Source organism: Eretmochelys imbricata, chromosome 18 (assembly GCF_965152235.1).
Source record: "Eretmochelys imbricata isolate rEreImb1 chromosome 18, rEreImb1.hap1, whole genome shotgun sequence".
Classification (NCBI taxonomy): domain Eukaryota; kingdom Metazoa; phylum Chordata; order Testudines; family Cheloniidae; genus Eretmochelys; species Eretmochelys imbricata.
Genome location: NC_135589.1, coordinates 5,973,568 through 6,044,725, shown reverse-complemented (window position 1 = coordinate 6,044,725; position 71,158 = coordinate 5,973,568). Strand labels below are relative to the sequence as shown.

Here is a 71,158-nt window from a genome sequence, read left to right as displayed (position 1 = left end):
ACAGGATAGTTCCTTCCTGTTCCTCTTTAAAAGGCCATGAAAAGAGAGTGCTTCCCTCCTAAACCCCAAACAACCTTACATGCCAGTAGTTTTCTTAAGCAGTAACTGGTAAGGAAGAGGAAACCTTCTGTGGGTTCCTGTGGCCCCAGTGAAATGTACACCTACACAATTAGATGATAATTCATTACAGTCACATTAACCAAAGACTTATTCCAGCTTCAGTACCTCTAGATCACTTTGTGTTTACAGTACTTGCAGGGAATTATTACAAGCTGTGGAATGGAAGGTACACAAATAATGCCATATGCCTGCAGAAAAGGCAAAGGATCTCACTTTATCAGCCACCACTGTGATGCTTCAATATACTTTGGGAGCAGGGGAGGAAATCACTTACAGCAAATTGCAGAGTTGTGCAGCCAAACTAGAAAGATTGCATTCAGTGGGCACTGTCTAGCAGGGGACGGAATTCGGTAGATGCATAGAGGCACATTAGTACTTGCAGCATGATTGAATGCAAAATTATGGCAAGCCACAAACAACACAGTAAAGGGGTAATGTTTGAAATACAAAAATTTTACATGAATTTTTATCTACAAGCAGACAATTAAACATCTTTGCTTGAGAAGAAAGGGCAATTGTATGGAACAAACTGAGAAATTACTTTCCAGTTTCCAGGATATAGAGATACAGTAACATGCCTCGTACTCATCAGCACTATTAAACAGATTTAGGTTATATCCCCCAACTCGCATCACCAACATGAAAAACTCCCTCTCTAGCCAAATAAATACCATGGCCCCTATCTTGCTATAGCTCAGAAGTAGACCTGTGCGATGGACTTGCTATTTGATTCGGGGAAGTACTTCCCTGTTCCATTGGGGGCAGAGATCACAATACTTACCCACTTCCCAGGGAGGACTGTGAAGCTTAATTCATGAATGTTTGTAAAGTGCTTTGAGATCCTCCCAGGGAAGGTACCATAAGTCTGTAAAGCATTACTAGCATTGGTCAAGTGGAGCAGTTACAGCTACTATAAGGGCTTGTTTGAATCTGGGGTATTTTAGACGTGCTACAAACCCAAAGCTCGTCTAAGGGAGGTTTGTAAACCACATACTAGAAAAGCTGTCATTGCAAGAGCAAGATGCTCTTTAAAAAAAAAAAAGCAGCTCTTAAAAATAAATCCCAACTGGGAGAGTCCCCCCGTCCCACGAACGGAGACTGGGCAGCTCTCAGCCCCTCAGCCCAAGGAAAAGCAGGGCACAAGCCAGGCTGGCGTGCCTGCCTAGGATCCCACTGCTGTAAAGCCTGCCTCATTCATCTCCCTCCGCAGACAGCGCCACGTCTAACTTTAACAAGCTTGCCACTGGCAAACGCCTCCAGGTTAGGGTGAAAGCTGGAGCGGGGGTGGGGCAAACAGCTTGAAAATAGCCTACGCCTTTGATCTACTCGCACAGGACGGGGGAGGGGAGGCGGAATACTCATCAGCTGTTCAAATGCTTCCACTGGGGCGGTGCTTTGTGAGCATGCGTAGAAATGTACCTCCTCCTCTCCTTGCTACAGGAGCAACCACGCCTGCTCCACTATGCGGCAAAGGCTGGGTTGTGGTCTGCAGTGTTTAACCCTCCCCCCTCCTGCTCCAAGCCAGGGAGCTGTCGTAGGGCTTTGCATCTGCAGTGTTTCTGCTTTAGAAACTTCTGGAATAAGCGGCCAAGCTGGGGAGAGGAGAGAACCTTTTACACTCACAGAGGAGCAAAGCACATAGTAAAAGGGACAGAAATGCACAAGGATCTAAGGCACCTCTCTCCGTGCAGAATCATGTGCACAAGTCTCACCCGTGTCTTTTGCATCCTGGCTTGGTTGTTTTTCAGCCTCCTTATAAAATAAACTCCCAAACAAAAACACAGCACAAAAAATGGGGGTGTTTTGGAGCTCTAAATGGTGGAATAAAGGAACTGATTCTTCCTGCTGGACCTACAGAAAATCCTTGTCATTTAAGTTTGTTGAACTAATTGGTCCTCTCTTTTCGTTACACTGAATGGTTGGGGGCTCTGTCTGAGCTGGAGTATATTTGACTGCATTTGCAGCTTCAGTTATGATTTTTTTCTTTTTGTTCTGTTGGTTGCTTTTTTTTTGGTTTCGTAATTTAAACAGTCCTCCCCAAATATCCCAAGGAAAATCTGCATCTCTGTGGAACACATTAAAAAATAAGGCACAAACTTCCACCATGGATTCTTAAAATGAGATGGGTTTTTTTATTTTTTTGGTGATGGCATTTTTTTCTTCTGCTTTTAGGATATGTTGTAGTAGAAAGCCAATGGAGGAATGCAAAGGTAATACGTGTGTATATATATATATATATACAAAAATCAAACATCTATATGGGCCAAATTTATGATCTTTATATTAATAACTAAATTTTAGTGTTTTAGGTGCGGTTTTTTTTTACTTATAGTATGTAATCAGTCCCAGGAAGAAAGAATATTAATATATAGAAATATAGTATCTGTATGGGCCTAAAACTATAATTATGGGAATAAACAGCATTTTAGGTATGTATTTTTTAACAAAGAAGGGGCTATGTTATACTGTAGTCTGTAGTGAAATAGCATGCAGAAAACATAAGGTAAAAGTGTTAAAAATAAACATACAGTAAGTGGGCTGCAGCCTTTAACAACAAAGTATTTTAGTGTATGGGGTATTTTTACAGGATAATTGTATCTGATCGTAGTAGGTACATGAATTAATGAATAGAGGGCAGACTATGACATGTAAAAATCCCTTCAGAAATAACTATATAACCATACAGGCTTTATTATATATGACCCCCAAATCTGTTCTTTATATTGATAGCATTTTATAGGGTGTGTTTTCCTACTGAAGAGACAGATAGCAGAGTCTGTAGTAAAAGCCCTCTGCAGAAAATGAAAAAAAAAAAGGTAGGAACAAAAGCGTTTGTGGGCCAAACCCTCTCCAGTTACTGTAGTAAATCAGCATTGGCAATCTGGGGGATGTGATTTTAAATGAAGAGAGCAGATTAGAAGCCTCTGCAGAAAAGATAATAATAAAGCTGCTCTCCAGATGGGACAGAAAAGCAAATGATCCTGGGTCTGGCATCAGCCCCTTGGTAATGTGGGATTTGCAGTAATGAAGGGCCAGGCAGCAATCTCTGGGAAAAGCCCCTAGGGGAAAGCTAAGGGTTAGATCAATTGAACCTGTATCTGGGCCCCAAAGTACAATCCTGGGACAGGAATGGAGGTTTCTGGGCATTTTCGGAGTGGGGCAGCAGATTTCAGCCTGATTCCAACCAAATGTGCATTAGTCAGTGCAATATACAGCTTGGTGGTACTGCCCCCCTGCTTTTGGTGTGGTTTATACCCCTCACCCTGGGCCCTCTTGTGCTCCTTCCCTGTCTCTCCCTTTCTTTCCTCTCCCTGCCGGGCGCCATTTTGTCGCCTCTGGAATCCTCGTTATAGGCGAGGCGAGCGGCCATTTTGTGGCGAGCGGCAGCCGGTGGCTCTTCCCGTTGGGCTGCAGTACCGCGGAGTTGCCACTGAGGGGAGCGCGGGGGCGCTGTTGCGCTTGGTTTTCCAGGCCCCCTTCCCCCCGGCTTGTGGCGTGCCTGTGAAAACACAGAGGTGGGGGGAAGGGCAGATTCCTGGCTTCTCCTGCCTGGTTAATGTCCAGGGGGGCTCAGAGCCTTTGAACCAAACTGTAAACCCTGCATATGATGGAGACCACTTCAAGCCAGGGGATGCAGGAGCTCCCCTAGTTCCAGCACCTATGCCTGTGGGGGCTGCACAGATAATAATGTGTGTTCTACAGTGGATGGGGCAGGAGGCAGCTGTCATGTTGAAGGGCAGTGACACTGAGGGCTCTGTGAAATTGCCATACACACAAAGGACTCCAGTCTGGAGCCCAGCCTAGATACAGTCGGTGTCGTAATAGATTAGCCAGGGATAAAGCAGCCCACTGAACAATACAAGGGAGATTAGACTATATTCACTGGGTTAGGCAGGGAGAATTTAGAGGCACAGGGAACGCGTTTATATATCTATTGGTGGTGGGGGGGGTCTTTCCCCCCTTACTTTTTCCTACTTGCATCCATAAGTCAGCAGGGGTTATAACCCAGCATTATGAAGCTGTTGCCATGAACTATAAAATAAAAGATCTGGGTGGAGCATTTTGGTGTTTCACTGAATTAAAAAAACTAAAGCATGTAGGCGCTTACTGAATTATACTCATAAAATGAAATGGTCAGCCTCTTGACCGCAGCTAAGAGCGAATATCATTCATCTGCAACAATGAGCCTGCAGTGTGGTGTAATCATTCTGATATTATGAAATAAAGGGGTTTTAAAAGGCTACGATATTAAATATCAAAGCCCGGCTCTCACGCCTGCGCTATGCATCTATTTTCAGGAGGGTTTGGGGTTTTTTTTGGTAACCTAGTCTATAATTTGCTGCCGAGTAATATGCTTGCATAACAGACTGCATCGATTTAGCCGTGGTATTGAAACCAGTACTCTTTAAAAGCAAATCACATTACTGTGTATTCAGGTGACATTCATGCTTAGATATATCCCATTCCCGAATCCTCCTGTTCATGCAGGTTCAACCTCTTTATCATTTTTTCAAAGGGGAACTATTGAAAAGCAGGATTTTGTATTTTTACACTGCAATTGTGATACAAACCAGCAAAGCAGAGAAAAGGAAAGTTAGAGCTACTATGTTCACCTTTAACTCAGGATGTTTGTGGTCCTTCTCCCCCTCAACAGCAAGATGAAGCTGCCTTAATTTTTGACTTTTTCGCATTCCAGTTTGCGCCACAACATGAACATATGTAACAGTCCCCGAGTGGGAGGATGTTTTGAAACAATGCGAGGGGGAAGCACAATGGTTATGCTGAAGCAAAAATGACTGATTGTTAGGGGAGGGTGCATTTTGCAGACACACAACCAGACAAAGGACACATTCTCAGCGCTGCGCTTTTTGTTTTTATGGTGTGTTTGAGGCCTGTAACTCTAAGAAGCCTCACTAACTGAGAAGCTGAGATGAATGCAGGTTAGATCATTACAAATTCCTTTTGGGTGGGAAGCTTAGGGGTCAGATTTAGAATCACATGCCAAATTCAGCAAAGCTGGCACTGCAAAATGTGCGATCTCTCGCTGCACTGGTCAATTGGCCAGAGGGAAGATTCACTCTGGAAGGGAGATAGTATTTCTGCTTCTGTTCTCCCTCAAAAAGAAAAGGAGGACTTGTGGCACCTTAGAGACTAACCAATTTATTTGAGCATGAGCTTTCGTGAGCTACAGCTCACTTCAGCTCACGAAAGCTTATGCTCAAATAAATTGGTTAGTCTCTAAGGTGCCACAAGTCCTCCTTTTCTTTTTGCGAATACAGACTAACACGGCTGTTTCTCTGAAACCTGTTCTCCCTCAGGTTTTCTCTGGCTTTAATTCCAATCCATTGCACCATTACAAACTCCAGCAGTGAGAACTTGCATATTGAACTACTGTTTCAGTGGACTTGCCAGGTACCGTGGCCTGTCCCCTTTTCAGCCGGCAACACTCACTTCTGATGCTGTGCTGGCACCTATACACCACTCCGGTAGGTGGAGGAGTGGCCAGTTTGCCACACTCCCCTGTTGCAGTTTCCACCCACAGACCTGAGTTACTGATTCACTGGCATAAGTCACTACTGACTTTATCCCTTTGTGGTATAATTCTGCGAAGCAGATTTCCATTACAAACAGCACCTTAAAGTAAATTATTAAAATGGAAAGAATGTTAAGAATGTGACTTGCTCCCTACTGTTTATTCTTTGTTTGCTTATCACCTTTCTCTCAGCTGATAGAAGCAAGGTAGTTAGTTTCTAGTCCATTTCTCTTGCCAGTTCTGTTCCATTATCACAGTGGTACTGAAACGTTGGGGTTGCAGAAGCCCCCGGATAATGTTTATTTGTTGCAAAAAATCCTTTTTCCGCTGGATTTTTCTTAAAAAGTTAGTTTAATTTTAAATGTCAATTATTGGATGTTGATTGAAAAGCTCTTTTAAAAACATTTGTGCCAAGTTTCACCAGCCTTTGTCCCTCTGCTAATGACTTAAAGGCCAGCTCACGCTGCTGGAACAGTACTAGTAGCAAATGGGGCTGTACACAGACCTAGTGCAATGAATGCAGTCCTGCACAGACCCAGGGGTCCGCAGTCTGCAACACCAACACATTTAATACCACACGGCTGATCCTGTTCCTGTGCAAACCAGTGGAAGTTTTTCCACTGATCACACCCTCAATATTAAGCTGGAGTTAAATATTTGTTATTTTCCTCTGTCTGGAGAGAAATAAACAAGGTTTATCGATTCTTTCCTCTTATGGGTGAACAGGGGTCGGGGGAGAAGGGGGTCCTGCACTGGAAACATCGCCAAAATGACAGTGGCCAATAACAGGTTTGCCTATGTAATGCCCTTAATTTCTCATGTTCTAAACTGCCCTTACAATCTCTGCTCCTGATCCTGGAGCTCTCCGGCAATGACTAAAATGGGGCTTTGTGTGGGTGCGGAGGAGGGTCCACCAGCACGTATCCAGTTTCAGGATCAGGGCATCTCTCAGGATCCAGGTGCACTTATCTTTTTCATGGCAAACTATCAGTTCTTGCAAAGGAGTGCTGTGGATGAGAAAGAATGTGCACTTTCAACACTGCCCTTTTGCAAGCATTCACAGCAGGCTGTGTAAGTTACACCAGTGTCATAGTCACGGCCCTGTGGACTCTGCAGCATACGCAGACCAAATTCCATGGCTGCAGCCCCTAAATTCCACAGCAGCAGCCTCCTCTCGATGCTGCAGCGGAGTTAATCTATTCTAGCACCATGAAATTCCCATCCCTCCCTCCCCCCTCCACATAAATACGCACAGCTGTGGCCCAGCTGGAACCACTTGGAGATGAACCCTTTGTGGATGTTTTTCAACTAGGGCTGTGTGGATGGGGTCTTTTTTGTGCTGTGAGCAGCCTAGCCCTGCACCCCGGGCCTCAGCTCCCAAGAGGAAGCTTAAGACTTCCCCTCCTGTTCATCCAGGAAGGGGGAAGCTTGTAGCCAACTTGAGTAGTTCACCTTCCTGGCTGTCTGGACCTTGGCTACTGTATTGTTCTCCGAGGCTGCCTGTCCTGCTGGCTCCCTCTGCACCTTGGACTCAGCTCTGGCTCCCTCCCCGCTGCCTGGCTCCATGGAACTGTGCATGCTCTGAAATCCACTCAGTTTCCCATTCTTGGGGAAGCTGGTGAGCAATAGGCAGGCAAGAAGACACAAAGCAAAGTGACGGGTTCTTCAAATCCCCCAGCAGAAATGCTGACTCTGACAGAAACTTGGGAAAATGTCAGATTCTACAGCTGTAGAAATTCTGGTGGCCATAGAGGTGGATTAAGGTTTACTGGGGCCTCGGGCACAAAGAACATTTGCCCTCCCGACCCAGAGGGGCCGTAACTGGGAGGCCACGAGGGCCAGGCCTGTCCACTTTTTTACATGGGCATAGTAGCCTGGGGCAGGGGCTGCTCTTTGTGGTGGGGTGATCAGCTCCCCTGCAAGGCACAGCCCCTGCTAGTGGCACCAGCCTCTTCCCAGTGGGGGAATGAGATGGGCCTTAGCCCCCACTCACCTTGGGGCCCCTCCCCTGCTCGTTATCTTCCCCCGAGGCTCCACCCCCTGGCCACGCCAGAAGCCGGAGCCAGGCTGTGGTAAGAGCCACCCAGGGAGCCCGAGCCTCTGTGGTGAGCCCTGGACCCTCCACCTGCCACCTCCCCTCCCCCGCTGCTACACAGGTCTCAGCTCTCCTGCTGCCGCCCCCAAATTGGTTGGGGCCCCATGGGCCCATGTGTTAATCCACCACTGGGTGTCCATGGGACTCCAACTGAGATGAATGGAGCAGGTCACACCTCTGAGGGCTGTTGTTTCAGGCTGTCCGCAGACTCAGGCAGGTGCCACTGCATTGGTTTACACGACTCAGTTCACGTTTTCAAGGTAATCTCTGCAATCCGAAGGGCAAGAGAGTCAAACAAAGAAAGCAAGCTCAGGTTCTGGAACCCAGGTCTGCAGCAAAGTGTGAGTACCGCAGCCAATTCCCCAGAATTGCAGAATACACAGAGCCCTGAAAACAGTGTTCAGGATCACAGTACTGTACAGTATGCAGCATGCAAAAACGTACACACCAGCTTAACTTGCTGCGTCTGAGTCATCCCATTGAACAAGGCAGCGAAGAGTTGTGGAGGGGGCCAAGGGGAAACTCTTGGAGAGCATGGCTAGGCAAGAACAATCAGAAAAGGGAACTGAGCTGGTGTCAGCCCAAGGGACTTTGGAATCCCAGAGGTGGGACCCTGACGGTGCCACCCCTGCCCATGTCACAATCTCTGGATCCAGGGCTGTGCAGGGGTGACTCCCCTTCGGGGGGAGGGATAGCTCAGTGGTTTGAGCTTTGGCCCACTAAACCCAGGGTTGTGAGTTCAATCCTTGAGGGGGCCATTTAGGGATATGGGGCAAAAATTGGGGATTGGTCCTGCTTTGAGCAGGGGGTTGGACTAGATGACCTCCTGAGGTCCCTCCCAACCCTGATATTCTGTGATTCCTCTCAGGGGCCCCTGAGCCATGTGTGCTTGGGGAATTAGGCCATTCCGGGAAGGAGCCAGCCCCAGGGACAGAGAAATGCCCAAGCTGGCAGGAGCAGACCCAGAGGCACCCTCAGTAGGTGTCGCAGCATGGGCGGGGGAGAGGGGGGAGAGGATGCAGCATTGCAGGGAGATGCTGCAGAGGGGCTCTCAGACACTCAAGATGTCATCAGGCTGGATATCCTCTCCCTAGCGCTGATGGGCTGTTTGCGCCGACCCTTCCTGAAGTTCCTACCCTACTCAGCCTCACTCCCCCTGCCCGGCATGTTCCCCAGTCCCTCTTCCCCCTTCAATGCGCCCGGCCTCTCCCTTTGTCTCTCTGGTTAGTTAATCCGCCCCTGTCCCCGCCAAAAAAACCCTCAAATCAATAAATAACCCATCAGGTGCCCTTCAAAAAAAAAAAAAAAAATCATGACACTGATTTTCTGTTTGCAAAATACCATTGCTCGATCTGCTTGTATGCACTGTCCCTTTCCCCGCCACCCATTGTCCCTCTACTCCTCCGCATTTGTACAGCACCTAGCACAATGGGGCCTCGTTTTCAGTTGGTCCCTAGGCACTGCTGTAATATGAATAGTACAGAATAATAATAAAGGGCTTTTCTGAATTGAGGCCTAGCAGAAGCAGCCAGCTTTTCAGAAATACTCAGCAGCACCTACTGGTCCTTATCTAAAGCCGGTGAAGTCAATGGAAAGATTCCCATTAATTTAAAAGAACAATGGAGACCTCTGGGTTATAAGCACCATTGAAAAACAGGCCAATTCATTTCGGGGCATGGTCAGGGTGGGGATTGGGTGCTGCGTGCTTTTGAAAATCTGGGCCTAAGCGCTTAGGCCGCTGTATGCTTTTTCTGAATCATAATAAAATCTTTAAAAAGGAGCGCCCTCTTTTCATGTGAAGGGAGCCCAGCAGAGGGAAGGGGAACTGCTCCAGACAAGGTAATGAACGGGTCATCCGATGAAGTGAGCTATAGCTCACGAAAGCTTATGCTCAAATAAATTTGTTAGTCTCTAAGGTGCCACAAGTCCTCCTGTTCTTTTTGCGAATACAGACTAACACGGCTGCTACTCTGAAACCTGTAACAGTAACAGAGTCATAGGTCACGCTCAGCTGTGTTCACATATTTTAATTTAATTTTCAGCATTGGATCGATATTACTTCACACTGACAGCTTGCAGCCCAGACACCTGTCTTCCATTAAACCTCCGACAGGGCTCGAGCAAACAAGGAAGCAGATGAAAGAAAAGTACTGGGGAGTGAAGGAGGACTTGGAGTAATAGAATTTCCCTGTTGATGTTAAATACAGCTCCGTACTGCTGGCAGGTCGCATGGCTTTCGGGTTTTGCCAGATCAAATGCAAATGGTTTGGTCTTTGATGCAACAGGGAGGAGCACTGGGTTGTCCAGGTGCTAGTAAAATGTTTGCTAAACCACGTACTCCAGTCCATCACTCCACCCTGATTACTGTGGCATGCTGTATGGATTTCTCTAACGAGGCCCACAGGATTTCTTGTGGGCATGATGCAACGCGGAGCAACTGTGACTATTCTGCCTAGAGGGGTTTGCACATATGCAGTTTCACTGTCATCTCTAATCCATAATTCCAGTTTGGGATTCCAAGACACTTCAAAGGCTTATTTTAACACATGCTGCTTCTGCTTCACTTTTCCATCCCTTATGGAACCCGCACTTTAGTTCAATCTTCACGCTGCACAAGAGATGTGAACACTTCCCCCATGAAGGTTACAAAGCTTTTTAATGTAAGGGGAGGAGCATGAGACGTAGGTCCTAAACCCTTTCATTTTCCCATTGCTGGCATTAAAAAACTTTGTGGGGTGAAAGTCGGAACCTGTTGAAGTCATTGACTTCAACAGGGCCAGGATTTCACCCCTGGATTTCTCTTCCAGACAACAAGAGCTCTGGGGTCTGATCCTCCATAATGCTGCACCTCATGCCATCATTTACACCCCGGAAAAGAGTGGCAAATCAGAATGGTAGCATTTTGCAAAGCTGTAATAAGGTGCAGGGCAATGGAGAATCTCTAGAGCAGTATGTTTAATTGGCCTTTGTGGATTCCAAAAAGCTCATACTGTATATTTAGAATACATTTATCAATAGTATATAAAGAGTTAATAATTAATAACTATTAGAAGCATAAAAAGTGTGTTTTATAGTTAGAAGCATAGCAGTACAAGGTGCTACACAAATGGTTGTCAGCAGTGTTGCTGTAGCTGCATTGGTCCCAGGATTTGAGAGAGACAAATTGGTGGTGGTAATATCTTTTATTGGACCAACTTCTTTTGGAGAAAGAAAGAAACTTTGGAGACACACAAAGCTCTTCTTCAGGTCTGGGAAAGGCAACCAGAGTGCCAGAGCACAATACAAGGTAGGATAGATTGTTTATCATAAAGTGGTAACACGTTGCAGGAGACCATGTAAAATCCAATGCACAGTAGCACCTCTGCACTGCAATCACAGGACAAAGGAGGGTTAATGGGTTACAAATGGTTGTAACGGGTTGTTGCTGAGTCCATGTTTTTTAGAATGTAGCAGAATTGAGTCTAAGCTCCCAGGCTGGTCTTTTGAAGTTGTTGAGCAGGTTTGCTTTGAAGACGACGACTGACCGATCAGAAACGGAGTGATTGTTTTGTGAAAAGTGTCTGCTTACCGGTGATAGGGCATTTTTACCTTTTATTGTTTTTCCCGTGTGAGTTCATTTGAGAGCATTCATTTGAGGTGCAAAACCTGCAGACATATCTCCACTGCTGTGATGATCAACACCCCCATAACACACCCCTCAAAACCCATGGGTCCTATACATGCCTATCACAACATGTGATGTACCTCCTCCAGGGCCTCAAATGCCCCAACATGCATGTGGGTGAAACCAGACAATCATTAAACTCTCAAATGAACCACACAGAAAAATGGTTAAAAACAATGCACCCTATTACTTGTGGGTGAACACTTTTCACAATCCCTCTGTATCGTCCTCAAACACCTTCAAAAGACAAGCCTGGGAGCTTAAATTCATAACTCCACTAGACTCTAAAACAACATGGACTCAACCAGAGACAGTGGCTTTATGGCTCATTACAACAATTTGTAACCTACTAAACCTCCTTTGCCCTTTGACTGCACAGGTGCTAATTGCCCACCTCATTTTAAGTGGTCTCCTGCAACATGTATTGTGGTTTACACTCTCTCCCACCTTGTATTTAGCTGTAACACTCAGGTTACCTTTCCCAGACCTGAAGAAGAGCTCTGTGGAGCTCGAAAGCATGTCTCTTTCACCAACAGAAGCTGGTCCAATAGCAGATATTACCTCCCCCACCTTGTCTCTTTTATGTATGGTTATAAGTCATCGTTATAAGCAACCTACTGACCTGTTGGACTTGCTGATTAACCAAGTATTAAAACATCTATTAATAATAATTTATTACACCTTTACTCACTATTTATAAATGTACATTTAATATAAAGTGTGATCCAGAAAAGACCACTTAAAGGAACACTGTCAACTTGAAGTCTTTTTTAAAAAAAAAGTAAAGAATTTAAAGGATTATCCAGTGCTCTACCTGCCTCTGAGTCTTGCCAGGTTTTTGTTTGTTTGTTTTACAATAATTTTCTAATTCATTCCCCCCCTCCCTTGTTGCTGTGTGGAAGCCCCACACAAATAAACAAGGGACTCTGAATGTGCAGGGGCAACAGTGCAACTTGATTCTACAGAGAGAGGTGAAATGCGTAAAGAAACCATGTTGGGGGGGAAAGGAGATATTAGAGGGGGGAATTGTCTGTCACAATCATTTTAATTGTTATTTGGAACAACAGAAGGGAAAATTATTCAAATAGCGGTGTGATAGCTTTGATAATATGCAGAAATCAAACTGACAGCTGTCTGTCTCCTCCATAATTTAATACACAGTACATAAAATATTAGAGAAACGTTGCTAGAAAAATCATTCATCTGTGTACATAACCAGTGCTTTGGCTGCAGGTTATGGTTATGTAAATCAGAAGAGAATAACTTATGCTTTCGCTGACCCCTGGTGGCTATGAAAATAATTCAGGGTGGATCAAAACAAAAATGCATTTTCAAAACAAAAAACCTTTTAAAAACAATTAAATAGCACCTTTCCCCCTGGAAAGCTCAGAGAGAAAACTCTAAGCCTACAATCACAGGGGCTGAAACAATTTTTATAGTGGGGGTGCTGAGAGCCATTGAACCAAACTGTAAACCCAGATATGATGGAAACCACTTCTACCAGCACCAGTTCCAGAGGGGCAAGAGCTGGTTTGGAATCTGACATTCTATTCTGTTCGATAGGTTCTTAGCTCACCCTCATTGCCACGGTATCTAAGCATCTTCCCATTGTACATTAAGGATATGTCTACACCACACAAAAACCCTCAGCAAGTCTCAGAGCCCAGGTCAACTGCCTTGGGCTCCCAGTGTTCATGCTGCAGTGTAGACGTCCCGGCTCAGGCTGGAGCCTGGGTTCCAATACCCTCCCCCCCTCACTGGGTTTGAGAGGCCAGGCTCAAGCTCAAATGGCTATTTTAAGCCCCACAGCACCAGTCCCGGGAGCCTGAGTCAGTTGACCCAGGCTCTGAGACTCGCTGGCACAGGTCATTTTTTGCTGTGTAGATGCGCCCTACGCTACTAACATCTGTTCTGTGTGGTTTGTTCTCTCGCACTCTCATAGTCTCCCTGAGGGGGAAAATTGTGTGCGCAGTGGAATCTTTTGGTGTGGTACGTTGGGGTTTTTTTTTCAATGGGCACCCTGCTCTGTGTGATATTGGAGAAAGGCTGGAGGAGTGTGCCTTGCACTTGGAATGGAAGGGGAGGTGGTTCAGGTTGGTTCTTAGTTACTGGGGGAGTTTGTTTGACAGTCTCAAATCAGCCCCCAAGAAAGCACTGTCTCCTGCGCATACAAGCGTTACCCTGATGGTAAAAAGTTCCATCGTACCTGAATAATGGCACTGTCGACCACGGGTCCTCATCCCAGTGTTTTATATTCTTTTAAATACGCTGGGCCCAAGTCACTGGAGGGCTGGGAGAGAGGGACCTCAAGCTGGACTCGCTATAGGAAGCCAGAGAGAAGAGGACAGGTCTGATGTGCTTGCAGTACCTCCTTACATTGCTAACGAGACATGAAAATCAAGCATCTCCAAAGCCAGGGTGTTTGTGAACACTCTCCCCACCGTGAGTGAAAGGAAAGTCACTGAGACCAAGCAATCTACCTTGAGACAGGAATTGGAATGAGGAGATTTATGGTAATGCTTTAGCTTTGACCAGGTTTGGAACATACCAGTGAGCGTAAATGCTTTGGGGCAAGGATTGTCTTTGTTCTGGATTTGTACAGCACCTGGCACAATGGGGCCCTGGTTGAAGCTCGTAGGCACGAGCACAGTATATAAATAATAATAATTCATTCTATTAAAAATATGTTCTTTGACATGGCAGCATAATTTACTGCAGCTTACACATGACTCTAATGCCGTCTAGTTACATGTTACCGCAGCTGGACTCTATACAGACAATTTCAGAGCACAAATACAAGAGAAAGACCATTTGATTTTGAATTCTCCAACTGCCCTATTTGCAAGCAATGAATCCAATCAAAGTTCAGCTGGCATCCAAATAAATGTAATTTAGTGTTTGTTTCTTGAAAGGCCAGTGTCAGTAAGGAGAACATAGTAGCCTACATACCAGTATCTAATTAAACACATTATTAGTGAGAGGTAGAAAATATGCCCCAGGCTAGAGTCGGTAACAATGTTTCTACTAATTCCTGTGCTTCCCAGGGGACTGTGGTGAGGACTGCACTATAGAATTATAGAGAAATGATGAGGGATAAACTTTTAAGGCCAGGCTAATAAAAAAAGAAACACCAAACACTCATGGAATACCATTCTAGCCATAATCCGGGGCAGATGCCTAGTTGGTGTAAACTGTCAGCACTCTATTGGAGCGAAAACAGTTCACACCAGCTGGGAGCTGCCCCATGGACTTACATACAGCCAGGTATCACCACCCTGACTCAGGTGGGTGAGACTTTCTAGTGGAAGAGATCCATAGACCTCAATGAGCCCACTCAGGGAGGTGTTGGGGGGTGGCGGCGATTTCCATAACAAGGTCCCAGGAGGTGTTACCAGATTTGCCTGTTACTTTGGGGTATGCTCATTTATTAGGATTACTCTTCTGGGTGGTGGTGGTGGGGTTCTGTAATTCTGTCAATGTACAGTTTGTGTCTGAGAGGACCGGATTAATCAGCACTTCCAAGCTGTCACCCTCCCAGGCCCCAGGTTCAGCACATCCCTGTCCCCATGTTCACGTTACATTTGTTTTGGTCGTAACCGACTTGATGAGCAAACCCCACAGGATTTTTGGACGCTGCAGGGATCTTTAGCTTAGGTACAAGGAGCGTTGCTGCAGAGTGAATGAGGAGGCCAAAAAACACTCACAAGGTAGGGGAGAGAGCGAGAGAAGAAACTGGCTTAACCATGAAAATTATTTATTGCCAGGTAATTACCAAAGGGGAGCCAAACAAACAAAACAGTTATATTAAATCTCATAAACTTGATTATAAAAGTCAGGTTTAGAAAAATCTAACTGATCACACAAGCCAGGGTCAGAAGGCTACACCTAGAGAGAGAGAGAGCTGGGTTCTCACCACTCCGTGAAGGTTGAATTGATCGGGGGTCCCAGGTGGTGCTGGTAGCTGAGGGTCCAGAGTGCTGGAGACAGACAGAGCCCCCAGCCCAATCAATCAGGAGAAGATGAAGTCCCAATGGAACTGATGCAGATTTTGGATCCAGGCATCAGAACACTTACTTGAGCATGGGTAACGTTTTTTGTAGGGAAAGAACAATGGTTCAAGGAAGAACATGAGATTTGTTTATGGGTAAACTCACGGCTCAAGGGAGTATACCAAAGTTGTTTTGTTCAGGCTAGACAATAGGAACTGATTATTCCTGGCTATGGGCAGTGCTACTGCCAGGGAGCTCACAATGCAATTAGGCAGCTTCAGTATTTTGGATACCAATAAAGGATTTATTACTAGAATTGGTCTGATAACTACTGAGCTGGGTGTGTGCAGGCGTGGGTTCATTAACATCTGGAGCAGAAATCCCCCATCATGCAGTGCTTCCCTGCTTCTCTGGTCCCAAAGTTCTGTGCAGTTAGAATCATAGAATCATAGAATAACAGAGTTGGAAGGGACCTCTGGAGGCCATCTAGTCCAACCCCCAGCCTATAGCAGGACCAATCCCAACTAAATCATTCCAGCCAGGGCTTTGTCAAGTCTGACCTTAAAAACTTCTAAGGAAGGGGATTCCACCACCTCCCTAGGTAACGCATTCCAGTGTTTCACCACCCTCCTAATGAAAAAGTTTTTCCTAATATCCAACCTAAACCTCCCCCACTGCAACTTGAGACCATTACTCCTTGTCCTGTCATCTGCTATCACTGAGAATAGTCTAGATCCATCCTCTTTGAATCCTCTTTTAGGTAGTTAAAAGCAGCTATCAAATCCCCCCTCATTCTTCTCTTCCGCAGACTAAACAATCCCAGCTCCCTCAGCCTCTCCTCATAACTCATGTGTTCCAGTCCCCTAATCATTTTTGTTGCCCTTCGCTGGACTCTTTCCGGTTTTTCCACATCCTTCTTGTAGTGTGGGGCCCAAAACTGGACACAGTACTCCAGATGAGGCCTCACCAATGTCGAATAGAGGGGGACGATCACGTCCCTCGATCTGCTCGCTATGCCCCTACTTATACATCCCAAAATGCCATTGGCCTTCTTGGCAACAAGGGCACACTGTTGACTCATATCCAGCTTCTCGTCCACTGTAACCCCTAGGTCCTTTTCTGCAGAACTGCTGCCGAGCCATTCGGTCCCTAGTCTGTAGCGGTGCATTGGATTCTTCCATCCTAAGTGCAGGACTCTGCACTTGTCCTTGTTGAACCTCATCAGATTTCTTTTGGCCCAATCCTCCAATTTGTCTAGGTCCCTGTATCCTATCCCTACCTTCCAGTGTATCTACCACTCCTCCCAGTTTAGTGTCATCCGCAAACTTGCTGAGGGTGCAATCCACACCATTCTCCAGATCATTAATGAAGATATTGAACAAAACCGGCCCCAGGACAGACCCTTGGGGCACTCCGCTAGATACTGGCTGCCAACTAGACATGGAGCCATTGATCACTACCCATTGAGCCCAACAATCTAGCCAACTTTCTACCCACCTTGTAGTGCATCCATCCAGCCCATACTTCTTTAACTTGCTGACAAGAATACTGTGGGAGACCGTGTCAAAAGCTTTGCTAAAGTTGAGGAATAACATGTCCACTGCTTTCCCTTCATCCACAGAACCAGTTATCTCATCATAGAAGGAAATTAGATTAGTCAGGCATGACTTTCCATTGGTGAATCCATGCTGACTGTTCCTGAATCACTTTCTTCTCGTCTAAGTGCTTCAGAATTGATTCCTTGAGGACATGCTCCATGATTTTTCCGGGGACTGAGGTGAGGCTGATCGGACTGTAGTTCCCAGGATCACCCTTCTTCCCTTTTTTAAACAGGGCACTACATTAGCCTTTTTCCAATCTTCCGGGACTTCCCCCAATCGCCATGAGTTTTCAAAGATAATGGCCAATGGCTCTGCAATCACATCCGCCAGTTCCTTTAGCACTCTCAGATGCAACACATCCGGCCCCATGGACTTGTGCACGTCCAGTTTTTCTAAATAGTCCCAAACCACTTCTTCCTTCACAGAGGGCTGGCCACCTCCTCCCCATGCTGTGTTGCCCAGCACAGCAGTCTGGGAGCTGACCTTGTTAGTGAAGACAGAGGCAAAAAAAGCATTGAGTACATTAGCTTTTCCCACATCCTCTGTCACTAGGTTGCCTCCCTCATTTAGTAAGGGGCCCACACTTTCCTTGGCTTTCTTCTTATTGCCAACATACCTGAAGAAACCCTTCTTGTTACTCTTAACATCCCTCGCTAGCTGGAACTCCAGGTGTGATTTAGCCTTCCTGATTCCATTCCTGCATGCCCGAGCAATATTTATATACTCATCCCTGGTCATTTGTCCAATCTTCCACTTCTTGTAAGCCTCTTTTTTGTGTTTAAGATCAGCAAGGATTTCATTGTTAAGCCAAGCTGGTTGCCTGCCATATTTACTATTCTTTCTACACATCGAGATGGTTTGTCCCTGTAACCTCAATAAGGATTCTTTAAAATACATCCAGTTCTTTCCTTGGAATCTCTGTTCTCCATTCTGTCTGCTAATGGCGATGCCTCCTTGTCCCATCTTCGATGCAAATGAGGTTACTGGAGTTTCCTGAATCCTGTCACCCTTGTCCGGAGGGGTTTAGGTGAGTCTCCCACCGCCTTTTCGTTGCTCTTTGTAAGTCTGTCTTCTGATTGGCTTTGGTTCAAGCGGAGGTGAGGGGGTGCCCTTCGTGAGTCAGACAGGCTGGGTACTGTGCCCTGGTTCCCTAAGAACACAGAGCTGACAGGTAACAGAAGGTAGGTCAAGATTAAAAAGAGAACCTGCATGTGAAACAGAAACTGGAGTTGGCCCTTTTTCCTTTTTTAACTTCTTTGCCACAAAGCAGGGGCTTGGTCCTGCTTGGAGCAGGGGGTGGGACTAGATGACCTCCTGAGGTCCCTTCCAACCCTGAGATTCTATGATTCTATGATCTTTCAAAGCCACGTTTCTGAGGCTGCTGCCCCACCTGCTCATGTGTCTTCCTGCAAAATCCACGCAAACAAGGTTCAACAGCCCTGATATTTTTTTTTAAACAATTACAGATCAAAGTTGTCTCATGTGCTCCCTGCAAAGCTGAAAAGTCCACAGCCCTTGATGTTTTTCTTGGCAAGTCACCGCCCACTTCTCAGTGAGCACCATGCCTTAAGTGACGCAAGCCTTGAACTAACTTTTGTGACTCACACTGCCCGGGCATTATCCTTTCACTTGTGTTTTGTAACACACTCTGACCTTTTGCCCAGAGCTTTTATGTCCAGAGATGCAGGGACCCGTGCAGCGCTCAGCATGCTCTCAGCAGCAGGGCTGGGATTGCTGGCATGGACAGGGCTCTGGGTAGCTGCTGGCATTTTCACCACTGGGCCAATTAACCCCATTCATAGTGAGTCTGAACAACACAGGGATGAAAATCCCAGGAGTCACTAATACCTTGCTCACAGTAGGGTTCTCCCGCTGCCTGGATCCTGTCAGGGCCTTCCCACAGAGCCGGAAGTCCAGGTTACCTCTCTCCTAGGTCTTCCCTTCCTTATTCCTCCCTGAGCCTGACCCACTCTCCAGGTGTAACAACGTGGGCCTGATAGAGCTCTTGGGCTCCAGCTAACCCCATCTTGGCCAAGGTGGGGTTCAGACCTGCCCATTTCACATTGTTGTATTTTCACTTTTTGCCTTGGTTTATTTTTCCAGTTACTGGTTTTCCTTTTATGTTCATGAGCGAACGGCGGCTTCTGGTGGGGAACTGCAGACAGCTCAGCTGACGCGCCTGAGCTTGCTTGCAACCGCTTGCTTGTGAGCAGCTTTTAAAAGTGACTCCTCCCCCAAATCACGGCACTTACAATACGTCTGCAATGGCTGGCGACTCCACCACTTGGGGAGGGTGGGGAGGGGAAATTTTCTCTGCAAAGCAGCAGTTAGTGTTCTCTCTGTGCCATTAGATCCCTATGGCAGGGGGGCTGTCCTGTGATCCTTAGTCCTTCTCTCAGCCCAGCACCATAACCTTTTTTGGGGGGGGCACGTGGGAAGACAGGGGCCACGGACAGAGCAAGCCTTACCACCGCTCTTGACAGATGTGTCAACCTGGCCAGAGGCAGCAATTCTGAACAGCTGAGGCATTTACGTGCAGTGGGGGTAAGGCAGCCTAGTCCCTACCTGTCCTGGCACCACTCTGCACCACGGAAGTGGCAGCTGGTCCGGCTCCTAGGTGGGGGTCCACGAGGCTCCGCACGCTGCCTCTGCCCTGAGCTCCGGCTCCGCACTCCCATTGGCTGGGAACCACGGCCAATGGGAGCTGGGGAGGCAGTGCCTGCGGGCAAGAGCAGTGTGCGGAGCCTCCTGGCCGCCCTGCCTAGGAGCCGGACCTGCTGGCTGCTTCTAGGGCACAGCACGGAACAAGGACAGGCAGGGAGCTTGCCTTACCCCCGCTGCACTGCTGACCAGGAGCCACCCGAGGTAAGCCCGTGCCCCAACCCCGAGCCCCAGCCCTGAGACCCTCAAAACCCGGAGCCCCCCCTGCACCCCAAACCCCTCATTGCTGGCCCCACTCTGGAACTCGCATCCCCAGCCCAGAGCCCCATACACTCTCCCACATCCCAACCCCCTGCCTCAGCCCAGAGCCCCTCCCATACTCTGAATCCCTCTGGTCCGCCCCACAGTCCATAGCCCCCTCCTGCATCCCAAACCCCTCATCCCCAGATGCTGCACCCCCAGCCGGAGCCGTCACCACCCCCAACCCCCTGCCCCCATCCGGAGACCCCCTCCTGCACTCCGAACCCATCAGCCACAGCACGGAGCACCCTCCTGCACCCCAAACCTCCTCATCCACCCCAAACCGCCTCATCCCTGGCCCCACCCCAGAGCCCATACCCCCAGCCAAAGCCCTCATCACCTCCTGTATCCAAACCCACTGCCTCAGCCCAGAGCCCCCTACCGCACCCTGAACTCCTCATTTCTGGCCCCGCCCTGGAGCCCACACCCCCAGCCAGAGCCCTCCCCCCCCCCCATACCTCAACCCCATGAGCCAGCCTGGTGAAAATGAGCGAGGGTGGGGAGAGTGAGCAACAGAGGGAGGAGGGATGGAGTGAGGGGACGGGCCCTCAGAGGAGGGGCGGGGCATGGGCAGGCCCTCAGAGGAGGAGCAGGGCAAGGGTGTTTGGTTTTGTGCGAGTAGAAAGTTGGCAAGCCTAGCTGCTCTGTTAAACAACTGCCACATCCCTGCCCAGCAGTGTCTGCATTCCAGGAGCGGGTGATACCTCTGTACAGCTAACAGAAGGTGTCCAGACCCTTCAGGATAAAATGCACTATTATTACGGACAAACCTGCAGAGCACAATTTACAATACCCTTTGTAGGAGTGCGTGGCTGCCTCTTCCCATCCGTCTTGGAGGAAGGCCATGCCCCCGCACTACACCCTTCTACTGGAGGCTGGGCTCCATGCCTGGGTGAACAGTCTTACCCTGAGGCAAAGGGGACAGTGGGGTTTTGTCCTGAAGAGAGACCACGGTCTAGCTGAGGTAGTTATATGGGGCCCTTTAATGGATTTGTCCTCCTAACAGCTCTGGCTCTTCGTGCCACTGTCCAGGTGAGGAACAGAGATGCTTAGGGTACGGCTACACTGCAACAGAACACCCGCCGCTGACCGGTGCCAGCTGATGGGGGCTCACAGGGCTTGGGCTGCAGAGCTGTAAAATTGCAGTGTAGATGTTCAGGCCCAAGTCCTGGCTCTGGGACCCTCCCCTCTCATGGGGTCCCAGAGCCTGGGCTCCAGCCCAAGCCAGAACATCTACACTGGAACTTTATAAATCCCCTCCTCCCCGCACAAGCCCAAGTCAGCAGACATGGGCCAGATGCAGGTGTTTATTGCAGTGTAGACCTACCCAGAGAGGCTAAGTGGCTGGCTCAAGGGCACAAAGAAGCCTGTGATGGAACAAGGCCATGAATGCAGGTCTTTAAAACCCCAGGCTAGCACCCTAACCACTTGGCCAGCAGGATTCTGGTTTTTGGCTGAAACCAAAGCCAAACACTAACTTAACAACCCTTGTACATTTTAAAGAATCACTGTAAAAAATCCAAACCGTGAATAAATAAGTAAATAAAAATCAAATAAAGAGAGAGGGCTTTTTTCCATCGTCCATAAAAGCTGTATAAATCCCTGTCAGTTCTCGCCACACTTCCTGGTTGTGCATCAGAACAGTGTTGTCAGATGGCTTCTTTCTTTTTCGGTTTGGTTCCAGTGTGGGAACAGAGGAAGCGCACACTAAAAGTGACTGTTTAACCTTCAGTTTTATTTCATTGCTAATTAAAGAATCAATTTTTCCTCTAGTTTATGTCATCATGGTTAAAATAAACCTCCTAAGCCCGCCCCCTCCCCCCAACTACGCCTTTTTCTAGGAAGTTACAAGGAATGCAAGTGGCCAAGTAAACAATGAAAATAACTAAAAACAGAAAGCTAAATCCAGGATCCCTAGTTAGTGCTTGGTTAGAGCTGTGAATGCTGCTTCTTTTATCTTTGTAATTAGAGGGTGGAGCAGATGGTGGAGACTTGGTTTAAAGGGATGTGCCCATTTTAAAAACCCGCAGTCCTGCATGTTGCCGGGCGACTCCTGAGTAGGGTAATGTTTGTTCAAATGGAGCACGGAAGGAGGAAACCAGTTCTTCAGAAAATGGCCATAAGTTAGAACAAGGTTTGCTGGGTACTTGTTCTCTGTATGAACTATAACAAAGTCAAGCTTAGTAAACTTCAAAAAAGGACTGGCCATTTATAGGGGGACCAAGCATATCCAGAGTTATCACAATGAACCTTGGACGGCATATTCAACTTCATGCTTCAGGGTTTAAGCCAATCTCTGTTAGATTAGGATGAGAGCAGTGGCATGGCTACTGCAGGGGTTTGCGCCTTCCTCTGACATATCTGGCAATGGTCGCTGTGAGAGCCAGGATACTGGAATAGACAGACCTTGGGTTTGATCCAGTCTGGTGACTCCTGTTCCTAGAGATGATAGATGCTGCCAAAAACGTCAGCTGTAAAGTGCTACCAAATATTACTATCGTGGACAGCATGTGGCAAACTGTGGCTGAATACATACAACCCTCCTGATGTACGTATTCAACTGCAGTATCGAACCCAGGACCTTCAGCGCAAGCGCATGCATACATGCACACACAACCGAGGCAAAATAGCCACCAGCTTATGGCTGCAGATGCTTCCCTCCCAGATTGCCAGGGTTGTTACCAGGAAAGCAGGGGCTGGTTCGAGGTAGCCCGGCAGGCTTAAGGCAGGGGACTATATAGAGACAACTATAGCTCAGGGAAATGGCCTCCGTTTTTCATAACTCAAGCCTAATGTGCTGTGCAGAAAAAGGCATTAGACCTTCCTTCCTGGTTCTGACACGCTGCTCTCACTCTCCTGGAGGCCCAACACTACCACGTCAGCGGAGGCTACACGTTGTCTCCCTTTTGTACAGAGTAAATACCGGGGATCCCTTCATTCCCAAAGAAAAGTGTGCTCCAATCTTCCACTGACCTTTGGTTCCAGCACTTGCTGTTCCCCAGCCCCAGCTAGCCCTGGTCTGACACTGCTCATCCTGCTCCAGCTGCCCTGGATATAGCCAGGATGCTGTTCTGGAGGTGGAATGTGTCCAACCAGTAACCCGGTCATTGCCTTTCAGGATCTACAGGACAGTGCTGAGATGCCCTCCTCTCAGCACAGGCTGAGGGTCTGTCAGGTGGCATCTGAACGGTGGGAGACTTAGACTGACGCTGGCTTTGTACAAAGCCCCTTTCACTCCTACATAACGCAGCCTTCTTTGCATTAGCCGCTTCTCACCCTGCTTATCTTCCAGCCCCGAGGCTGCACCAAACTCTGCTAACACAGCGCTTGAAAGGGCCATGTCAGATGCAAAGGAGTATACTGGCCCTTCAAGAGTAGAGGGGCCCGCCCTGTTCCAGGGAGCTGGGATGAACAAAGGCCCAGGAGAAGCAAAAGAGAGGAAGTGAACCTGGGGAATTAGAAGTTGGGGAAAACCCACAGAACACTGCTCCTTTACCAGCCCAGCCTCAAGCCCCCTAGGTAGCGGGGGGCAGCCGATCAGGAGGAGGACAGCAAATAGATTGTGTTCTCCCTCAGAACAGGTCAGATGCTGGTGAGAGAAGGAAGCCAGAGCCCGACAGCTAAGCTCCAGGAGACAGCTGAGAAGCGCCCCTGTGAAGCACAGGCTGTGGCAACGGAAGAGCTTTGCATGGCTGGCAGAAGAGCCAGACCAAAGGGAAAACAGGACACCGCACACGGCCAGCACAGCTCGGGCCAGCTCCCCCCACAGGCCCGTGCGGGGCCGGCCTGAGCCACTCTCCCGAGTCCTCCCTCTTGGGTGGGGCTGGGGTTGCTGCTCACCCTGCCCCCCGCACAGTCCTGTGCCCCGCTAGGGAGTACACCCTGCTTTTTTTGCAAAACGGGACAAATGCCCAGTTTTGCCAAAAAAGTCGGGGCTGCTGGGACAGGGCTTGAAAAAGGGCCTGTCCCAGCCAAAGCGGGTTGTATGGTCACCAGAGCCAGATCTCAGTATGAACCTTTGGGCTGCAGTGATGGACTTCACTGGGGGGCCTGCTGGGCACTAAACCAGCCTCCCGCAGCGGGCGGCAGAACTTACAAGAAAGGCAGCGGGGACTCTGACGGGGGAGGCTACTGCAAAGGGAACTGTGGCCATGAGGGACAGCCCAGGTCGAAGAAGCCTCCTTCTGCTGACGTTGCTGATGAGGGACAGAATGGCAGGAATACCTACAGGACTTCCAGCAGGGACTCCAACCCGTAGCCTGGACATGTTAAGCTGTAGCATTTACCTTTGAGCCCGAGAGCAGAAGTTGGAAATGAACTTTACCTGCTAAAACCATAGGGCAGCTGGTAAGAAAGTCCATTGCCAGAAGCATGGGATGTCTGCCACTCGCATACAGAGCAGCTGCTCACATTCTGGAGTCATTTCCTTGCTGCCTGCCTTCCCAACAAGAGTCACGTGTATGAAGGAGATGGAGGAGGTGCACAGATGCAGCTGAGATGGTGGTAGGTTTTTTTAAAATTATGTTTCAAGAGGAAACTACTTTCCCTGGGATCATTTCAGCAGGGAACATGCTTTTTTTTTTAAACAAATCCATTCGAAGCAAACCATCGGGCTTCTTACCTCTTTTTCTGAAATGAGCTGCTGCTTGTTGTGACTGGGGAAAGGCAGCTGGGAGGTCACCGTTTGTCCGGAGGAAGAAAGGATTCCTTTTTCAGTGTAGCTTGTTCTTCTCTGCAGTCCTGTCTACATAGCAAAACCATACCACATTGGGGGGAAGGGGAGACTCTGTTAGAACGCTCCAAGGCCCTCACAGCTCTGAGACACGGTTTGACCTTGTCTGTGGCCCTGACCCCAACCCATTTTAATGGTGTTACCAAATCATACGACCTGCCTGTAAGATTCAAGGCAGAAAATTTGGTAACACAGGAACCTACAAAAAGCAAGACAACGGCCTGTCAGGCCGAACAACGTTGTCTGTTTCCTTGTGTTCCCCTGTCCGTCCCTGTTATTTCTTAGGCCTTCTCCTCACTGAGAAGAGAAGGGGTCACCCAACAACATTAGTTCTCTCATGATTAAGCACCTATTGGAACCAAGGCTCTGGAGCTTTTAAGCACACTTCAGCTAGGCCAGACACAGAGTGTTGTCCTCCCCTAGCTTCATCGTGGGAAAAGCTCACCAGGGCCTTGTCTCCACTAGCTAGGGGGCATTATCTCGCTGGCAGTGATGACAGAGCCTCATGCTTAGATTGTCAGCTCTTCGGGGCCAGGACCATCTTGTTCAGTGTCTATACAGTGCCCAGCACAATGGGATTCTGGTCCATGACCGGCGCCCTTGGTGCACCACAGTACAAATACTAACCAGTATCAACAGTTGGTCTAATCTGCAAAGATCATCCACGGCTGTAGCTGGGCCCTCCAACACCGATGCAGCGTACACAGCATCTCTGCCACCATTTCAGATGCTGTGACCCGAATCAGAGCTGCTCCTGTTGATGAGAACAGGGTTCGGGCAGTCCTGCCCTGACTACTGCGGGCATGGATTCCAGAGAGGGAGTGTCTATAGCACAGTAAGGCTAGCACCTTTCTTAAAAAGGGAGAAAAACGGCTACCTGCACCGGCACTGGAGTGCCTGTAAAACTGTAGAATGCAGGTGACCACTGTTTAAACCCTGATTCCAATCCTGGTATAGACAGGACTTTGGTGCTAATACACTGAGAAAGTACCTAAACCACCGCCCCACTCCCCACTAGCAAAAGAAAGGAAAGAGCGTCGTCCAGGGTCCGAGTGCTCTGGAGCTGCTGGCAGAAGCTCCATCAGTTCCAAATTCTCACTTATTCCTTTTGAACTGTAAAAGCTTGTTGACACAGGGATGCTCAGGAAAGGTAGTCCAAAAAAGTGAATTAAGATAAACTGAATTCAGGTCCCTTTAATTCTGAAAAGAGCATCCACAGGGTTTTAATGTGGGTTTAACTAATCCCCTTCAAATTCACACCTTTTGTTAATTCGGATTAATTTTCATGAGTGTCCCCAGAAGAAGCCCTAAATTTAATCAGTTTTCAAAAATAATGCCCCAGGGAAACGAGCATGTACAATTGTTTTCAGTGAGCGGAGACTTTCCCTGCCAATAATTTACAGTTCTTTTGTGGGGCTTCCCCAAACGCCAAAGAACTCCACAGCCATTTCGCTCAGGGAGCACTCCACTGCCTATCAAAGCAGCTTAATTTTACAGTGTCACTGCTACTTATGGAAAGTGATCATTACAACCAAGGTCCCAAGCTCTTTTCTCTTGAGGAGTGTTGACAAGGACAGGAGAGATGGCGCCACTGAACGGAACCAGCTAATGGTCCTGCCTAGAATGCTGGATTCTCTTGGCGGTTAAGCCCAGCGCAACAAGTGTGGTCTCCTGGCCTCTCTGTTTAGCCTGAAGCACAAAGCCAAGGGAACCCCATGGGAATGAGGAAGGGCTCTTAAAGAGGCCATGCACAGCACTGCTAAGATTCTTCCTTTCATTTAAGTATCTTTTCAGATAGCCCCTACTGCTCCCCCTCCGTGACGTACCACTGGTTAAAATCCCGCCACGAAAGGAGAGGAGAGGCTGGTGGAGTTCCATCTCTCACCAGCTGTTCTTGAGTAGCTAGTGCTCAAAATACCCACCAAAGAGCAAACTGTGTGCCTTTGGCAGCGTAACGTGGGACATCGGAGGTAATTTTCCAGGGTGAGGATACCCCCCCAAAGATGGTACATTTCCTGTCCCACCCATTTCAAATGCCACTCATTTAACGTTGTGCTATATGGATCCATACACTCATGGCAGCACCCACCAACAATCGCCATCCCCAAGCTATTATCTAGCGCTTTTCATTAGTAGAACTCAAAGCGCTTTACACAGGAGATCAGTCTCATTATCCCCATTTCACAGATGGGGAAACTGAGGAACAAAAAGGCAAAGTTACCCAGCAGGCAAGGGACAGTTCAAACGAGAACCCAGCTCTCCTGATGCCCAGCCCAGTCCAGTGCACTACCCACTAGGACACACATCCATCAGGCTTACCAGGACCTTTTTGGCCTAGTGGTACTGCTCTCTTCTTTGACTACAGTTGAGAATGGCGTTTTGATTTAAATAGGGAAACAAATGAGCTGCTCCCCTCTGAGAGCACGCCCATTCCGACAAGCCAGAGGGTTTATCCCAGGCGAGGGGAAAGGGATGTTAAAATACTGGCAGCCCATCAGCTGCTCTCTCTTAGTTGGCGATCTTGTATCCGGCATCATTTCATGATGCTAGCAAGAAAGACGCGTGATTGGCCAGTGGCAGATGAGAGAGAATCCAGCGTCTTGGCTTGTTTTATGGGAAGCTGGTGGGGCTGTGTATTTGTCAACTCCTTAAACAACGCTGAATTCTTTCCACTCCCAGCCCCCAGGTTGTGTCATGACTCACAGTCCGTGTCCATTCACCGCAGAGATGAAACTGCACATCCAGTAATCCCAGGAGTCAATTCCAGAACCATGGCTCCGGCAATTCTATGTGCACAGAGCCAGCGGGTCGTCCAGCGCAGATCTGCAGGCAGCTGCATCTCATATCTGTCACTGAGTCACTGCAGCATTTCAGGAGACACAATCTTAATTAGGGGCTGATCCTGCAGCCTTCGCTCCCTCAAGTTAAGACCTGAAGGATCAGGCCTCAGATTGCCGCTGGTACAGTGTCATTTTCAGAATGCATAGTGGTGTTCAGCTGCTGCTGTACAAACCTCTTTGGCACACTGCTGGGTCATAATTCACAGCACTATCGCAGGGTGCAGTAAAGCAGAAAACTGTGTGTATATATATTTGACCTGGCTCTGTGGGTAAAAGTCACTCACGGGCAGGAGATCAGTAAAAACTTATGCACCACTTAGGTCTTACGTTAGCCCTATTTTGAGGGTGCACTGGGGTGGCCTTCAGGCGGTTTTAGCATCGCTGTCCCACTGTGAGTGCCCTGTTCCCTGCCGTGCTCCCAGAGCTGATAGCACAGTGCTCTCCCCCAGCCCCTCTGCTGTTTAGTAAGATCCTCCCGAGTCTTAACTTAAAGCAGCAGGGGCGTTATTTACACGGTGAGGAGACAGATCCCTACCTGCTTTGAAACTTTATTTTAATCTATCTCCCTTGTCCCATCAGCAGCTGCTGGTTTGGTGGGGTGTCCCCCTCATCCCATGCACTGAACCATTTGGGGGCAGAGGAAGCCAGCTGGCGGAGCCTTGGAAGATAAGCAGAGCCAGTCTGGAGGGAAAGAGAAGAAGAAAGTTCCACTGCCACCTCTCAGGGCTGGTCGCATGGCCGATTAGGAAGCATGCGTGGTAGGACCTTGCTGCTGAAGCTCAGAGATACCGGGAGGAGGCACGAGCAGGAGCGCATGAGAGGGGAGGGCTCCTGCCTCATACTGAGAAAGAGAGGCGATCAGCAGGTTACCTTAATATAATCCTACCATAAGAGACACAGTCAGGACAGAAAGTTGGACATTTATGAATGCAGAGGATAAGAACACTGATGCCGTAGTAGAGAGATTTGGCTCATCTCAGCCATGTGACTGCATCCACAGTTTCCTGGGGAAGCCCGCCGGGCTCTCTTAGCAGAACGATTCATTCTTCTGTTTGATGTGACAGGGCTTGCAGAGGATGTGGCTGTCCAAGGGGTAGCAGCCGTTCTCTGCTGGCTCGGTGGACAGGGGAATCCTGCAGTTCTGTGAGGTAGAAAGCATGTCAATCGAAAGTCAGTCAAAAACTCAGTCATTTCTAAAGCCCCAAAGCATCACAGGAATTTCTTTCTGATGCTGGCCACAGGCTACTTCAGTTTTGTCACTTTCATTCACTTGGAACTCCATGAGCGAGCCCCATTGCTTCCAATACACATAGTGCTCCAAGCACCTTCTCCTGCGGACTAGCTATCTCATCCCCCACGTCTGTCAGCTTCATCAGCCTGCTGCATCCTCGTCATGACACCCAGACTGTCAGGCCAATGAGATTCTGCCTGGGCATGAGAATCTGGGCCCAAAACCCCTCCTGCACTGGAGGAATTCAATTAAATCCCGTGGCAGTGAGGCCACAGTGAGGAGGCAACAGATGTGCTGGTCTTGGAACACACCACCGCCCAGGGCGCACTCCACGCGCCCAGCCGGGCACCCGCCACCGCCCGGGGCGCACTCCACCACTAACAGTCACTGAAGAGGGCATAGTCCTTTGGGGGATACAGTTTTTAGAGGAACGTGCCACAAACAGAGAGAGTAGGGTAAGTACGGTAGGCAGTTGGACACTGTAGGCCTGATTCTGATCTCACACTTGTGTAACTCCATTGAGTTCAGGGGAGTTACTCCTGCCTCCTTTATCCCAGCGGAGGTGAGAGAGAGGAGAAGCCATTCCCTGCGTCGGCAGGGCTGCTCACAGAAGGGGACTCAGTAACTAACTCACTGGTTGGATAACAATGAAAGACTCTGGAACGAAGACCAGGAATCCCCCAGCAACCTGAGGAAAGAGATTGTCGGCCTGGGTAGAGACCGTCGAATCGTGGAAGTCAACGAATGGCTACCCAGGTGGTGTCGGAGAGAAGGCTTTGGATTCTTTGACCATGGGATGGTGTTCCAAGGAGTGCTAGGCAGAGACGGGCTCCACCTAACGAAGAGAGGGAAGAGCATCTTCGCAAGCAGGCTGGCTAACCTAGTGAGGAGGGCTTTAAACTAGGTTCACCGGGGGAAGGAGACCAAAGCCCTGAGGTAAGTGGGCAAGTGGGATACCGGGAGGAGGCACGAGCAGGAGCGCGTGAGAGGGGAGGGCTCCTGCCTCATACTGAGAAAGAGAGGCGATCAGCAGGTTACCTTAAGTGCCTATATACAAATGCACAAAGCCTGGGAAACAAGCAGGGAGAACTGGAAGTCCTGGCACAGTCAAGGAATTATGATGTGATTGGAATAACAGAGACTAGGTGGGATAACTCACATGATTGGAGTACTGTCATGGATGGTTATAAGCTGTTCAGGAAGGATAGGCAGGGCAGAAAAGGTGGGGGAGTTGCACTGTATGTAAGAGAGCAGTATGACTGCTCAGAGCTCAAGTATGAAACTGCAGAAAAACCTGAGAGTCTCTGGATTAAGTTTAAGTGTGAGCAACAAGGGTGATGTCATGGTGGGAGTCTACTATAGACCACCGGACCAGGGGGATGAGGTGGACGAGGCTTTCTTCCGGCAACTCGCAGAAGTTACTAGATCGCAGGCCCTGCTTCTCATGGGAGACTTCAATCACCCTGATATCTGCTGGGAGAGCAATACAGCGGTGCACAGGCAATCCAGGAAGATTTTGGAAAATGTAGGGGACAATTTCCTGGTGCAAGTGCTGGAGGAACCAACTAGGGGCAGAGCTCTTCTTGACCTGCTGCTCATAAACTGGGAAGAATTAGTAGGGGAAGCAAAAGTGGATGGGAACCTGGGAGGCAGTGACAGTGAAATGGTCGAAGTTCAGGATCCTAACACAAGGAAGAAAGAAGAGCAGCAGAATACAGACCCTGGACTTCAGAAAAGCAGACTTTGACTCCCTCAGGGAACTGATGGGCAAGATCCCCTGGGAGAATAACATGAGGAGGAAAGGAGTCCAGGAGAGCTTGCTGTATTTTAAAGAATCCTTATTGAGGTTACAGGGACAAACCATCCCGATGTGTAGAAAGAATAGTAAATATGGCAGGCAACCAGCTTGGCTTAACGGTGAAATCCTTGCTGCTCTTAAATACAAAAAAGAAGCTTACAAGAAGTGGAAAATTGGACAAATGATCAGAGATGAGTATAAAAATATTGCTCGGGCTTGCAGGAGTGAAATCAGGAAGGCCAAATCACACCCGGAGTTGCAGCTAGCAAGAGATGTTAAGAGTAACAAGAAGGGTTTCTTCAGGTAGGTTAGCAACAAGAAGAAAGTCAAGGAAAGTGTGGGCCCCTTACTGAAAGAGGGAGGCAACCTAGTGACAGAGGATGTGGAAAAAGCTAATGTACTCAATGCTTTTTTTGCCTCTGTCTTCACGAACAAGGTCAGCTCCCAGACTACTGCACTGGGCAGCACAGCATGGGGAGGAGGTGACCAGCCCTCTGTGGAGAAAGAAGTGGTTCGGGACTATTTAGAAAAGCTGGACGAGCACAAGTCCATGGGGCTGGATGCGTTGCATCCAAGAGTGCTAAAGGAGTTGGCGGATGTGATTGCAGAGCCATTGGCCATTATCTTTGAAAACTCATGGTGATTGGGGGAGGTCCCAGATGACTGGAAAAAGGCTAATGTAGTGCTCATCTTTAAAAAAGGGAAGGAGGAGGATCCTGGGAACAACAGGCCAGTCAGCCTCACCTCAGTCCCTGGAAAAATCATGGAGCAGGTCCTCAAGGAATCAATTCTGAAGCACTTAGAGGAGAGGAAAGTGATCAGGAACAGTCAGCATGGATTCACCAAGGGCAAGGCATGCCTGACTAATCTAATTGCCTTCTATGACGAGATAACTGGCTCTGTGGATGAAGGAAAAGCAGTGGACGTGTTGTTCCTTGACTTTAGCAAAGCTTTTGACACGGTCTCCCACAGTATTCTTGCCAGCAAGTTAAAGAAGTATGTGCTGGATGAATGGACTATAAGGTGGATAGAAAGCTGGCTAGATTGTCAGGCTCAACGAGTAGTGATCAATGGCTCCATGTCTAGTTGGCAGCCGGTATCAAGTGGAGTGCCCCAGGGGTCGGTCCTGGGGCCGGTTTTGTTCAATAACTTCATAAATGATCTGGAGGATGGTGTGGATTGCACCCTCAGCAAGTTTGCAGATGACACTAAACTGGGAGGAGTGGTAGATACGCTGGAGGGTAGGGATAGGATACAGAGGGACCTAGACAAATTGGAGGATTGGGCCTAAAGAAATCTGATGAGGTTCAACAAGGACAAGTGCAGAGTCCTGCACTTAGGACGGAAGAATCCAATGCACCGCTACAGACTAGGGACCGAATGGCTCGGTAGCAGTTCTGCAGAAAAGGACCTAGGGGTTACAGTGGATGAGAAATTGCATATGAGTCAACAGTGTGCCCTTGTTGCCAAGAAGGCCAATGGCATTTTGGGATGTATAAGTAGGGGCATTGCCAGCAGATCGAGGGACGTGATCGTTCCCCTCTATTCGACACTGATGAGGCCTCATCTGGAGTACTGTGTCCAGTTTTGGGCCCCACACTATGAGAAGGATGTGGAAAAATTGGAAAGAGTCCAGCGGAGGGCATCAAAAAGGATTAGGGGACTGGAACACATGAGTTATGAGGAGAGGCTGAGGGAACTGGGGATGTTTAGTCTTCAGAAGAGAAGAATGAGGGGGGATTTGATAGCTGCTTTCAACTACCTGAAAGCGGGTTCCAAAGATGATGGCTCTAGACTGCTCTCAGTGGTAGCAGATGACAGGACAAGGAGTAATGGTCTCAAGTTGCAGTGGGGGAGGTTTAGGCTGGATATTAGGAAAAACTTTTTCACTATGAGAGTGGTGAAACACTGGAATGCGTTACCTAGGGAGGTGGTGGAATCTCCTTCCCTAGACATTTTTAAGGTCAGGCTTGACAAAGCCCTGGCTGGGATGATTTAGTTGGGGATCGGTCCTGCTTTGAGCAGGGGGTTGGACTAGATGACCTCCTGAGGTCCCTTCCAACCCTGATATTCTATGATTCTATGAACCATTCCAGAGCTCTGTATCTGCCACAGGGGATTGCTACTAAGATTACAACTTCTCAGGAAATAGATCCCCTGATCCTGTCTGTACAGTCCCACCCATCTGTGGATCTTTACACTCAGGGAACGTAAAAGCATCCAAGGCTGCTGGCCCGGCAGTGTTACAGGGTCCAGCATAAGTGTTTTTTCCCCGATTCCCCCCATTCGGCAAAGGAAGGGATTTTTTGTGGTGAAGGATGATGATGTGAGGCCTGTGGCCTTTCTCCAGCTGCGAGGTTAGACCCTGCCCAGCTCCATATGGAATGGCAGGGACTAGACACCGCTGCATGTTCACAAACCCCAGGAGGAGGCCTCAGCAAAACAACCAGGACTGAGATGGATTTCAAGGCGGGTGCAGCTGGGCCTTTCAGCCTCTGAGTGGCCTACAGGATCCTGACTTATTTAGTGACCTACACCCTACCAACATGGTGGAGGAAATGACACATCCTAAAATCCCCTCCATAGATCCGCTTGCATGTTTGATCCCTTGCCCCCATGCCTCTGTATGAAACTCAGCACTCCAGTCCATGCCTATCTGTTCCAGAGCTGGACTCAGGAGGCACTTTGTGGTGACAGCAGGCAGCCCAGGCTGGGTGAGTCAGTCTGGGACTGAGAGAGAACCACAGGGCTGATCTCTGTCCAGCAGCCTCAATTAGCCCTTTCTCTTCATTACAGCTGAGTCCCGTCTCATTCCTAAAATTGCACCCCCTTCTGTTAGACTGTGAGCAACTCAGGGCAGGGATCTGCCTCGTTAGTGAAGTCAGCTCCGGAGGCTAGGCTCACTGTCTGCATCTCTGCTCCAGGGAGGAGAACGCCCGACAGGTCAGACTGTCAGTCACGCAGGGAACCAGAAAGAAAATTCACAGGGAAGAACCAAATTCTTTCTTTTGGTGCCACATCAAGGAGGGAGAAAAATTATTCTCCTTAACCTCTGAGGATAGGACAAGAAGCAATGGGCTTAAATTGCAGCAAGGGCGGTTTAGGTTGGACATTAGGAAAAACTTCCCAACTGTCAGGGTGGTGAAGCACTGAAATAAGCTCCCTAGGGAGGTTGTGGAGTCTCCATCATTGGAGATTTTTAAAAGCAGGTTAGACAAAACACCAGTCAGGGATGGTCTAGATAATACTTAGTCCTGCCATGAGTGCAGGGCACTGGACTAGATGACCTCTCGAGGTCCTTCCTGTCCTATGACTCTGTGGTTATTACTGGACCAACTGGTTGTGGTAACAGCATCTGTGGTATTACTGCACTAAGTGGTCGTGCGGAGGCTGGTGACAGCTATTTTCCAGTGTGCAGGGATTACAGAATCCCAGATATCGGAGAGAGACACATTACCTCCATCCCTTTGACAGGGCGGCACGTTCCAAAGTTTGTCCAGTCCTGCGTCAGGCATCTCACGTGATGGAGCTGCCACTGTTTCCCTTGCAGAAGACTCCAGAGGATCACTGGTGTCACTGCTAGAATCTCTTTCCTGGCTAGGAAAACCTAACTGTAAACCCTGTCATAGCTCTCCGAGAGCCAGGGAGAGAACCTGTGTTTGTGGAATAAAGTTCTGTTTGTTTGAGGCTGCCTCTGGGTGGTTTCTAGGACTTTACACCCTCCCCCACCAAGAGTTTATTTAAAAAATAAAAAATCCGCAGCATCCCAGTAGGACCTACCTCACACCGATAGCAGCTTTCATGGAAGCTTCGCCCCATGCATTCTACCCGGTAGGCATCTTTCCCCTCCTGCGGGATGATGGGTGTCTCACAGACGCTGCAGATGGAGGCGTACTTCCTGATGAAACAAACAGCCAACCTCTTATGCCACAGCAGTTGCCATGCCAATTAGCTGTAGCAATTTAGAGCACAATTTAAAGCTAGATCCATGTTACTTTACGCTGCTTCTGTATTATTGCAGGTGAAACGGAAATGGCAGAGCCTCTTTCCACACTGGTTAAGGATGAGACAGACTGGAATGAGCTGGGTGCCAGGTCAAGCTAGCCAGTAAATCACTAGTGGCCCTGTCTCTGCTCTCCTTTACGCTAGCTTTACAGTGGTGTAACTCCAATGACGACAACAGCGGCGTGAATGAGAGGAGAGGCAGACCCTGGGTGTTTAGGAATACTGCAGTGTGAACTAGCCGGGGGAGAATAGTGGGGACACTGAACTAAAGGGGAAACGGAGAAAAAAAAAAAAAAAAAAAAGTCAGTCCTGCACACAAGACACAAAGTGAAGGACGCAATCCTGCATGCAAACCATCCCTCCAGCAGAGGGCCATTACTCACCCTGGTGGCATCACAGGAACCTTTGCAAAAGGGATGTAAAATGCTACCACTGGGGTGAATGGAAGATTCTGATTGGCTGTCACTCACCCCCACTTTGGCCAGGGGAATAACGACTTCCTGAGATGCACAGTGGGGAAGGATCGGGTCTATTGCACCTGCAAGCTCGGCATTCAACCTTGCTTCCATTGACTTCAGTAGGAGAAAGAGCAGCATACTGAGGAGACACTCTTGATGGCAAGGAGCGCTGTTGAAGCTTGGGGGATGAATTGGGTGAGTAAAGGCTACTTGTCAGAGGGAAGGTTTGCAGGATCGGGCCCTTCAGGTTGTCTCACGTGCACAAGATTTACCTTTTGAACAGAATCAGGCCCTCTGAGCTGAAGAGGAGGCTAGCTTAGGTGTAGAGTGATTTTGCTCTAGCTTTCTACCCCTCTGACATGCCACTTATAACGTATCACACCTGTAGAAATCATCCACGCAGTGCACCTCGTTCTGGTCATTCATGGCAAAACTCTCATCCCCTATGCTCCGGCCGCACACGGAGCACATGAAACACTCGGGGTGGTACCCATGCCCCAAGGCGCGGACGATGTGCTCCAGGATCAGACCCTGGCACTTGGCACATTTCTCCAGCGTGTCCTGCGGAAAGGAGAGAGGCAGATAAAGTGCAGAAACCGGGAGTGGATGGTACCATTCGCCCCTTGCTGCATCCCCAATGCAGCCCTCACCTATGCAGGATGGGAAGTCTTCCAGGCCAAAGAGCTGGGAGGAACCAGAGTTCAATGCCATGTGTGGTCTCAGAGACCCTCCCGGCACAGTGGCAAAGCCATTCATGCCTCTATGCTAGAAGCTGCCTGCTAAGCCCCATGGCTCTATGGGCACCGTAGCCAATGGAAGACTGCAGCATTTGCTGCTTCGGAATGAACGACGCGAATGGTTGGGAAACACTCCCAGGACACAAATGGCCTTCTGGCCTGTAACAGTGAGAATCCCTGGCCTTCCTGTAGCACTTTTCAGGTAGGTATTTCCAAGCCCCTTCCGAAACATTCATAAATTAAGGTTTCAGAGTAACAGCCGTGTTAGTCTGTCTTTACAAAAAGAAAAGGAGTACTTGTGGCACCTTAGAGACTAACCAATTTATTTGAGCATAAGCTTTCGTGAGCTACAGCTCACTACATAAATTAAGTACATACTGGCTCCATTTTGCAGGTTAAAGTTAAGGCCCAGACATGAAGATCCAGATTGCCAAAAGCGGTCTGGGTCAGGGCTGGCCAATGGCACAAACCTTCGGCCTGATTTTCAGAGCGCTGAAGCTGAAGACACTCAGTGCCACTGAAAACCAAATCCGGGGTGCCTCAAGCTGAGCTGCCAGAACTGGAGGTACATGGAGTGAGAGGCCACTTTTGGAAACGCTGACCTACACAACATGCTGTAGGTGACACGGAGCCGGGGTCAGAGCTGGGGATGGAACATGGCAGGCCTGACTCCCAGTCCCCAGCTCTCAGCACCAGGCACGTTCCCTGCTTTAGATCTGCTTGGGACTGATCCTCAGACTAATCTACCCCTCACAACTCCTCCTGAAGAGCCTGGGAGTTGAGGCCACCCCTGTACAGACCCATATCTGAGCCAGTATCGGTGGCATTACAAAGGTGGGTCTTCCCAGGGTAGGGCACTTCTGTATCTGAGGGACCCTTGCAGGTCGGCTACTCTTGCTGAACTCTGAACCCCTCCTACTTTCCCAGGGGCTCCCTCGGAAGCCGGATTTGACTCCTGAGAACAGGGTGACATTGGCCTCTTGGGACGACCAGGAACCAGTTGCGCTGACCTTGTAGCAAGAGTTGCACAGTGGCCGGCCCTCTTTCTGGTAGTAGCGCTGCCCCGCTAGCTGGCCGTGGCACGTCCGGCACGTGAAGCAGTCTGCGTGGTACTGTTTGTTCATGGCTTCTATGGTCGGGGTCCGGGGGGCAATGGCTTTGTGGCAAAAGGCACAGACTGGAAAAAAGAACCAAGTCACTTTACTATGGCCAAGGAGCTCCCATTGGACAGTAAATCACCAGGCACCTGCCAGCCAGCCAAACTCTGCAGAGAGCTCACCGAGGGGGCCATACTGGCACCATGGGGATAAAGCCAGGCTGCAGGGCTGGTCTTGTATATTTTGTAGAGGGGGGGAGGATCACCTAGGAATGCACCAGCGTCTTCAATCCCCCACCTCCTCCTCTCCTCCAATCATGGGCCCCAGCACCAGCCAAGCTCTTCCCCCCATTGTGAGGTTCCTGCTTCTCCTCTTCCCAACCCCAGGCTCCCAATGCCCCCTCCCCCAGCAGCCTTGCGGCCACTCCCAGCCCTGGTGCTGCTGGTTCCAGCGCTTGCTGGGCAAAGACTGGGCACACTGCCCCCTGCACAGGGTTATAATTAACATTTGCCTTCGAGTAGCACCCAGAGGCCAGAGTCGGGGCCCTGCTGTGAGGGTGCTGTACAAACACATCGGCCCATTCTCCCTGCAGCTTCCCATTCACACCGATGGCCTGGTCTCTGCCTGAGAAACTCCTCTGCTTAAATGCTCCATGTCTGGGGACAGGAGAGTGCTGCTGGGAGCTAGCAAAAACCGATCCTTCCATTACCGCACGATCTGTCCTTGCTAACAACCAGGTGAATGCAGCCCCGCTGAAGTCAGAATTGAGCCCTTTAGGGACAGTTGGGATCTGGTAGACGGAGCATGAAGCTGGGGATCCTGGCAACCTGGTGTTGACTCTGCCGCTGACTCACTGCGTGGGCTTGGTTAAGTCACTTATCACCATACCTCAGTTTCCCCATCTGCAAAATGGGGATAGTAAAGCACACGGAGCTTCGCAAAGCATCATAGGATCTATGGCGGTCAAGCGCTGTCAAAGAGCGAGGTATTATTAATGGACTCTGGCAGTTACCTGTGGAAATGTCTCTTTCCAGGTGCCCATTCACGTTCTGTTTCGGCGCCTGGTGCTCATCCACTTGCTTCAGACTGGTCGGCTGGATTTTATGCTGCCTTGGTTCTGCTGGGAACGTGGAGGACGCCTGATGAAGAGGAAAAAAGGCATTATGAGCTGGGGCGGGCATCTTGCTGAGGCTTTGTGAGGGCTCCGTTGTGCTTTGGTGCAAACCCAGCTGGTCTAAGGCTTGGCTAATGACTGCAGCATTCTGGACCTCTGACAGCAGGTGGGGGACGATGGGGTTTGAATCATGCCGGCTCTGAAGGTTGCCAGTCAGACACGCCAGCAAGGCTCCGGGGACATAGTGAAGGGCTCGAAAATTCATCCCATTTTATATGAAAACCTCTTCCTGGAGAATAGCGACATTTACACTTGTAATGACAGTGACCTTTGGCAAGAGCTTTGGGATCTGCTGTTACTGTTAACGAGCCAGGCGCTGTTACTGCCATTTACTATAGTAGCACATAGCAGTGCCATCAGGCCAGGCACTGCACATACACACAGGGAGAGATCGTTTCTGCCCCAGAGAGCGCAAAGTCTAAATAGCCAAGACAGACAAAGGGTAGCAGAAAGCAAGTATCATTACCCCCCATTTACAGATGGGGGAACTGAGGCATGGTGCGGGTATTTTTTTTTTTTAAATGACTTGCCAAAGATTGCACAGGAAGGCCAGCTGTTGAACCCAGCTCTCCTGAGTCCCAGCCCTGCCCTCGCCACAAGACCATCCTTCCTCTCATCTCAAAAAGTCACCGAGTCCCAGTGGCCACAGATTTGCATTGACAGTACAAATAACTACCATAAACAGACAGAACTTTCTCTTCCTTGGGGTAACCCCACTGACTTCACTGGAATTACACCAGCGTGGCTGGAACCCTTCCCGTCTGGCTCTGTGTTTTATTTCTGCCGTTTATAACAATGCCAGCTCCTTTATGACCGACACTATATATTTTTCAAGTGCTCTTGGAACCTCTGCTGAGATCTGCCAGCCCAGGCTTGTGGCTGCTTCTCAGAGTTTGTACACTGGGACATCGCTGCATCTTGTCTGCATGTTCGGACGTACTGTGATGAAACTCCATTGGGTCAGAGAATCGTACCATAGGGCTGGATGGAACCTCGAGAGGTCAGCTGGGCCAGCCCTCTGGGCAAGGCAGGATTAAGTAAAATTAGACCATCCCTGACAGGCATTAGCAGTACTGGGTTTACAATGGCGCCAAGCCCACGCTCAGAAGGGGCCCTGGCACCCAGACCGTGGCCCTGCCCCCCTTGGCCTCTTCCCTTCAAGGCCCCGCCCGGTCCTCTCCACCCCCTCCCTCTTGGCTCCCTGCTTGCTCCTTTCTGCCCCCTTTCCCCCTGTGCAAGCGGCGGGCAGGGCCTTGGGGGGAAAAGGCCAAGTGGGGGCAGGTCCTCATGGCAGAGTGGGGCCACAGTCCAGGTACCAGGGCCCACAAACGATGAATCTGACCCTGGGCATTAGTCTAGTTTATTCATAAACCCTCCAGTGATGGGGACTCCACAACCTCCCTAGGTAACCTGTCCCAGTGCTGGAGTTCAGAAGGGTTCCGAATATCTAATCTAAATCTCCCTTCCTGCAGATTAAGCCCCCATCACTTCTTGTCCTACTCTTGGTGGAGGTGAAGAACAACTGATCCCCATCTTTCTAACAGCCTGTAACCTATTAGAAGACTGGTATCAGGTCCCCCCTCAGCCTTCTCACCTCTAGACCAAACACACCAAGTGTTTCAACCTTTCTTCATAGGTCAGATTTGCTAAACCTCTGATCATGTCTGTTGCTCTCCTCTGGACTCTCCAATTTGTCCACAGCTTTCCTAAAATCATGATACAACAATGCTCTGTGGGCTCAGGCGCTTACTGGTCACTGCTCCAATAGAGGGGACCTGGTGTGGAGGGATGGAGACAAGGCCAGTGCTGAGAGCAGAAGGCGCAGGGTGAGCAAGAGAGAGAGACAAGCTTGGCTCAGGCAGTCCACAGGGCCTCGCGAATGCAGCATGCAAACAGCTAACCACGCAGCGGCCTAGCTGGCAATCTCAGTGTATGTGCAGGAGCTGATCCCAGCTGGACTATAAGGTGGATAGAAAGCAGGCTAGATTGTTGGGCTCAAAGGGTAGTGATCAATGGCTCCATGTCTAGTTGGCAGCCGGTATCAAGTGGAGTGCCCCAAGGGTTGGTCCTGGGGCCGGTTTTGTTCAATATCTTCATAAATGATCTGGAGGATGGTGTGGATTGCACCCTCAGCAAGTTTGCAGATGACACTAAACTGGGAGGAGAGGTAGATACGCTGGAGGGTAGGGATAGGATACAGAGGGACCTAGACAAATTGGAGGATTGGGCCAAAAGAAATCTGATGAGGTTCAACAAGGACAAATGCAGAGTCCTGCACTTAGGATGGAAGAATCCAATGCACCGCTACAGACTAGGGACCAAATGGCTCGGCAGCAGTACTGCAGAAAAGGACCTAGGGGTTACAGTGGACGAGAAGCTGGATATGACTCAACAGCGTGCCCTTGTTGCCAAGAAGGCCAATGGCATTTTAGGATGTATAAGTAGGGGCATTGCCAGCAGATGGAGGGACGTGATCGTTCCCCTCTATTCGACACTGGTGAGGCCTCATTTGGAGTACTGTGTCCAGTTTTGGGCCCCACACTACAAGAAGGATGTGGAAAAATTGGAAAGAGTCCAGCGGAGGGCAACAAAAATGATTAGGGGACTGGAACACATGACTTATGAGAAGAGGCTGAGGGAACTGGGGATGTTTAGTCTGTGGAAGAGAAGAATGAGGGGGGATCTGATAGCTGCTTTCAACTACCTGAAAGGGGGTTCCAAAGAGGATGGCTCTAGACTGTTCTCAGTGGTAGCAGATGACGGAACAAAGAGTAATGGTCTCAAGTTGCAGTGGGGGAGATTTAGCTTGGATATTAGGAAAAACTTTTTCTCTAGGAGGGTGGTGAAACACTGGAATGCGTTACCTAGGGAGGTGGTGGAATCTCCTTCCTTAGAAGTTTTTAAGGTCATGCTTGACAAAGCCCTGGCTGGGATGATTTAATTGGGGATCGGTCCTGCTTTGAGCAGGGGGTTGGACTAGATGACCTCCTGAGGTCCCTTCCAACCCTGATATTCTATGATTCTATGATCCACCATGAGATAGGAATCCAGGAGCTTGGGATGGCAGAAGCAGTACGTTCACTGGCTGGAGAGAAGGAGCCGGCTGCTCTCTGCCTCAGGTGCCCAGGAGAGGGGCAGGTGATTGCTTAGCCACACAAAGAGAGATGGCAGAGAGCGCCCCATGACAGAATCACACTAAACAGCCGCATCCTTCAGGCACTGTTATTTTTGGGCAATTTCACTGCCCAAGACGGGGAGGGAAGGGGGGAAGAACATGAATATGCAGCTGACTGGACCTGTATGGGGGAATAAATGGCTCCCCCATTAGCAGGGATACGCTCAGGTCTTCAGAGCCACGGAGTTTAATGAGCAGCACAAGACCCATATCTTCTAACGAGAGATGGTTGCTATTACCCTGCGGGCGAAGGCTGGGTCTGCCAACTCAGCACAGCTGCAAGGCAAATCTTGTGGGGTTTATCAGAGGAACAAGTGGGTCGTCTCTGGTAAGATGTTAGGCTGGGAGGGATCTGGACAAAATCTGTGACTTGAATTTAGTGCTGATGAAAGTGAGGGACTGGATTAAGCCAAGAACAGCGCAGGTTGGACGTCCCTAGGTCATAGAATATCAGGGTTGGAAGGGACCTCAGGAGGTCATCTAGTCCAACCCCCTGCTCAAAGCAGGACCAATCCCCAATTTTTGCTCTAAATCCCTAACTGTCCCCCTCAAGGATTGAACTCACAACCCTGGGTTTAGCAGGCCAATGCTCAAACCACTGAGCTATCCCTCCCCCAACCCGACCCAGTCCCCTACTGTTCCACCCACAGCTCTGCCGACGCCCCTGAGTACCAACCGTAGCGCAGGCAGCTATGCTGGGCCTTGATCCCCAGCAATGCTGCACGCTCCTGGGGGTAGTACGTCCTCCCCAGAGGGCGGGCAGCACAAAGCAGCGATGAAGCGCTCTCCCTTCAGCGTGAAGACACCTTTGTGACGCTCGGTTCCAAAGGGTCTGGGCTAAGGTGACTGGAGGCTCCTCCCCCTACTGCAGAATTTGGGCTGATTTAGCTGAACGTGAGTGCAACCACCAGAAGGTTGGCTTTCTGGCGCTTCTGTTTTGTGGACACACACGCGAGCTTCTCCACAGAGCATCTGCCATTAAACCACAGGCTGGGCCAGCGTCAGGCCTCTGGCAGCGCAAAGAGAGGGGCCCAGGCTCTCTGGACCTCTGCAAAGCCGGCGGGTGAAGCTTAGGGGCCTGATTTTCCACAGATAGCTCTGGCACTAGCCCGGCGTAACAAGGCCCAGCCACGAGGTTCACATCTCAACTCCACCCCCCTGGAGAGCAGACACAGCACTAGGGTAGCTAGGAGTTGTAACAGATTAGACAGAACAGCTGTTCAAACATACACAAGGGAGAAGGGGGAAATTCCTCCCTGAGCCTCCCAGCCAATCAGCTTACACACCGAAGCATCTCTAGTGTAATGACTCACACACCATTGCCATATGCTCCTAGCAGCTCACAATATTTGTGCATCTCACAGTCCACAGCATGTGTCCTCACAATGCCTCGGTGTGGCAGGGCAGGACTATTATCCCCGTTCTACAGATGGGGGACCTGGGGCCCATAGAGGCTAAGTGACTTGCCCCAAGTCACCCAGGAAGTCTGTGGCAGGGCAGGGGCTTGTCCCCAGGTCTCCCAAGTGAGTGACGTGACCACCAACCGGCCCTCCCGCTGGGTTCTCAATGTTGTTCTTTGGGCACCAGGACTAAAAACATCCAGGTGAGCCATGACACGAAACCGCCTCCTCCAACCTTCCTTCAATACCTGCTGGCTCACAGGTGAGCTCATATGCAGCTTCTGCAGATCAGGGGAAAGCGTCTCCACCGACGGGGCACTAAGTTCATCGGACAGAAGATACGGCGGAGGAGACGGCAGGGGGCTCTCTGGGTCCGAGCCTGTGGAAACGTCAGGGAGGACAGGACGAGGAAAGGAGGAGAAATCTGAAACAAGCAAGGACAATGCTGGAGTCTGGCATGAAGTAGGGTGTATAAGGAACTCACATGCTGAGCGAGAGGGTCCTGAGGCTCTAACTCAGACTGAATCACACCAGGTTAAACAGGGCCAGACTGTCAGCCCGGGAGATTAAAATCCCTTACCTACCCCTGGGGCTGGCAGGTGTGTGTGTTCATAGTGTGTGTGTGTGTCCCAGCCCTGCCCCAATCCTCTCCTGGCTGGCCTGCCCAATCTCCCCCTTCCTCCCACCTTGGCCTTAGACATACAGATGCCTCCACAGGGGCAGGCAGATGGCCTCCACTTCCATGCAGCAGAGGGGAAAGCCGTGTTTGGAAGCCCCCCTTGACCCAGGCCTTGGTGCTTGTCAAGTTTCCCAGGATTCTTGGATGGTCCTAAAGTGTCTCGCATTCAACAGTCTCCAGGCAGCAGTGACACCAAGGGTGCCCTGGGTGATGAAACCACTTCTAACCCAGAGCTGAAGGGCCTATTCTTATCTCTGCTGGGATGAAATTAACAAAGTTGATAATTACTAAGGGAGAGTCCTGCTCTTGTAAAAGCACTCCCCCTCCCCCTCCCCCCCAGGAGCATTAGTGGTGTTGGATAATTGGCGTGAGAAAAGTAACGAAGTAAGTTCCCCTGCATAGAGCATGTGTTCATCACAGCTCCGCTCCTGCTGCACGTCAAAGCTAGGAGCCAGCATCTAGAAAACAAGGCCCCTCTGCTGGGATCAAGAGGAAACAAATGCTCATTAAAGCATAAAAGAAATCACTCCAGGAAAGGGTGCAAGCATTTCTGCAGCCCCAGGCTGGCCATGGCTGGGTACCAGGTTTTCTGGTTACTTATGCCGGATTGGCACCGCCAGGTGTGGGTTTGATCTTGCTCATCGGTCAGGGTTTGGTTTTGTAAAGGCTGGGTGGGATCCCAGTCCCTTTGCCCCTCAACTGAGGTAAGTCAGTGCAGCTCCAGTGAAGGAATCAGAACTAGTCTCAGCCAGTGATGGCTCTGGCGCCCCGGACATTTCGCTGGGGCATCGAGGGGTTTTTGGGAGTAGCTGATCTCTCCTCTGTGTCCGAAGCAGCATTAGCCCCAGGATCACTGAACCTGCACCGTCAATACTGCAGCCTTGTAGTGCGTCCTCAGCACGTGCTCTTGGCAATGCACATGCCACCCTCGGAAAGGACATCTGCCAGGCCACTGCCGAGGGCTAATGGAGGTGATCCTGCAGCTCCAGCAGTGGCAGCCTGTGCTCCAGCTACCTGAGCTCTCCTTTAGATCACGCAGGGGAGGCCTGCGTGTCCTGGTTCTGGTCCCACTGCCCTACATGGCCTCTTTGTGGAAAGGTCTTGAAAAACCTGCTTCCCAAAGCCAGGGGGAATTTTAGACAGGTGCTTGCAGGCTGCTGGCAGGGGACCGAGCTGCTAGGAGCGTGGCAGGAGCGAGAGGTGGCAGGAGCAGGATGGGAGGAACGTGAGCAGCCCGCGTACCTAGCTGGGAGGTGGAGCTACTGGGCTGACTTTGTGGGGTAGTGACTGGTGGGCATGTTTCTCAAATTGTGAGCAGCAGGTGTGTCGTGTGTGCCCATGGGTTAACAAGAGTGCCCAGCTGTGCCCAGTCGGGAGGGGCCTCGCATTCCCAGGGCGCTCGGAACAGGAACTCCAGCGATACGTTTGCCCTGGGGAGACATGGGTAAACGAACCCCACCGGTTTCTGAGCTGGTGCCCACTGCATTTTTACCTGGAGATACCGAGGGGGAAGGGGTGTGCTGAGCTGGGCTTTGATCGTGCATCCCCACTCCCGTGTTGCATGGGGCCACGGCTTGTCTGGGGGAAACGAAGGCCTTCCCCCAAAGAATCCACTATTTTATTCAAAGGAAAATGTCTCTTGAGCTTGGGAGCAGAGGTAGGTTGAGGGAGGGCAAAGTCTAATTGTTAGCTTCCTTCTCAGCAAATGCCCTAATAAATCGCCTCTCCTGCTGTTTGTTTGACTTGCAACCAACACACAACCTGCCCACAAAGCAAACTGCCTTTACCATGCAGCAGGCAGCCCGGCTGGTGGCTGCAAACAGTGCTGATAACCGATCAGTGACAGAAAGCAGATGGCAGCCAGGACGATGGGAGCGACTGGGAAGGCTCATTGTCACGTCACCAGCTGGGGGCTGGGTGTGAGGGAGATGGGCTGGGGACCCTGAACTCATGCATTTCAATGTTCAAGGAAATTAAACCCCCTTTCCCTCTGGCAGCCCTAATCCTGGTCCCAGGGGAGTTCTGTGGCTGTTCAGAGTCTGTCTGCATGGCAGCTAGGAGCGGGCTTCCCACCCAGCTACACAGACAAGTGCCAGCACACTAAAAACAGCAGCGTGGCTGCCACAGCAGAGGCAGAGGCTTGGGCAAGCCGCCCGAGGACGTACCCAGCCGAGTGGGACCAAACTTGGGAAGCCACTACTAGCATGTCCCGTGAGTGCTGAGGACCAGATGCAAAGCCCCCTGAAGTCAATGGGAAGACTCGGGGCTCAGCCCCTCCACCTTGTTCTCTGCCCCAGCGATCTGCACTGACACACCGAAGGGGAACGGTCTCGCCTCCGTTTTCTGTTCCCTCTTCCAAGCAGGTGTCTTGCCCCCTCCTGTTCGGCTCGCTAGCCCCCCAGCCCAAATGGTGGTTTGCCCCCTAGGACTCCTAGGAGCTAATTCACTTCCACTGCTGGGGCTGCCAGCTGGCCAGCCTCCTTGCTCCTGTCCTGCACTCCCGACACAACCTGCTTGAAAGCTCGAAGCAAGGACCAGCAGCAGGGGGATGACGGGTCACATTGGGAGCACAGGCCAGGGGAATAGACTCGGGCTCAGGCAGGAACTTGCCCCAGACAAGACCATCACCTGTCCTGCCTCCCAGCGGCAGCTCACTCCCCGCACCCCCCCCCCGGCACAGAGCCTCCCAGGCCCTCGGGCAGGAAACCATCCTGCTGGGAATGAGGCCATTTCCCAAGACTCTGAACTCAACCTTCCTGAATGCAGGGGTGTTTGGAACCCAGCTCTGGATCCCAGCTGTGCAGCGGGAGCCCGTTTCTAGTCAATGATGACCCACTCTCCCTCTGAAGCCTTCACGGGCCCTGTGCAGCTTGCTATATGAACACAGTGCACTGCACTGCAGTCTGTCCACTGCATTCATCTTACCTCTATTGGACAAGCCCGCCACTCCAGACGGGTGCCCAGCACTGCCCAGCATCCTGCTGCTCTGCTTGCCGGCCTGGCGGCTGCTGTTGGGCAATTTCTTTGGTGGTGACACTTGGGGCTGGTGGGTCCCATCAGATTTTGTAGCCTCCTTTGGATGGTCTGAGCTCGGCTGATGCACCTCTGGCTTTATACCTCCCTGGATGACCGTGTCCCTCCTGGGAGGGGCCAGGGTAATGTATACGGAGGAAGCAATTCTCTTCTCCACCTTCCCAGACAGCATCTTCAATCGGGGGCTCTGCAAGGAACAGAGGCAATGAAAACAAAGCCAGAAATGGCTCTCTCTACTTCTCCAGATGCTCTCTGGTCTCTTTCTCTTCCAGGGGAGCATTCCACAGGGCCCGGCCTAACTCCCACACCACGTGAACCCAGAGCCGCCCCCAGACAAGCCCCTCCCATGCTGAGCTTCTCCTGTTCCCAGCAACCTAAGGCATGTGTGCAGGGGTAGCTGCTGGAGGCAATGCCCAGCTGCTCCTAAGGTGATGGAATGATTTCCTCTTTGGTGGGTGCACACACAGTGCTATTACGCTGCACACACCCTGGCGTTCAAAGTCTTCTTTCCTGGAAAGGAAAGTCAGAAAAAACAAACAACCAACCCGTGCAGAACGAGATCCAATAAACTAGCTTGTGACTCCAAAGGGAGTCTAGCAAAATCATAGAATCATAGAATCATAGAATATCAGGGTTGGAAGGGACCCCAGAAGGTCATCTAGTCCAACCCCCTGCTTGAAGCAGGACCAATTCCCAGTTAAATCATCCCAGACAGGGCTTTGTCAAGCCTGACCTTAAAAACCTCTAAGGAAGGAGATTCTACCACCTCCCTAGGTAACGCATTCCAGTGTTTCACCACCCTCTTAGTGAAAAAGTTTTTCCTAATATCCAATCTAAACCTCCCCCACTGCAACTTGAGACCATTACTCCTCGTTCTGTCATCTGCTACCATTGAGAACAGTCTAGAGCCATCCTCTTTGGAACCCCCTTTCAGGTAGTTGAAAGCAGCTATCAAATCCCCCCTCATTCTTCTCTTCTGCAGGCTAAACAATCCCAGCTCCCTCAGCCTCTCCTCATAAGTCATGTGTTCTAGACCCCTAATCATTTTTGTTGCCCTTCGCTGGACTCTCTCCAATTTATCCACATCCTTCTTGTAGTGTGGGGCCCAAAACTGGACACAGTACTCCAGATGAGGCCTCACCAATGTCGAATAGAGGGGAATGATCACGTCCCTCGATCTGCTCGCTATGCCCCTACTTATACATCCCAAAATGCCATTGGCCTTCTTGGCAACAAGGGCACACTGCTGACTCATATCCAGCTTCTCGTCCACTGTCACCCCTAGGTCCTTTTCCGCAGAACTGCTGCCTAGCCATTCGGTCCCTAGTCTGTAGCGGTGCATTGGATTCTTCCATCCTAAGTGCAGGACCCTGCACTTATCCTTATTGAACCTCATCAGATTTCTTTTGGCCCAATCCTCCAATTTGTCTAGGTCCCTCTGTATCCTATCCCTCCCCTCCAGCGTATCTACCACTCCTCCCAGTTTAGTATCATCCGCAAATTTGCTGAGAGTGCAATCCACACCATCCTCCAGATCATTTATGAAGATATTGAACAAAACAGGCCCCAGGACCGACCCTTGGGGCACTCCACTTGATACCGGCTGCCAACTAGACATGGAGCCATTGATCACTACCCGTTGAGCCCGACAACCTAGCCAGCTTTCTACCCACCTTATAGTGCATTCATCCAGCCCATACTTCCTTAACTTGCTGACAAGAATACTGTGGGAGACCGTGTCAAAAGCTTTGCTAAAGTCAAGAAAAGCTTTGCTAAAGTCAAGATGTTCGAATAGCAAAGTGCTGCCAGGGTCCCGGAGTAGAGTCTCTCAACAAACAAGGTGCAAAGATCACATTCCTCACTGTTCTCGTCTCCCTTCTCTATAGACAGTTGTTGTTACTGAGAAAGAAGCTTGGTCATGAAAGCAGGGTAAGGGCCGGTTTCTGTTCTGCACCCATTTTCAAGCAGATGCCTGTGCCTCAGTTTCCCCACCTGTAAAATGGAGATGATGACACCGATCTACTTCACAGGGCAGCACGAAACTTAATTCATGTAAATCCCTTTGAGATACTCAGAGGGAAAGTGTTAGAGAGATGGACAGGCTATTATTATAATTGATGTTCCTTTCTACAGCCCTGAAACTCAAAGGCCTCTGAATGCCTAATACGCAGGCACCAAGGCCCCATGACCTCATAAACAAGGGGAGTGGATGGCTCAAGGGCATTTGTACTAGGCCCCACTGTGGGGTTTGTTTGTTTTTTGGTACTGAAAAGTCATTAGTTCAAATCCAGCTGAGCTCAGTATTGACCAGAAATTAGTAACGTAAGATATGCACGTTGGACCCAAATGATACAGTGGGCTTACTGTTGAGAGTAAAAATTAAATATTGAGCAGCACCCTCATTCACTGTGCACTGTCCATCCTGCTCTCATTTACTCCAGTGGGCTTGGATCAGGCCCTAAATGAGTCAAGTGTCCTATGGAAATAAGTATCTATTACTAGAGGCAGTAGCATGATGCATTTGCACAAGGAGCAGAGTTAAGGTTATGTGGGCAGCCTTCACATTGGCATTTCTTGACTTCTAAGTGCTTCACTCTGCAATCTTAATGGTCTTTTAATGTAGATTTATGTAAGGAATAATAACGACACTTAGTAGTTACACTGTGCTTTTCCTCTTTAGATCTTTAGAAAGCGGGCACGTTACAAAGGAGGACAAGTATCATTACCTCTGCTTCCCAGGTGGGGAAACTGGGGCACAGAGCTGGGAAGTGACTTGCCCAAGTTCACCCAGCAGGTCAGTGTCAGAGCAAGGAACAGAACCCAGGTCTCCTGAACCATGCTGCCACCCCAAAAGGGACACAAGTTCTTAACCTTGCTCAGAAGGATGGTACTGAGGGCCCTGGCTCCCATTGACAAGGGGAGCATTCTAAAGTAGGGGCGCCTTGACATGAACAGCCCATCCTTGGGATTATGCTGCCCTGAGAGCCAGCAGCTTCAGTCCTGCCGATATCAGCGTCCCTGGTGAGAGGTGGGGCAGCAGATGGCTCTTCAATTAGACTAATCCGTATTGTTGTAAATTACCGTGAGACCCAGCATCCCCCTCACTGGGCAGAGGCTGCGGAAGAAACTTACACAGTGAGCTTTTCAGCACAATATTTGGGGATAAAGCCACCGCCATCGTCGGAAGCCATTGACCTAAATCCCCCTTGCATGCTGTGCTGGAAATTGATCCCCATGCGTTAACGAGAGGATAAGCCATCGCATCTAATCGGAGGCAACTGAAACCAGCTTGGCTGCGTGATGGAGGGGAAGGCAGAGACATGGCCACATGGGGAGGCCCGTGCTTATGCAAACCGATTTCTCAGCCAGGTTAATTCAGTGCACTGATACAGTAAGTGCACAGAAAGGGCGGGGGAATTTTTCTTTAGATCTCCAAAGGAAATTCAGCCCTTGGAAGATCAAATAGCGAGCAGGCGATGTGATGAAAGGCTCCTTTGTTGACTGGGCTGATAGCTTGGCTACAGCGTAGGAGCTCTTTCACCCACACAAGCCTCCTCTTCCAGTGATCTTCAGGAGCACATGGGTGGCCCCAAGTGCTGGAACAGGTAAGCTGGAGACTTTGCAACTCTAGAGCACCTTTCACCTGAGCAGCAAAATGTGATTCACAAGAGAGAGGCAGCAGAGGCCAAGGGCTAAAAGGCAAGATGTCAAGAGAGCTGGACTCTCTTCCCAGCTCTGGACTCTCTGTGTGACCTTGGGCAAGTCCCCTCCCCCTGCCCCACTCATCTATGCCGCAGTTTCCACATTTGTAAAATGGGGGAATGATACTTACCCATCTCATGGAGGGAGACCTGTGAGGCTCAATTCACTAGTGGTTTTTTGGATACTGCTTTGAGATCCCCAGTGAAGAGCACTAGGGAAATGCAGTCTCGTAAGACCACCTTGTACCTCTCGTATGGCATTATTAACATGGAGACGCAAAACAGAGAATCAGTGACTTGCCAGTAGTCAAGGTGAATGCCTAGGTACCTGCTTCTTCTGGTTTTCCCTCTGCTTTGCATGGCTGGAGTGGCCGAAGACAGCAAAAGTCGGGGCCAGAACATGGCCTACATATTTCAAAAATACAGCTAGCCACCTTAGCCAACTCAGACGGACGTTCTGCTAACGACATGGAGCAGGAATTTGAAATACATTTTGAGTTTCTTACCAAGTTTTACTTTCCTCTGACAAGTTGGCAAAATCCCTCTCCTGAAGCAGCTGCCTTCCCAGCAGGCACTAGGAGCAGTGAGGTCAGTAGCGGCTGCGATCAGCCCAGAACAGAGCCTGTCAGGGGAAAAGCAGAGCCAGTTATAATCAGTGCTAGGCAGATGTGAACAGAAATCCCAGCCCTGATGCTTATGAACCATGTAAGCTGCCTCAGAAGAGATGGACCTAATGTTAAAGGGACCGGTGTACTCTAGAATCCTATTTCAAAATGGATGACATCCCTTGGTGTGAACCATCGGTAGCTGCGACATGCAGAATTAAAGGGACATTCAGTTCTGTATAAAGAGAGTTATAATAGTTTCAGGATTTAGTTATTTTATTTTATTAATTTCAATAATAAGGGGAGTGGGTGGGACTTGTAGATGACTTACGGAAATAGTTTTTAATTGGAATTTTTGCCTTTATTATGGAAAAAGAAAAAGAAAGCCCAAAACAGTTTTGTTCTGGAGAGTCTGTTGGACATCTCAAAGGCTGGACTTTAATTTGAGGAGTAGAGGGATCACATTTTTAACCACAGCTTCCTTTCTCCAAAGTGCTAATTGGGCATATACACGAAACAAATGTTAGCGAAAACAGAGAGTGTTTTAAAGAGTCGTATGAAAAGTCCTCTCTTCTCAAGAGCTTTCTTCACTCTTACAATGTCCTCATTTCACTCCAACTCCAGTAGGGTGACCAGACAGCAAGAGGGAACAATCGGTAATAGGTGCCTATATATATATATAAAAAAAAGCCCCAAATATCAGGTCTGTCCATATAAAATCGGGACATCAGGTCTCCCTATACTCCAGCCACCATGAAGACGTCTAGGCTAAACATGGATAGTCTTTCTAACGTTAAACACAAATGGGGGTGCTGGGGCCTTAAATAAAACCCAGTCGGGGTTTCTTCATCCCCTGTAAAGAAGCAGAGCATAGGCACAAGCCCTTTGCAGGTCAAATTCGAATGTAAACCTTCCTCATTAGAACAGTGACTCAGAACAACTGGAGCTGAGAAGAAGAAAGGGCAGCCCAGGAGAGATGGACAGTCTAATCTCACTTGTAACACGATGCTCCTCAGCAGCAGCGAGGACCCTCTGAGCCAAGGCCATAGCAGGCTCGTTAATCTGGAGGAGGCCCAGCCTTCACCCGAGGTGGACGGAATGCTCCAGTGAGCGGGCACGGCTCACGCACGGCTTCAAGCAGAGCCAAGCACAGAAGAGCAGCCCACCAGCGTCCCAGATGGAAAGTAAACTGGGAATTGCTGGTTCCATGGCGTGGCGCTCAGGGCGGGACGTGGGGGGTTGATTCTAGTCTGAGCAGAATCCCCCTCCCCCTCTTCACCATGCCTGGGGAACCTCTGAGCAGCAGGTGACTATACAGACCATACGTGCTGCGGAGCCAGGCATGTGCAAGCCATGTGTCACACTGGGCCACGGCAGGAGGCCCCTAGCTCTGCACTTGGCTCCTTTCATGGGTTTTAAACAAGCCCTTTGTCCATCAGTGTTTTATATTTTAATATCACCTCTCATGTTTCTTTTCCTTTATCTTCACTCAAAAGAAAAAAAAAACTCAAGACAACATAATCCCCCTGTTCCTTTCCTGCACGTATTGAAGAACTGTTGGGACAGGGCCTGGTTTGGCAGATCTATTTCAGGAAGCAGGATGAGCTGGAATCAAGATGGGCGGATTGGGACCATAGAGCCTACCAGCACTCTCTGGAGGAACTAGGGCACCGATCCTGCAAATACTTACGCCCCAGAGTAACTGAACACCTGTAAACAGGCGCATTTATCTGTGGCTGCAGGATCAAGGTGTAATTAAACAGAGAATGATGTGTACTCTCTTGGCATCTCACACTGGAGAATCTCAGATCCTTTCACAAACTAATTAATTAGGCCTCCCTCCCGCCCAACTCGCTGAAGTGAGAATGTATTTTTTACCTTTTACAGATGGGGAAACAGGCATAGAGAAGGGATGCGACTTGGGCAAGATCACACTGCCGTCAGCAGCAAGGCTGGGAGTGAAACTCAGGAAGTCTCACTGCCAAGCCCTGCTCTAACCGCTAGACCACACACACCCTCCCTGGGTAAAAAGGCACAGGGCGGCTGTGGAGCTGTCCACCTGAACTCCCAGCCCTTGCCGGGAGAGCTGTGAGGAGCAGACTGTGGGGGTTGAGGTGGCCATGTGACCAGGCCCACAGAAGAGGGAACTGCCCCATTGCCCTGCCTTAACAGGAAAGATCCAGTGCCCTTGGCACGGCCCTTAGAATCCCCTGCCCTTCTCTAGCAGCTTCCGTCCATGCATCTCACAGCACCCTGACGCACGAATTAAACCGCCATGCCCCTGGGAGACGGGCAAACAGCACCACCCGTATTTTACAGAGGGGGACACCGACAGAGAGAGGAAGCCACTTGCCCGCGATCCCACAGGGGGACTGGTGGACAAGCCTCCTTAAAACATTCTCAGTAAGTCCGGGGCTGTTCCCAGGTCAGGAAGTCATTTTCCAGGTAGAGAGAACAGGACAGAAACCTCCACGCTCCGCACTTACAATCCCTCTGTGGCTGTGGTGGGAAAGATGAAAGGCTCGGGGTCTGTACAGCCTTCCGGCCCAGAGTTAGGGATTAGTGGAACTGCAGGCTGTTAGCTCTCTTACCTAGCCGCCTAGGGGGGCCTGGATAAAACCTGCAGCTTGGCTCTGGCTCCTTCTCTGGATGGGGCATGAGCCAAGCCTGCACATGTACGCTGGCATCCATCCTGGCCACCTCTCCGTGGATTCTCTGGTTCAAATTGTGGAGCCAAGCTCCCATGGCCTGGCTCACATTCTGGATCAGAAAGCTGAGCCAGCTCCTCGGCTCACTGCTGGCTTGGCTCCAAGGTACCTTCAGGTCTCTATTTCCCTACCCCCTCTCCCGCCACGCCCTGGTGGGGCGTATCCAGGACCTCAGCTCCCCCCTCTTCCCTGCGGGGTCCTCTGCGGCCAGCCGAAGATGGGTGTTTTTGGAGTATTGGCAGGAAGACCCTGTGTATTGTGGGCGCCTTTCCCAAAAGCTAATTGTAAGGGGAACAGCTAGAGGGGAAAAACCTATTGGAGCTGTGGGATTCCAGCCTCCTCCCACCCCTGCTCGCCCCAGCCCATCAGCAAGGCCAGAGATTGATCACTTCCCTGAAGGATCCAAGAGGAGTTTCCCGCATCGCCCTCACTCCCCGGTGCCTGGAGAATGACCCTCCGCTCCCAACATGTCTCACCCCTCAGAGCCACTCTGATGGGCAAAAGGAGAGCTCTGCGTATTGGTACCATGCCCATCGCCATGCGGCTGAGTGACTGTCCATACCCACTAAACCCTCCGGTTCTTTGCCAGCCACGGGCCGATCAGCACCAGCTATGGTATCTCTGGACAGACACTGGTCTACCATGAACTGGGCCAAAACCAGTCACTCATTTCACATAGGGGCCACCACACAACCATCAGATGGTGAAGACTTTCAGTCACTACCCACCCGAGCTCTACCCACCCGAGCTAGACTTGAACCAGTGACCTAGAGGTGCACTGATCCAAGGAGCAAATCCCCTGAACACTGGACCCTAAGTTTGCTGGCCTGGGAACAGTTAAACTGTGTTACAGAAGCTCCATTTCACAGCTACATGCGGTAAAATTCATCAGCACTTTGTTCTGATGCCAGGATCCTTTAGCCACAGGGGGACGGATGGCAGGGAGGGAGGGTGGTTCGGATTCACGGGATTATCTTTGATCAGACAGCTAGTCACCTCTGCTAGTCTGTAGCAAGTCCCACAGTGGGATCAAGAATTAATAAAAAGACGGGGAAAGGTCTGTCTGGCCTTTACCAAGCAGCATCATAAAGAGGACAGGTTGATGTATTCCCCCTCAGCCCAAGGCTTGTTACAGTTACTGAATTAGATGGCCGTTTTATAGGATAAGTGAGGGGCCAAAGAGACAGTGTCCAGACCCATGCTAGCACTGGACTCCAGTTCAGGGCCTGAGGCCCAAGGCTAGGGGTCAGGTTCATGCTCAATGGCACAGACCTTCTCAGCAGCTGATGCAACTCAGCCTAAAATGGCTGAATGGCTGAAATCCTTCCCAGATGCATTGTAGTCACAGAACTGGAAAACGGGTCTTTTTGGCTCCAACCTGGACACCAGATAAGAGTGGGCTTGGAGCCAAGGATTTGACTACAAATGCACACATTGAAATTCCACAGGGATGTGGATGCAAGGTTCCAGGTTTGGTTCATCACTAGTTTTAGAAGCCTGAATTTTCAAGGGTCCCTCCAATTTTGGTGGCCCAACTTCAGATACTTCTGACCCAATTTCCAGAGCGTCTGAGGACCAACAGCTGAGTCACTGGGAGCTGCGGCTGGTGAACACCTCTGAAAGTCAGACCTAGGTGTCTCATGCTGGGCACCCCAGATCTAAGGCCCCTTTACACTGCTTGACTGCAGTAAAGGGGCCTTAAACTGGAAGTAAGTTATACTGCTACTTAAAGGGTGCTTGTAAAGAGGTGCTGTGGAATGACGACCAGCTCCCCAAATTTAGTGAATGATCCAGAGATGACAAAGGCTTTTTCAGATTTGTTTGAAGATAACCACAACGCGCGCACGCACGCACACACACATCATGTGTGTTTTTATACACAACATAATCCAGGGATTTTTTTATAGCCAAATTCCCTCCTTCTTGGCTCAATGTATGCCCCTGCTTAAAAGCAAGGAAGCAAACGTGCCCACTGCACTCCTGCCCCTTTGCAGCCAACACATCAGCTCTAATCCCTGCAGTCGGAACGGATGGGAAGGGAATTTAGGCCAGTTTGTTTTTATTCACATGCCACAGGAATTTCTCTCAGGGGAAATGATTAAATTGAGTTTCTTAAGAAGGAAACACACACATTTCCTTAAACACTGGGGAAGAGAGTCTCTGCTTGGCAGATGTCGACAGCTGTGCAGACAGCTCAACCTCTGCGCCGCTTGGATTCTGCCAGGTACTTTGATCCTAGCACAGCAAGCCAAGCTTTTCTTGAGGGTCAGTTGGATCTCCGTCATATGGGTGAATGCTATACTCAGAGTACATATACACTGCACCGTAAGCCTGGGTGCTGATGCAGGTTTGACCATTTTGCTGTCCTCCTTCTCCCATCTGACTGGCCTGCGCACAGGACTGGGAGACAGGAACTCTGAGTTCTAATCCCAGCTGTGCCACTGCAGTTTTGGGTCAACCACTTTGCCAACATTTTCTAGGGTAGCCACCGATTCCTGGTGTCCAATAGGAGACACCTTGGGGCTTATTTTTCAGAGGCACGCCCATTAGTTCTAGCTGGAGTGCTGGGTGCTCACCAGCCCTAAGGAGCCTCAAGTCAGGCATCCCAGAAGTGAAGCACCAAGAGTCATTGGACTTGTTTGAAAGTTGGGGCCTTCACCTTTGTGTGGGCCCCACCCTGGCTGCCCACAGCACCCGCTGAAAGCAACGAGAATTGATGGCTCACAGCGCTAGGGTTTGCTGGAAAATAAACAACCACCCATCTTACATAACGTGCTGAGGTTTCCAAAATTGTTTTTGTTTTGCTTGGGAATGAAAATGAGATCTTCCAAGTTCTGGGTCACAAAAACAAGAGTGAGACACCCCAGAAGAGCCAATAGCCCCATATTTAGGGCCCTCATCTGGGATATAGCAAACCCAGGTGCAAGCCGCTACTCTGCCTTCCCCCAGGGTCTCACTGAGCGCATCTAGGGTGACAGATAGCAAGTGTAAAAAATCAGGACAGGAGGTGTGTGTGGGGGGTAACAGGTGCCTATATAGAAAAAGCCTCCAAAATCAGGATTGTCCATATAAAATCGGGACATCTGGTCACCCTAAGCACATCTGACATGCACGGTGCGCTGCTTAATATGCCCATCACCCCCCACAGGAGGGATTCCCCTCATTTACTAAGAGGAGGGCTGAGACACAGAGGGTATGTCTAAACAACTAGACACTCGCAGCTGGCCTGTGCTAGCCGACTCGGGCTTGTGGGCTGTTCCATTGCTGTGTAAACATCCGGGCTCAGGCTGGAGCAGGATCCTAGGGTCTTTTTTGGCTGGCCTGGCCCCCAGGAATCACCTTCCCCTCAGCGGCAGGAGAGCGAGCCAGCCCCACGAGATGGGGAACTAGCATGGGACACAGGGCACGCACAACTCCCGCTCCATAGCGCCATCTGGCTGTGTGGACAGAGCTCCAAACCAATCTCTAGCTCAGGGGTGGGAAAACTTTTTGGCCCGAGGGCCACATCGGGGTTGCGAAACGGTATGGAGGGCCGGGTAGGGAAGGCTGTGCCTCCCCAAACAGCCTGGCCCCTGCCCCCTATCCGCCCCCCTCCCACTTCACACCCCCTGACTGCCCCCCTCAGAACCCCTGACCCATCCAACCCCCGCAGCTCCTTGTCCCCTGACCGCCCCCTCCCGGGACCCCTCCGCCCCTAACTGCCCCCTGGGACCCCACCCCCTATCCAACCCCCCCTGCTCCTTGTCCCCTATCCACACCCCCACCCCCGACAGGCCCCCCGAGACTCCCGACCCATCCAACTCCCCCACACTCCTTGTCCCCTGACCGCCCCCTCCCGGGACCCCCATCCCTAACTGCCCCCCCAGGACCCCACCCCCTATCCAACCCCCCCTACTCCCTGTCTTCTGACCGCCCCCCCCATGAACCCCCACCCCATCCAACCACTTCCTGTCCCCTGACTGCCCCCCGGGACCTCCTGCCCCTTATCCAACCCCCGCCCCCTCCCCTTACCTTGCTGCTCAGGGCGGCAGGACAGGCCTATTGGAAAGCCTGGGAGGTGGGCGGGCGCAAACTGCGCTGCCCACGCAGCGGTATACCTGCGGGGGAGGGGGGACAGCAGGGGAGGGGCCGGGGGCTAGTCTCCCTGTCTGGGAGCTCAGGGGCCAGGCAGGACAGTCCCGCAGGCCGGATGTGGCCCATGGGCCGTAGTTTGCCCACCTCTGCTCCAGCTATTGGAGACCAGGATGAGACTAAGTGAGGAGCAGATTATCCCACGTCGCCTGCTGGCCACTGTTGGAAGCAGCACCCGGGGCTAGATGGACCTTGGTTCTGATCCAGCCTGACAACAGCCATGTTCCTGTAACCGCACCCAGGCTTCCAGCTCAGTAAAAGAGGCACAAGCCCCCATCTCCCCTCTTCCTGGCCGCTGGGTTTCATTTAGGCTCTTACCAGACCTGACCAACCTCGGGCTCCACTGCCGGGGGTCTCAGGCCAGCTGCTTCGGACAGACAAGCAATCAACCCTTGGAAATTCTTTCTATGTTTTGTAAATTTTCAGTTTGGGGGGAAGAATTTCAGGTTAGTTCATGTTACCCATTAAATATGTGGTTTTATTTCTTTTTAGTACATTTACGTTAAAAAAAATACCAAACGATAGAATAGAAATCCCTACGCCCTGCCCTGCCCTGCTCTCCTCTCTCTGCCCCACATCCAGCTCCGCTCCCTGCCCCCAGGGTTCCCCAGGAGGGAGTTGTCATTGCAGCCTGGAGGGGGCAGGAGTGCATGGACCGGGCACCCCTGTCCCAGTGGAGGTGGCACAGGCTCCCCCTGCCCCCATCCCGCTCACTACCAAGCCAGGCTGCAGGGGGCTCAGGCCACAAGCTTCTCCTTTCCGAGCCCCTAAAAGCCACTATGCTCCATCACAGGATGAGCCTATGCTAAGCCCGGAAACCACGGCAGGGGCATCAGATGCAGGAAGCAGCTGGTGGTGCCGCTGGTCCTTCTGATGGTCTAGCAGGTTCCTGATTGACATAACCCTTTTGGTGCGTCCACACCTAGTGTGCTTTACAACCGTGGCTGAACCAGTGCATTCTGGGAGTCCTGAAGCTCCTATCCCCTAGGGCCTAGCACTAAGGTGGCCACTCACTGATTCCCAGACTACAGGACATTCGGGTGCCTGCCTGCCCCAACCACTACGTGCAGCACCTTTATGTCATAACAACTGTTCTGTTCACCAATCAGTTCTAGCACCGAGGACACAGGACGGAGCGCTAGATTTTAAAGCTCTTTTTAACCTTGTTTGGCTCCTCCCTTACTGACTGCCCAAGTTACGCTGGAAAGCACTTCATCTGGAACCATGTTTATACAGTGCCCAGCCCAGCCCCCAGGGGCCAAAACTGCATGTGGCATTTATTCTCAAAGGAAACCGAGAGTCCGTGTGCTACAGAGGAATGGAACAAAACACTCGGGCCTCCCCAGACTTTTCTGCTTTGCCTTTCAGGAATAAACAGGGCACAAGTGATGATTTTGCCTGACTGTGGTCGGCTGCTCCAATAATACTGGACTAGCCCCTGCAGCTAGAGCAGAAAGAGCCTGTGTACTCATCCCACTAGTACCAGGGATAAATACTTGTGCTCAGCCTCAGAGGGGAGTCAGTCAATACAAGTCGACATCCTCGTGGGAGGTCCTGTGTGCTCGTGATCCCCAGCGTTAAAAACCTACCATTGTCCCTCTCCACCCACAGTCTGTCTACCCATGTTCTCATACTGGCACCCATCACCACAGCATCAGGGTGCCTAAGCATGTGTCTGTGACTGGAAACAGACCTGCCCCCCGAATTCTTATTCTGAATCCCTCCCCTCCAACCACCATGCCACGTTCCCTGCTGCTGGAATACCAGCACCTCACAGAGGATATTTCATGTGCACAGGAGAGGTACCAGTGACGGGCACAATTTATCACACAAACCCCCAATAACTTTGGAAGGATGACCCAGCAGCTTGGGTACTAGCCTGGGACTTGAGAGACTAGTGTTCAATTCCTTGCTCTGTTATAGACTGCCTGTGTGACCAAGCCAGTGGGAGTTAAGCATCTAAATCGCTTAGTGGATCTGTACCTTAGTTTCCCCTCTCTACAATGAAGATAACAGCCATAGAATATCAGGGTTGGAAGGGACCTCAGGATATCATCTAGTCCAACCCCCTGCTCCAATCAGGACCAATCCCCAATTTTTGCCCCAGATCCCTAAATGGCCCCCTTAAGGATTGAACTCACAATCCTGGGTTTAGCAGGTCAATGCTCAAACCACTGAGCTATCCCTCCCCCTGTGTGCCTGGTCTTCCAGTGATGTGTGAGGATAAACCCCCTAAACAAGGGGAGGTGCTCAGATACCAAGGCAATGGGCACCAGATATGCATCTTATCTAGAAATTAGTTACACAGTGGTTGTGTGTTCAAGGCTCCTGTGACTAAGCACCTGATTAAGGTGGGGAAAGAAGGGTGTGGTTCTTACCTAGGGGAGAGTCAGTGGAAAGCAAACTAAGGTTATTGAAAAAAGAAAAGGAGCACTTGTGGCACCTTAGAGACTAATCAATTTATTTGAGCATAAGCTTTCGTGAGCTACAGCTCACTTCATCGGATGCATACTGTGGAAACTGCAGAAGACATTATATACACACATTATATACACAGAGACCATGAAACAATACCTCCTCCCATCCCACTCTCCTGCTGGTAATAGCTTATCTAAAGTGATCACTCTCCTTACAATGTGTATGATAATCAAGGTGGGCCATTTCCAGCACAAATGGCCCACCTTGATTATCATACACATTATAAGGAGAGAGATCACTTTAGATAAGCTATTGCCAGCAGGAGAGTGGGGTGGGGGGACGTATTTTTTCATGCTTTGTGTGTATAAAAGATCTTCTGCAGTTTCCACAGTATGCATCCGATGAAGTGAGCTGTAGCTCACGAAAGCTTATGCTCAAATAAATTGGTTAGTCTCTAAGGTGCCACAAGTACTCCTTTTCTTTTTGCGAATACAGACTAACACGGCTGTTACTCTGAAACCTAAGGTTATTGAAGACTCTCTCATGGCCAGCCTCCACCCAGCTACTTCTTAAACCTAGCTTTGGTGGCCATCAGATTTCTCCCTAACAAGCCAAGATGCCCCTTGGCTACTGAATGGCTAGGCTGGCTGGACAGAGCATGCAGGGCACTGCAGCAAAACTCAGGGATGAATATGAACCACATGCTGGCTACATTCCTCATTGCAGAGCTCACGGCTTCCTCAGGCTTCACAGTCCCCTCCTCCTGGGGGAATCGGATAGCAGCCAGGCTGGGGGTCATAAGGTTATCAGCTCCCTTAAAGGGTGGAGGGAGAGAGCCTGCAGAGCCCAGCCTAATGGCTCACTGCAGCTGCTGTTTGGATGGGGTGTAATGCAGTGGTTGGATGGGTTATCGGTCTCCAACCCTACAGGGACTCCCAATTAACAACAGAGGGGTGTCTTCCCTTAGGAGGCTTCACTGGCAAGAGAGCTGGCTCTGCTGGGGTCCCCCTAGCCTTGGAAGGAAGCCGGTCTTCTGTCCACTAGCCAGTGCCTATTGTGCCCCAGGAGCAGTTATTACAGCACAGCTGGTGCTTTTCACCCCCTTCAGCCTGCCCAGTTATCAGTTCTTAGCATTCACAGCCCAGCTCAGACGCACAGGCCCCCAAGAGCCCACTGTCGGCAGCACGTCTGGAGGTTAGAGCAGGGGACTGGGAGTCAGGACTCCCTGGTTCTATTCCTGCCTCTGACGCTAACTCACCATGTACCCTTGGGAAAGGGATTAGACACCTCTTCCTGTTGGTTTCCCCAGCTGACAAATGGGGCTAGATCAGGAGTTCTCAAACCGGGGGTTGGGACCCCTCCAGGGGTCATGAGTTTATTATGGGGGGGGCATGAGCTGTCAGCCTCCATCCCAAACCCCGCTTTGCCTCCAGCATTTATAATAGTGTTAAATATATTTAAAAGTGTTTTTAATTTATAAGGGGGGGGTCGCACTCAGAGATTTGCTATGTGAAAGGGGTGGGGGGGGGGTCGCACTCAGAGATTTGCTATGTGAAAGGGGTCACCAGTACAAACTTTTGAGAATCACTAAGCCAGGACCTTCCTTCTGGGGCGCTGAGAGCTGTGGCTCATTTGCAAAGCACATTAGCCTTTGGGCGAGAGGCTGGCAAAGGGTTTCTGTACAGGGCTCTTGGTGAGGAAACTGCTGAACAAAGCTGAGATCTCCACAGCCCAAGCTCCTTCTGCAACCCCTCCAATGCAGGCTGGAATGGGACATCTGAGCCCCCGAGATGCAGCATCTAGCTAATCTAACAGCACATTTAAAACAGCTGTCCCATATCCCAGCACTGCCTAGCCACTGTTGGGGATTACAGATGGCTCCTATCTCTGCCTCACCAATGTGTGTGCTGGGGGGAAATGGATTGGATCATCTTTGAGCTGCACCCGAGCAGTGACCCCATAATATCACCTACAGTGCCTCCTGTGGGGAGAGGCGAGGAGCCCCCTGCACTCCCCCATCGCTCCCTCCAGCACCTCCTGCTAGGAGAGAACAGCCACCTAGAGACAGGGCCCCCCTTTGCCACCCAGCCATCCCCCACCACAAGTCCTGGGGCACTTAGACAGGATTCTGTCCTGTCCCCTCCCCTCCCACACAGTCACTCCAGCAATATCCCCTGGGGCAATGAGCAGATCTGAAAAACAAAGGGTTAGACCAGAGGTCGGCCACCTTTCAGAAGTGGTGTGCCAGTCTTCATTTAGGTTTCAGAGTAACAGCCGTGTTAGTCTGTATTCGCAAAAAGAAAAGGAGTCCTTGTGGCACCTTAGAGACTAACCAATTTATTTGAGCATGAGCTTTCGTGAGCTACAGCTCACTTCATCAGATGCATACCATGGAAACTGCCTTCATTTATTCACTCTAATTTAAGGTTTTGCGTGCCAATGATACATTTTAACGTTTTAGAAGGTCTCTTTCTATAAGTCTATAACATAGAACTAAACTATTGTTGTACATAAAGCAAATAAGTTTTTTTAAATGTTTAAGAAGCTTCATTTAAAATTAAATTAAAATGCAGAGCCCGCCGGAGCGGTGGCCGGGACCCGGGCAGTCTGAATGCCACTGAAAATCAGCTCGGCCCGCGGACCATAGGTTGCCTACCCCTGGGTTAGGCAAACGGCTCCTACAATAAACACAGCTCTGGAGGGACGGGGGGGGCTACACAGCCCCCTGGCGGGTACCCCCCAACTCCGCCTGGCCCGGCCCCTTTCCTAGAGTCTAGACGAGAGGGCGCGTTCCCCCCGGGCCGCCCCGCTCCGACCAGCCCCACCCCGTAGCCTCTCCATCTGCCCGCTGCGCTCCTCGCCCGCCGGCTGGGTCCCAGCTCGGGGTGCCAGGCTGCCCTGCGGCTCCGACTCCGGCTCGGGGCGCGCCCCTGCAAGCGCCGGGAGGCAGCAAAGCCCCGCCCCAGCCAGCCCGGCTCCCCTTGTTCCCCCTCACCTGGGCCGGCGGGCGGCTGCCCGGGGTCCCTCCTGGCTGCGCGGCTGCGTGCGCCAGCCCCAGCCCCAGCCCCAGCCCCTGCGCGGCGCACGGCTGCCCGCGGCCCCTGGCGCTCCTGCCCGGCCGCGCCTCCCGCAGAGGGTCGGGGAGCCGCGGCAGAGCCGCCCCACTGACATCATCGCCCCTTCCTCCCCCCCGCAGCCTGCCCCTCGCACGCCGCCCCGCAGCCGCCGCGTTACCATAAAAGGTGAACGGCTGCGTGGGGAATTGCGCAGCCCCGCAGGAAACCAGCCGGCCCTTCCTTCACCTGCCCACCCGCGGCCCCCCCGGCCCCTGCACCGACCCCCCACCCCAGCGCGCTCCTTCCCTCCCACCGCTCCTCGGGCTGCCTCGCCACCGGGGTCCTTTGTTTCGCTCTTTGGATCCGTTTCATTTTAAATCCCTGAGGTTTGGGGGCTTCGTGGCTGGGCTGGACAGGGAGTGGAAAAGAAAAGGGTCCATGCAAGCTCCAAGGGTTATTCACTGGGGCAGAGCTGGGGGTAAGGGGGAGGGGCACTACCGCTCCCCCATAGAAGATCGAAGGGCAGATCTACATGAGAAAGTTGCACAAAGGTGTGATTTTAAACCGCTTCAGTTCAGTTGGTGCCAGAGGCTCCCTGGACAGGTATTTCAGTTTTAAGCAGGCTGATGTCGGTTTGTCTTTTAAGTCAATTCCTAATTGATCTGATAGTTCTACACTCCGAAATTATAAAAAGAACAGGAGTACTTACAGATAGCAGGATACAGACTAACATGGCTGCTACTCTGAAACTCTGAAATCATGTGGGGCTAAGTGACAGACATACAGTCCCTGCAGTTATTCCATCCTTTGTGCACGTCCACACTACACTCCTTGTGCCTGCGGTGCACGTCTTCACTAGGAGCGTTGGCGTTGATGCGGAGAGCAGTGCACTTGGGTAGCTATCCCACTGGGTAACTCATCACCACTGTAGCACAGGGTGTTTTGAGAAGGTTTTACAATGCCTCATGGGGCCGAAACAAGTCACGCAGGAGTGACTGGGAGCATGGGTTCAGCTTCCCATAATGCAGTGCTCTCCATCCCATAATTTCATCTGCATCCCATAATGTTTCACACCTCTGTTCAAAATCACCCATACAAACCCTTCTTGCTGTCTGCCATCTGTGACAGAAGCATGGATCTCGCACAACTCTGCACTATTGTGATGAACATTGTGAATCCAGGGTGCCTGATCCTGCAGTATTTGCAGAGCTGCAAGAGGAGCTGCAGGAACATGATGATTTCTTGGAGGCTAGATTGCTGTGGGACATAGAAAGAAACAATTCGAGTTTGTTGGCGGCGTTCACGGAGCAGCCTCAGATGGTGGAGTGCTGGTTCCGGGCTTGAGAAACAAGCACTGGCTGGGGGGATCACATTGTCGTACAGGATAACGAGCCGTGGTTGCATAACTTGAGGATGTGCAAGGTTGCATTCCTGGATCTGCGTGCAGAGCTCGCCCCAGCCCTCCAGCGCAGGAATGCCAAAATGAGAGCTGCACTGACAGTAGAAAAAGAAGGGGCAATCGCACTGTGGAAACTCGCAATGCCAGATTAGCGACTGACCGGTAGCAATTAATTTGGAGTCAGGAAATCCACCGCCGGGGCTATTGTGATGCAAGTGTGCAGGGCCATGGATCGCCTCCTGCTGCAGAGGGTTGCGACTTTGGGCACTGTGCAGGGCATGGATGGTTTTGCATCAATGAGGTTCCCAAACAGCAGTGGGGTGATAGCTGGCATGCAGATCCCTGCACCAGACCACCTTGCCACAGAGTGCACCAACAGAAAGGGCTACTTTTCCATGGTAATGCAAGCGCTGGTGGATCACGAGGGAGGCTTTACTAACATCAGTGCGGGCTGGTCAGGGAAGGTGAGAGATGCACCTGCTTTAAGAACACAAGACTGTTCAGAGAGCTGCAAGCAGGGACTTTCTTTCCTGTCTGGAGGACTACCACTGGCAAGGTTGAAATGCCAATAGTGATCCTAGGAGACCCAGCCTACCCCTTCCTCCCACAGCTCATACGAGCCACCTCAACAGCACCAAGGAGAGATTCAACGACAGCCTGAGCGGGTGCAGAATGACAGTTAAAAGAAAAGGAGTACTTGTGGCACCTTAGAGACTAACCAATTTATTTGAGCATAAGCTTTCGTGAGCTACAGCTCACTTCATCGGATGAAGTTGAATGTGCCTTTGGTTGTCTGAAGGGTTGCTAGTGCTGTCTACTCACGAGATTGACGTCCGCAAAAAAAAAGTCCAAAGCTTGCTGGATCCTGCATAATAGCTGTGAAGCAAAGGGGGAAAAGTTTCCACTGGGGGGGCGGGGAGGGGAAGGGGAAGGTGGAGGTGAAGTGGCTGTCTGCTGATTTTGACCAGCCAGACACAAGAAGAGCTCAGTGCAGAGCTATAGGGTGCAGGGAGTCAGAGTAGTGTGTGTTGCTGTCAAGTGCTCTGCCTGGCCATGCTCTTTTGCAGCCCTGTGTGAACCCTTGAGTGAGTGCTATGTGTGCAGTAAGAGAACATTGCCAGTACCCCATTGATGCTGTCTGTGAATGAGGTCAGAGCCAGCCAGCAGAGTCCGTGAATTAATAAAGATGAATTATGTTTCCAAAACCACATTTTTATTGCATAACAATGTGGATAGAAAAACATTTATAACTTAATGAATTATGGGGAAAAAGAACAGTTGTTTCCATTTCAGATGCACGTACACCAACCATGGCTTTCACAGGTCAGTCTATGTGCGGCTGTGACTGTCTGTACTCTCCCCCAGGGTGGAGTGGTAGGAGAAGTGCAGCAGCCCTGGACGCCCCATGGAATGTGGGGGTGCAGGGGGAGATAGGGAGTTCTGCATGGGCTGCAGCATGGGCGGTGGGTATTGTAGGCAGGGAGAGGCTGTGCCTCGCCAAACAGCCTAGCGTGGCCCTGCCCATGCTCTGCCCCCAGGCCAGGTCTCCCCCCTGAGTTCCGCAGGGACTCAGGGCAGCTGGTGCTGGGGCCACGCTGCCCGGCACACCAGGGCTAGAAATGGCCCAACCGCCAAGCGCTCCAGGGCTGGCTGCCATGGCTACACAGCACAGAGCGCCGGAGCTGGGGCCAGGGCCTGTGGTGGGGGTGCTCTGGGCTCCTGCAGGGGAAGGGGCAGAAGGGGAGCGGTCGGGGGCTAGCCTCCCCCAACAGTGAGGTCACTGTCCACCCATGGGCTGCAGAGGGAGGCGGGTACAGGATTGTTGAACCTGCAGGTCTACCAGAGTCAGCAGCATGTCTGTCTGCTGCCTGAGAAGCGCAAGTATCCCTCTCCTTTCTCCTCTCCGCTCTGTCCCGTCCATGTTGTCTACAAAGATGAATCTCAAAGCCCTTTGCTCGTTATTTGAAGCAGTGGAGACTTGCAGGATCTCTTGGGACATATCATCTTTAGTCCTCTTCCTTCTTCTCCTTAGCTGGCTCAGCCATTCTGCTGGGGTGGCCTTGATGGGGTCTCCATCCGCATTTCCAGCTGCTGAAGATACAATACACAGAGGTACCGTTGTCAGTGGATTCATGACAGAAGTCAAAACTTAGGATTCTGAACTCACTCCCTTTGAGCCACAGAAGGTGTAAGCACTACACTCTCACTTCTCCTTGGGATTGACACAGCACCAGCCCTGGTGAGTATGGCCCTGAGGCAGGCGGTGAATTGAGGAAATGAGGGGGGATAGCTCATGGGCATGAGTATATGTGTACAGGGCAATTGAAAATACTGGCACCGTTTTCAACAGGTGCTGGTGATTTTAACTAATGTCCTCAGGAGTGAGTTAATGGAAGCTGAATGGGATCAGCTCCTGCAGGCGTCAGAGTGCCGCCCGGGTTCATGGGCGACTATTTTCTGTGCTGCAGTGGTTCCCACTCAAGTAATCACTGAGTGGTGAGGGAAGGTTCCTATCATGGCAGGAAAAATAAGGCAAAAACCTGCAACTGAGGATAGCAGACTACGGGCAGGAAAGTGTCATCAGGGTATCGACAGAGGCTTTACAGGACATCCCAGTGCATATAAACACAGTGTTTGGCGAGGGCCTAACTCGAAGGGGTGAGAACCAGAGCGCAACTCTGCCTCTCTTGGTTGTGTGACAGACCCAGACCAGTGGGGTACAGTGAGTGACCAGAGCAGGGGCTGCCCTAGAGCAATCAGGAACCTGCTAGAACCAATTAAGACAGGCAAACTAATCAAGACACCTGGAGCCAATTAACAACTTTCTAGAATCAATTATGGCAGGCAGGCTAATCAGGACACCTGGTTTAAAAGGACCTCCCATCAGTTAGTAGGGGAGTGTACAAGGAGTGAGAAGGTGGGCTGCTGGAGGACTGAGGAGTACAAGTGTGATCAGGCTTCAGGAGGAAAATCCTGCAGTGAGGATAAAGAAGGTGCTGGGGGAAGGCCATGGGGAAATGGCCCAGGGAGTTGTAGCTGTCACACAGCTGATACAGGAGACATTGTAGACAGCTGCTATCCACAGGGCCCTGGGCTGGAACCCAGTGTAGCGGGTGGGTCCAGGTTCCCCCCCCCCAACTCCTGATTGGACACAGGAGGAGTTGACCAGGTCTGTGAGAAACACTAGAAGGGAAGGACTAAATTGGAAAGGGATCTGGCCTGTCCCTGACCACTAGGTGGGACACAGAGACTGGGGATTGTTCTGTTTCCCCTATGCTGGCCAGTGATGAGGTTAGCTGAGTGGGCAGCAGGTTTGAGCCACTAGCAAAAGTGGCCAAACTGAGGGCTGCTGTGAATCTCTGAGGCAAGCAAATCTGCCAATAAGTGCAGGACCCACCAAGGCAGAGGAGGAACTCTGTTACAGTTGTTTCACTCTTTCTTCCAGCATAAGTAAAAAAGAGCAAGTCACCAGATGTGTCCTGCTGCTGTAGGGGTTCTACCCCTGCAACTTCAAAGCAAACAACCTGCTTACCAGAGGTTCCCTCCTCAGCATCATGCTTCCCTCTGCTGGACTGTAAGGATGGGCTGGATTGTGCTGGAGCCAAATCCCCCCATCTTGGCTTGTTGCACAGCTGGATCCCTGGTCACCTGTACCCCATACTCCTCCTCACTGTTCATGATGGGGGGCCTCTGTCTCTGGCTCCTCTGAAGTATCCACAGGGCTCTTGTAGCCCTTCTCCTCCGTGCCCTGAGCAATCTGCTTGTAGCTGTCCACGTTTCTACGTCTGGATTGGAGCTGTGCCTGCATCACCTCTCCTCCCCTCAGACACAGGAGATCCAACCCCTCCAGTGTACCCCACGCTCGGTGTGTAGCTGGCATGGTCAGCTGAGGGGTGGTTCCCTGGCCAGCTGGCCGCAGGGCAGCAGAGTTCACAAGGGTGATCAGAGCTGTCAGGGTGTGGCATTCCTGGAGGCCACTAACAGTCAATGTAAGTGATACTGTGTCTACACTGACGCTGCATAGACCTAACTACATTGACCGTGACTCTACACTGCTCGGGGAGCTGGTGCTATTAAGTCAGCAAGACGGGGCAGTTACATCAGTGGGCGTGAAACATAAGTGTAGATGCGCGCACACACACACGGTGATACTGACGTAAGCTGCCTTGGATCGACATACCCATGCAGTGTAGATAAGGTCAATAATTAAATAAGGCACGTTTTTAAAACCAAAAATTAGAGCCTTTTGCACATCAGCTAAATGATGCTTCAAAAAAGATTTCAGGTAAAGTTGTGTGTGTAGACAGTTTTCTATCTGAGATGACCCCCAGTCCCTTTAAGTGCTTAACTTTTTACAGACCATCATCCATCAGAACGATCTCAAAGCAAGGCATCAGGAATTCAGTCTCGGCGCCCTGGAGTAGTAGGTCTGTAGTCCCTTGTTTACAGAAAGGGAAAATGAGGCACAGATACAGTGACAGTCTGCATCCGTGGCAGAGCCATATAAGCCCCAGATCTTTCCATTGACCAGCAGGCCATGTTCTATCCCCCTCCTCAACCATGCTCAGTCCTCATTGTTCATCCTTTACCTCCCCAGGGAACTTTCCCTTTCTGCTCATGCCTAGAAGATTTTTGCAGCCAGTGGGGTCTGCTAGTTATCAGAGCTGTGAGGTGGGAGTCTTGGCTTCTGTTCCTGGCTCTGCCCTGCCTCTCTTGCTGTGTGATGTTAGGCTCTAGGAACAGAACTTTGGCTAACAACACATGCCAGATAGGCTCTGGTCTCATGGCAGAACAGGGAAGGCCCCCTGGGGCAGACACAATGCAGAGAGCACGCTCAGCCACTCCTAACAGGAGTCATTAAATCATCAGCTCAAGCTAATGTCCTACCACATTTCTAATGTTTGGTCTAATTAATCCACCTTCTGTCATGATTGAGGGCTCCCTGGGGGAGGCGAGGTTGACACTGGCTAATTTTCTAGCCTTAGACAGACTTTACCTCTCTGTCCCTCAAGTTCCTCCCCATCAGTAAGAAGAGACATCATAGTCCTTGCCTTCCATGCAGTGTGTCAGAAGGGTTCATTCATTCATGAATGCCTGAAAAAAGGCTTTGAATTAGTCTGTCCTCCAGCTGAGGGTCAGCATGGTCCTTCTGTGCAAACAGACTATGTGGGATAACAAGCTCCCTTGTTTAGGAAGGGGTGTGGACCAGCTGATAGGGGCCTGGCCTGGCCTTTAGAAGACCTAAAGCCTAACCCCAGCTCTGCTACTGATCTGCTTTGTGACCTTGGGTGAGTCACTTCACCTGTTTCCTCTCCTGCCCATTCTCTGTCTTGTGGGTTTAGGCTGTAACGTCTTTGAGGCTGGGAGTGTTGCTAACTATAGGAATGCCTTCACTGTGGAGTTAGCTCAGGTGATGGGCACCTGGGTGAGCCTAGCCTGGATGTGGGCAGCCATAGTGCAAAGCCCCAGCTGAGCTCAGCATGTTGGTTTAGAGGTTTAATTGTTTACTCTTTGCCCTGCTCTGCTGTGCAAGATCGGGTCTCGGCCACACTTGGAGGGGAGATATTGGACTCGAGGGACCATGGTTCTGACCTGGAATTGGCAGTTCCTCTCTAACGGGGCTGGCTTTGCAAGTGTACCCAGTGCCGTACATGATGTTATCTTCACATCAGTAACACGCAGCACCGCAAAATGATTCACAGTGAGAGGCAGCCCAAAGGAAGTGACTCAGTGAGGAGGCGGTAGGGGAGGGGTGACCATTCCAGATAGGAGTAGCCCAAGGAAGAGCGACCCTAGCTGCAGAGGGTCATGGGAAAGATGAGCGAGTCCGCGGAGAGGGATGGCTTTAAATGAGATCTGCAGGAAGCCAAGAGAAGGTGGTGGAGGAGGTGACTAGGGATGGTCTGGAAGCCAGGGAAGGTGATGGAGGATGATGGGGAGGGGATGGACAGAAAACCAGGGAAGGTAATGGAGGGTGAATTGGTAGGAAGCCAGTAAAGGGGTCAGAGGATGGGTGCTCCAGGGGCACCATTGGCTAGGACATGGTACTTATAAAGCAGCATTAGCTGGGACAATGCAGAGGTTGAGTCTGAGAGCTACCTGGAGTACAATATTTCAGTGCTCAGGTATTACGGTGAGGAGTGTGGTATAACAACCCAGAACAGGAGGGGAGGGAGCAGGTGGCAAGAGGGCTAGAAAGCCGGAGCAGGTGGCTGAGGACGAGGGGACAGATGGGTAATGGGGCACTCCGGTCCTGTTTGCTGGGACAAGGCTGGCTGCAGGCAGCATTTGGGGCTCTTGGAAATTTAGATTCAGTTCCTTAAATACCGATACAATAAGCCATCCGCATGTCCCCCGCAAAGCTGCCAATTTCCTATCAGCACTTCTCTGGTCTGACCAGACAGCGGCTCTGGGACAGTGTCTCTACAGCGTATTGGTGAATGTGTGCATGCTAAAAGCCCATCTGACGTCCCTCACCCCAGGCTGCCGTGTGAGCAGCCACCCTTCAGAACCCCAGGCTGCAGCCAGCTGGGGTCCCGGCAGCCTGCAGTCACACACCGACTAGTGAGAGGCAACATCTCGCATAAATCAAAGGAGCTTCCTCCAGCTAGGCGCGTCCTGCCAGCTCATTCTTGTGCTGCCAGGAGTTTTTTTACCCTCACAGGCCAAACCCTTCAGTCCTTACTCTGCGTCAAGCTTCCTCCTGACAGCACCGGGAGATTTGCTCGAGGCCGAAGTGCTGGATTTGGCCCCATGTTTGCAATAGCCTCTCTGAATCGGATGAGATGGGAGAGACAGTCTGGGCTGCTGGTTAGACA

At 50.7% G+C, this 71,158-nt stretch overlaps 1 protein-coding gene across 1 annotated transcript; it reads right to left on the bottom strand.

The window, feature by feature from the left end:
• Positions 1–28,562: 28,562 nt before the first annotated feature.
• Positions 28,563–50,591, bottom strand: FBLIM1 (filamin binding LIM protein 1). The gene is made up of 8 exons (XM_077837436.1): positions 50,530–50,591; positions 46,215–46,509; positions 42,859–43,034; positions 37,874–38,129; positions 36,775–36,941; positions 35,410–35,588; positions 34,345–34,462; positions 28,563–28,676 (listed from the first exon to the last, which is right to left on the bottom strand). Exons 2-8 carry the CDS (start codon positions 46,492–46,494, stop codon positions 28,563–28,565), a joined length of 1,290 nt encoding a protein of 429 aa, XP_077693562.1. The 5' UTR covers positions 46,495–46,509; positions 50,530–50,591.
• Positions 50,592–71,158: the final 20,567 nt, after the last annotated feature.

What these genes read in the sequence shown, in the direction of transcription:
- FBLIM1 (XM_077837436.1), bottom strand. Translation starts at nt 46,494, where the DNA reads ATGCTGTCTGGGAAGGTGGAGAAGAGAATTGCTTCCTCCGTATACATT. An exon ending in TGTGCAACTCTTGCTACAAG is followed by an intron (nt 35,589 to 36,774) that starts GTCAGCGCAACT and finishes TCCTTTCCGCAG; the next exon opens with GACACGCTGGAGAAATGTGC. An exon ending in TGCGTGGATGATTTCTACAG is followed by an intron (nt 34,463 to 35,409) that starts GTGTGATACGTT and finishes TTGTTTCATCAG; the next exon opens with GAAGTACGCCTCCATCTGCA.